The sequence below is a fragment of the Coregonus lavaretus genome (assembly GCF_964263955.1).
Source record: "Coregonus lavaretus genome assembly, chromosome: 2".
In the NCBI taxonomy this organism is placed as follows: Eukaryota; Metazoa; Chordata; class Actinopteri; order Salmoniformes; family Salmonidae; genus Coregonus; species Coregonus lavaretus.
In genome coordinates this window covers 73,033,324-73,105,412 of record NC_139989.1, presented here as the reverse complement: position 1 = coordinate 73,105,412, position 72,089 = coordinate 73,033,324, and the positions used below count along the sequence as shown (strand labels likewise).

Below are 72,089 nucleotides of genomic sequence, written 5' to 3'. Positions count from 1 at the left end.
CCATTCTTACTGATGGTGTCCTGCTATAGTTAGTAGTGTAGATGGACTCCATCCATTCCATTCTTACTGATGGTGTCCTGCTATAGTTAGTAGTGTAGATGGACTCCATCCCTTCCATTCTTACTGATGGTGTCCTGCTATAGTTAGTAGTGTAGATGGACTCCATCCCTTCCATTCTTACTGATGGTGTCCTGCTATAGTTAGTAGTGTAGATGGACTCCATCCCTTCCATTCTTACTGATGGTGTCCTGCTATAGTTAGTAGTGTAGATGGACTCCATCCCTTCCATTCTTACTGATGGTGTCCTGCTATAGTTAGTAGTGTAGATGGACTCCATCCCTTCCATTCTTACTGATGGTGTCCTGCTATAGTTAGTAGTGTAGATGGACTCCATCCCTTCCATTCTTACTGATGGTGTCCTGCTATAGTTAGTAGTGTAGATGGACTCCATCCCTTCCATTCTTACTGATGGTGTCCTGCTATAGTTAGTAGTGTAGATGGACTCCATCCCTTCCATTCTTACTGATGGTGTCCTGCTATAGTTAGTAGTGTAGATGGACTCCATCCATTCCATTCTTACTGATGGTGTCCTGCTATAGTTAGTAGTGTAGATGGACTCCATCCCTTCCATTCTTACTGATGGTGTCCTGCTATAGTTAGTAGTGTAGATGGACTCCATCCCTTCCATTCTTACTGATGGTGTCCTGCTATAGTTAGTAGTGTAGATGGACTCCATCCCTTCCATTCTTACTGATGGTGTCCTGCTATAGTTAGTAGTGTAGATGGACTCCATCCCTTCCATTCCTACTGATGGTGTCCTGCTATAGTTAGTAGTGTAGATGGACTCCATCCCTTCCATTCCTACTGATGGTGTCCTGCTATAGTTAGTAGTGTAGATGGACTCCATCCCTTCCATTCTTACTGATGGTGTCCTGCTATAGTTAGTAGTGTAGATGGACTCCATCCCTTCCATTCTTCCTGATGGTGTCCTGCTATAGTTAGTAGTGTAGATGGACTCCATCCCTTCCATTCTTACTGATGGTGTCCTGCTATAGTTAGTAATGTAGATGGACTCCATCCCTTCCATTCTTACTGATGGTGTCCTGCTATAGTTAGTAGTGTAGATGGACTCCATCCCTTCCATTCTTACTGATGGTGTCCTGCTATAGTTAGTAGTGTAGATGGACTCCATCCCTTCCATTCGTACAGATGGTGTCCTGCTATAGTTAGTAGTGTAGATGGACTCCATCCCTTCCATTCTTACTGATGGTGTCCTGCTATAGTTAGTAGTGTAGATGGACTCCATCCCTTCCATTCTTACTGATGGTGTCCTGTTATAGTTAGTAGTGTAGATGGACTCCATCCCTTCCATTCTTACTGATGGTGTCCTGCTATAGTTAGTAGTGTAGATGGACTCCATCCCTTCCATTCTTACAGATGGTGTCCTGTTATAGTTAGTAGTGTAGATGGACTCCATCCCTTCCATTCTTACTGATGGTGTCCTGCTATAGTTAGTAGTGTAGATGGACTCCATCCCTTCCATTCTTACTGATGGTGTCCTGCCATAGTTAGTAGTGTAGATGGACTCCATCCCTTCCATTCTTACAGATGGTGTCCTGCTATAGTTAGTAGTGTAGATGGACTCCATCCCTTCCATTCTTACTGATGGTGTCCTGTTATAGTTAGTAGTGTAGATGGACTCCATCCCTTCCATTCTTACTGATGGTGTCCTGCTATAGTTAGTAGTGTAGATGGACTCCATCCCTTCCATTCTTACTGATGGTGTCCTGCTATAGTTAGTAGTGTAGATGGACTCCATCCCTTCCATTCTTACTGATGGTGTCCTGTTATAGTTAGTAGTGTAGATGGACTCCATCCCTTCCATTCTTACTGATGGTGTCCTGCTATAGTTAGTAGTGTAGATGGACTCCATCCCTTCCATTCCTACTGATGGTGTCCTGCTATAGTTAGTAGTGTAGATGGACTCCATCCCTTCCATTCTTACTGATGGTGTCCTGCTATAGTTAGTAGTGTAGATGGACTCCATCCCTTCCATTCTTACTGATGGTGTCCTGCTATAGTTAGTAGTGTTGATGGACTCCATCCCTTCCATTCTTACTGATGGTGTCCTGTTATAGTTAGTAGTGTAGATGGACTCCATCCCTTCCATTCTTACTGATGGTGTCCTGCTATAGTTAGTAGTGTAGATGGACTCCATCCCTTCCATTCTTACTGATGGTGTCCTGCTATAGTTAGTAGTGTAGATGGACTCCATCCCTTCCATTCTTACTGATGGTGTCCTGCTATAGTTAGTAGTGTAGATGGACTCCATCCCTTCCATTCTTACTGATGGTGTCCTGCTATAGTTAGTAGTGTAGATGGACTCCATCCCTTCCATTCTTACTGATGGTGTCCTGCTATAGTTAGTAGTGTAGATGGACTCCATCCCTTCCATTCTTACTGATGGTGTCCTGCTATAGTTAGTAGTGTAGATGGACTCCATCCCTTCCATTCTTACTGATGGTGTCCTGCTATAGTTAGTAGTGTAGATGGACTCCATCCCTTCCATTCTTACTGATGGTGTCCTGCTATAGTTAGTAGTGTAGATGGACTCCATCCCTGCAGACTTCTGGGGTCTACGTCACAATCCTTCTCTTCAATCAAAACTGACACATTCCTCTCTGTGAGACACCACCATGACAACCATCACCTGATTAGCAACATCCACAATAACGGAGAACATATTATAGAATAAAGACCCACACTGTATCCTGTCCTATGGAACATTAGAATAAAGACCCACACTGTATCCTGTCCTATGGAACATTAGAATAAAGACCCACACTTTATCCTGTCCTATGAAACATTAGAATAAAGACCCACACTGTATCCTGTCCTATGGAACATTAGAATAAAGACCCACACTGTATCCTGTCCTATGAAACATTAGAATAAAGACCCACACTGTATCCTGTCCTATGAAACATTAGAATAAAGACCCACACTGTATCCTTTCCTATGAAACATTAGAATAAAGACCCACACTGTATCCTGTCCTATGAAACATTAGGATAAAGACCCACACTGTATCCTGTCCTATGGAACATTAGAATAAAGACCCACACTTTATCCTGTCCTATGAAACAGTAGAATAAAGACCCACACTGTATCCTGTCCTATGAAACATTAGGATAAAGACCCACACTGTATCCTGTCCTATGAAACATTAGGATAAAGACCCACACTGTATCCTGTCCTATGAAACAGTAGAATAAAGACCCACACTGTATCCTGTCCTATGAAACATTAGGATAAAGACCCACACTGTATCCTGTCCTATAAAAGACAACGACCTATCCCTCCACATCCCCAGCTTCCTCTGCACCACTGCTATGCTCCTGTTCCAGTTCAGCGTCGCTGAGCCGGAAGTCTCAAAAAAGACCCCGAGAATCTTCAGGGCCCCACTATAGAGAGACAACCCCCTAGGCACATCTGTCCTCCCACGCCATCTTCCGAAATACTTAACGGAAGATTTAGCGTGATTGAGAACCGCTCCCGACGTTCGGGTGAATTCCCCAATTATGGCAAGGGACCTAGTCAGGCACGAGTCCTTGCATAGCAACAAGGAAGTGTCGTCGGCGTACTGCGTCATCTTAACATGCAGCCCAGCTCTTCCAGGGATAAGCAAGCCCTCCACCCCTGTGTCTGCCCTAATAGCAGCCTCCAGAGGCTCCATGTACAGAACGAAGAGGAGTGCCGAGAGCGGGCACCCCTGCCTGACCCCCGACGCCAGGTCAAAAACATCACCCATGTGACCATTTACGTTAACCGGGCACCCTGCTCCAACATATAAAGCACGGATCCACCCTATATACTTCTCCCCAAATCCTAACCTACCTAACACTCTGAATAGAAAATATATATTCACTCGATCAAAGGCTTTAGCCAGATCAAGTGCTGCTACCATTAACGGCAGCCCTCTATCCTCTACCCAAGCGATGGAGTCCCTGATCAAACTCAGGTTCCACCTAATAGAGCGTCCCTCTATCCCACACGTCTGATCCTCATGGACGACGTAGGGAAGGGCTGAGCGCAACCGGTCCGCTAGAACCTTCGCAAGCAGCTTATAATCTATGCACAGCATGGTCAACGGCCGCTAGTTTCCAAGGTCTGTTGCGTCCCCCTTCTTGTACAGAAGTGACAGCACACCTACGGCCATCGATCCTCCCGGGACCCCCGTCTCGAGGATGGCCTTAAAGACTTCAAGGACTACCGGTCCAAGTGTCCCCCAAAACTTGAGGTAAAACTCTGCCGGCAGCCCATCCATCCCAGGCACCTTCCCTTTCCCATCCTCCTGAGGGCGCTCTCAACCTCTTTGAGGGAGATCTGATCCTCCATCGCTTCTCTAATGTCCTCTGGCACCCGCCGGGACAGGTGTTCTATAAACACGTTTCCCTGCTCTACATCTACTGCCCTTTCTTGAAAAAAACCTCGGAAATGTTCCGTGGTCACCTTGACCATTTCCTCCGTTTCTCTCACTACTCTACCGTTTTCTTCCCTAACCCCGTACATGACCTTCCTACTCTGTTTTCCCCTAACTGATTTAAAGAACACGGCGGAACAAGTCTCGTCGTGTTCTAAAAACCCGCTATGCGCACGCTCCAGGAAAGCACAAGCCTTCCGCTCATGCACCTCCCTAAGTTGCGCCTTTAGGGCAGAGGATCTCTCCCAGTCTACCGACCCGCCGAGGTTGCCTGCCTCGAGCTTTAGGTCAGAGGATCTCTCCCAGTCTACCGACCCGCCGAGGTTGCCTGCCTCAAGCTTTAGGTCAGAGGATCTCTCCCAGTCTACCGACCCGCCGAGGTTGCCTGCCTCGAGCTCGAGTTGGAGCAGCCTTTGGATCTGATCCACCTCCCTCCTTTCCTCCCTCTTTTTCCTCTTACAATATCCTATTATAAAAACCCTCATCCTCACCTTTGATATTTCCCACCACTCTAACACCCCCTCACACATGGACCGGAGGCCCTCAAGCCCCCTAAAGAAATCAACAAAACCGTTAACAAAAGCCTGCTCATCCAGTTCCTCCCGTTCTAACTTCCAGTACCCCCTACCGAAGAGGCAGACTGGTGCCCCCACCTGCAGCAGCACCCCGTCGTGATCCGAAAAGAACACAGGCAACAAATGACACTGGATAGTTTGACACTGGATAGCATGCTGCTGAGAGGTCTTGTATTGTATGTCATTCTGATATGCAGCTGAGAGGACTTGTATTGTATGTCATTCTGATATGCAGCTGAGAGGTCTTGTATTGTATGTCATTCTGATATGCAGCTGAGAGGTCTTGTATTGTATGTCATTCTGATATGCAGCTGAGAGGTCTTGTATTGTATGTCATTCTGATATGCTGCTGAGAGGTCTTGTATTGTATGTCATTCTGATATGCAGCTGAGAGGTCTTGTATTGTATGTCATACTGATATGCAGCTGAGAGGTCTTGTATTGTATGTCATACTGATATGCAGCTGAGAGGCCTTGTATTGTATGTCATTCTGATATGCAGCTGAGAGGTCTTGTATTGTATGTCATACTGATATGCAGCTGAGAGGTATTGTATTGTATGTCATACTGATATGCAGCTGAGAGGACTTGTATTGTATGTCATTCTGATATGCAGCTGAGAGGACTTGTATTGTATGTCATTCTGATATGCTGCTGAGAGGTCTTGTATTGTATGTCATTCTGATATGCTGCTAGTATTGACGCCCTCCTCTGGAGTCTGGCTGCTGCTGGAGATGGGTCGTCTGTTGTTGGTCCTAGTATTTTAACAAGAGGCTGATGGTCTGTCAATGTAAACTTACCACCATATAGGTAGTCATGGAACTTCATTACCCCAGATATGATCCCTAGGGCCTCCTCCTCTATTGGGGCATACTTCACCTCTGTCTTCTCTATTGGGGCATACTTCACCTCTGTCTTCTCTATTGGGGCATACTTCACCTCTGTCTTCTCTATTGGGGCATACTTCACCTCTGTCTTCTCTATTGGGGCATACTTCACCTCTGTCTTCTCTATTGGGGCATACTTCACCTCTGTCTTCTCTATTGGGGCATACTTCACCTCTGTCTTCTCTATTGGGGCATACTTCACCTCTGTCTTCTCTATTGGGGCATACTTCACCTCTGTCTTCTCTATTTGGGCATACTTCACCTCTGTCTTCTCTATTGGGGCATACTTCACCTCTGTCTTCTCTATTGGGGCATACTTCACCTCTGTCTTCTCTATTGGGGCATACGGCATACTTCACCTCTGTCTTCTCTATTGGGGCATACTTAACCTCTGTCTTCTCTATTGGGGCATACTTCACCTCTGTCTTCTCTATTGGGGCATACTTCATCTCTGTCTTCTCTATTGGGGCATACGGCATACTTCACCTCTGTCTTCTCTATTGGGGCATACTTCACCTCTGTCTTCTCTATTGGGGCATACTTCACCTCTGTCTTCTCTATTGGGGCATACTTCACCTCTGTCTTCTCTATTTGGTCATACTTCACCTCTGTCTTCTCTATTTGGGCATACTTCACCTCTGTCTTCTCTATTGGGGCATACTTCACCTCTGTCTTCTCTATTGGGGCATACTTCACCTCTGTCTTCTCTATTGGGGCATACTTCACCTCTGTCTTCTCTATGTGAGTGTGGGTGAAGCATATGCAATAGGCCTCTCACTACCGTGGGGCATTGTATGTGAGATAACAGCACCCACTCCATATGGTGAGGCATCACAAGCCAATATTACTGGCATGTGAGTGTCGTAGTGCACTAACACTGAGGAGGAAGACAGCTGCGTCTTCGTTGTTTCAAATGCCTGCTGACATTGTTCTGACCCCACCCAAGGTCTATCTCTCTGGAAGTGCTCTGTCACAGGTTTGATGAGAGTAGAGAGATTCTCCATAAACTTCCCGTTTTACTCTTAACCCAGGCTCTTGCAGTCTCTGTAACACTGCTGCTTCTACGTTCTGGAAGTGGTCCCCTGCCGATTTCCCTGTGATAAGAATGTGATCCAGAAAGCACCCAACCCCAGGTCAACCCTGTAAGACCTGGTCCATTATACGTTGGAATATAGCTGGAGCGCTTGATACTCCATAAGGCAGTCTATTCATCTGGTAGAAACCCTTGTTTATAGTCAGGAAATGCTTTGACTCTTGATCTACCTCCACTTGCTGGTAGTTCCTGTGTAAGGTCTAACTCTGTGAACTGTTTACCTCCCGGCTAGAGTAGCAAACAAGTCCTGGGTCTTTGGTAAGGGGTACTGGTCCACATCCACCCATGCATTTACAGTCACCTTGTAATCATGACATATTCTGACACCCCCGTTTTGTCTTTGGAAGGCAAACTATAGGTGCTGCCCATTCACTATATTCTAATGGTGCACATGTGTCAAACTCATTCCACGGAGGGCCGAGTGGCTGCGGGTTTTCGCTCCTCCCTTGTCCTTGATTGATGAATTAAGGTCACTAATTAGTAAGGAACTCCCCACACCTGGTTGTCTAGGGCTTAATTGAAAGGAAAAACCAAAAACCTGCAGACACTAGGCCCTCCATGGAATGAGTTTGACACCCCTGTAATGGTGTGATCCCTCCTTGTTTTTCTATCTCTGTAAGCTGTTTGTCTACTGCCTCTCTGAGTGCATAAGGTCTAACCTTATAAAACATTGGAACAGCTTTCTCTGACACTTGTTGGCTTTAACTCCCTTTACCACACCCATTTCACCACTAAACACCTTTAACTCCCTTTACCACACCCATTTCACCATTAAACACCTTTAACTCCCTTTACCACACCCATTTCACCACTAAACACCTTTAACTCCCTTTACCACACCCATTTCACCACTAAACACCTTTAACTCCCTTTACCACACCCATTTCACCACTAAACACCTTTAACTCCCTTTACCACACCCATTTCACCACTAAACACCTTTAACTCCCTTTACCACACCCATTTCACCACTAAACACCTTTAACTCCATTTACCACACCCATTTCACCACTAAACCCCTCAGCATATTTATCGCCCAGCTGTGCAACTGGGTCTGACACATGGTTCACTCTTGACCGATCTAATTTTAGGTGCTGAATCCAGTTTCTCCCCATTAGCGTAGGACCCCTTCCCTATTGACACTAATAGGGGTAGTGGTAACACCTGAGCACCACATCTCACTTTAACCTCCAGCTTTCCCAATAACTGAATAGGCTGAGCTGAGTAAGTTCTCAAAACAACATCACATGGTTGCAGTTTATGCTTCTTAAATATGCTGTTGTACAGCTTCGCTGAGATAAAACATGATGTGATACTCTCAACTTCTCTTTTACCAGAACCGAGAAGTTTCCGAGAGGAGACTGTTGGGAAGAGCTATAGGAGAACAGGTTAATTGTAATGGCTGGAATGGAATAAATAAATAATGCGTTAAATACCATTCCATCATTCCATTCCAGTCTTTACAATGAGCCCGTCCTCCTATAGCTCCTCCACCAGCCTCCTCTGGTGTGTACGTGCCAGTATGCTGGTGTCCATGTTGCTGTGGAGGTAAATTATATACAGTATATATAAACAAAACTAATGCAGCCATTTTTATATCAATATCAAATAATTTCAGCGTAACAATTAAGTACCTTACTGTGATTGGTTTGAATTAAAATGGTTTTAAAAAATAGCTTCTCTTAGCAAAGAGCAATTTGTCAAGCAAGTATTTTGCTAGGACTGTCTGGGAGTGGTCTGAGTGTGAAGGGGAAAACTGAAAACGAGTTGTTATTGGCTATTGGCTATTAACTCCATCCCACCAAAACACGCTGGTTTTTCAGGAGGTCTTTTCAAACAGCTTTTACACTAAAAGGGCATTATCATAATTTTCACAATTTCACAGTATTATTCCAACCTCAGCTTGAAATATGTATAAAAAAACAGGAAAATCACATTTTTGACAGCACTGGTCCTTTAAGGAAACAATTCTGAACAAAACACATTTTAAATGAAAAGTAGAGACTTGTCATAAACCATTAGGCTCCATCTCTGTTAAGAGTTAGGTTGTTTGGACCCCTCATAGTCTGGAGTTTTCACTCTCCACCCCTCTCTCTCCTCCTCCTCCCCCTGTCTCCATCCCTCTCTCTCCTCCTCCTCCCCCTGTCTCCACCCCTCTCTCTCCTCCTCCTCCCCCTGTCTCCATCCCTCTCTCTCCTCCTCCTCCCCCTGTCTCCATCCCTCTCTCTCGTCCTCCTCCCCCTGTCTCCACCCCTCTCTCTCGTCCTCCTCCCCCTGTCTCCATCCCTCTCTCTCCTCTTCCTCCCCCTGTCTCCATCCCTCTCTCTCCTCCTCCTCCCCCTGTCTCCACCCCTCTCTCTCCGCCTCCTCCCCCTGTCTCCACCCCTCTCTCTCCGCCTCCTCCCCCTGTCTCCACCCCTCTCTCTCCTCCTCCTCCCCCTGTCTCCACCCCTCTCTCTCCTCCTCCTCCCCCTGTCTCCATCCCTCTCTATCCTCCTCCTCCCCCTGTCTCCACCCCTCTCTCTCCTCCTCCCCCTGTCTCCACCCCTCTCTCTCCTCCTCCTCCCCCTGTCTCCATTCCTCTCTCTCCTCCTCCTCCCCCTGTCTCCACCCCTCTCTCTCCTCCTCCTCCCCCTGTCTCCATCCCTCTCTCTCCTCCTCCTACCCCTGTCTCCATCCCTCTCTCTCCTCCTCCTCCCCCTGTCTCCACCCCTCTCTCTCCTCCTCCCCCTGTCTCCACCCCTCTCTCTCCTCCTCCTCCCCCTGTTTCCACCCCTCTCTCTCCTCCTCCTCCCCCTGTCTCCACCCCTCTCTCTCCTCCTCCTCCCCCTGTCTCCATCCCTCTCTCTCCTCCTCCTCCCCCTGTCTCCATCCCTCTCTCTCCTCCTCCTCCCCCTGTCTCCACCCCTCTCTCTCCTCCTCCCCCTGTCTCCACCCCTCTCTCTCCTCCTCCTCCCCCTGTTTCCACCCCTCTCTCTCCTCCTCCTCCCCCTGTCTCCACCCCTCTCTCTCCTCCTCCTCCCCCTGTCTCCATCCCTCTCTCTCCTCCTCCTCCCCCTGTCTCCACGCCTCTCTCTCCTCCTCCTCCCCCTGTCTCCATCCCTCTCTCTCCTCCTCCTCCCCCTGTCTCCACCCCTCTCTCTCCTCCTCCTCCCCCTGTCTCCATCCCTCTCTCTCCTCCTCCTCCCCCTGTCTCCATCCCTCTCTCTCCTCCTCCTCCCCCTGTCTCCACCCCTCTCTCTCCCCCTCCTCCCCCTGTCTCCATCCCTCTCTCTCCTCCTCCTACCCCTGTCTCCATCCCTCTCTCTCCTCCTCCTCCCCATGTCTCTATCCCTCTCTCTCCTCCTCCTCCCCCTGTGAACATCTCTTTTTCTTTTGTTGGAATGTCTCTGGACAATCCATGTTCTTACACCAGCATGTAGATACTTGATGTCCCACCTTGCCACATGTGACTTGATTTCCCTGTCTCTGATTTTCAGTTGAAACTCGGTACACTTTTCCTTTTTTTTGTGATCAACTTTTTATTTATTTTAAAGGAACACAGACAAGAACAAATAGCAGCAGGAATGGTTATACAGCTAGAAACACAATACTGTTAAAATATATATCAGAACAAATAGCAGCAGGAATGGTTATACAGCTAGAGACACTATACTGTTAAAATATATATCAGAACAAATAGCAGCAGGAATGGTTATACAGCTAGAGACACAATACTGTTAAAATATATATCAGAACAAATAGCAGCAGGAATGGTTATACAGCTAGAGACACAATACTGTTAAAATATATATCAGAACAAATAGCAGCAGGAATGGTTATACAGCTAGAGACACAATACTGTTAAAATATATATCAGAACAAATAGCAGCAGGAATGGTTATACAGCTAGAGACACAATACTGTTAAAATATATATCAGTATATTATGGAAACTAGTTATTGCAGATAAATACAATTATAATAAACCACCCTCCAACCCCTCCTGGGACCACCCCAACCCACCCTCCAACCCCTCCTGGGACCACCCCAACCCACCCTCCAACCCCTCCTGGGACCACCCTAACCCACCCTCCAACCCCTCCTGGGACCACCCCAACCCACCCTCCAACCCCTCCTGGGACCACCCCAACCCACCCTCCAACCCCTCCTGGGACCACCACAACCCACCCTCCAACCCCTCCTGGGACCACCCCAACCCACCCTCCAACCCCTCCTGGGACCACCCCAATCCACCCTCCGACCCCTCCTGGGACCACCCCAACCCACCCTCCAACCCCTCCTGGGACCACCCCAACACACCCTCCAACCCCTCCTGGGACCACCCCAACCCACCCTCCAACCCCTCCTGGGACCACCCCAACACACCCAACCTGATCTCCATTAAATTAAATACTAAATCAAGGTGCACATTTGCACAAAAATTATAATGAACGGTCAATCTGTTGGGTAAAACCAACTACAGGAGTTATTTTATGGTTTCAGCTGCAATTGTTGTTTGGCTCCATGGATCCTAGCAGTGGATTGTTCTAAATACATTATATCTATTAAAGTGCTGATCCAATGAGGTGTGGTGGTTGCCATCTTAGTTCCAGCATTTTTTTAGCTGCTGTCCAACCTGACAACATTATACGTCTTTGCTGTAATGACAGTGGTGAATTATCATTCAGTAATAACAGTTTGGGGGAACAAGTTATGAGGATACCTCTTCCCAAAACATGTCCCCTGGTCACTCCCAGTACATATGATTAAAGGAGCCCAAGGCACCTTGATTACATAGATCACACAGAGGAGCGGTTGTGATTTCTATTAAACGATGTTTTCTAGGTGGAAGGTTTATCCTGTGTATGAGATTAAAATATATCAGCTGATGATTAGGATTGTTAGATGAACCCACTAAGTTCCTGATGAACTCAACTGGTGAGCCTCTTTAGCAGCTAGTTCCATGGACACACTGATTCCAATGTCCTTTGCCAAGGTCAGATGACTTTCAGTCAACAGTCTGTTTGTGTAGCTTCACTCCGTAGCCCACAGAGCTCACACCCAGTGGCTCTCCAGGACCAGGTTCAGAGAACACCTGACTCACTGATAATAGTCTAACACCTGGAAGGACAAGGGATTCACTAAAATTATATTTAGTGGGTTTTAATGAAGGGTTTTAATTGAAGATATCGTTTAAATATATTGTCCATCATGTTGTGTGCAGAAGAGGCTTTGGCCTTCTGGGCTTGTTCAATGACAAGGCCATTATGGAAAGAGTTGATCAGCTGTAGAGACACATCAACACAGTAATCCAGTATATCTGGTCCTCCATTATGGAAAGAGTTGTTCAGCTGTATAGACACATCAACACAGTAATTCAGTATATCTGGTCCTCCATTATGGAAAGAGTTGTTCAGCTGTAGAGACTCAACAACACAGTAATTCAGTATATCTGGTCCATTATGGAAAGAGTTGTTCAGCTGTAGAGACTCAACAACACAGTAATTCAGTATATCTGGTCCATTATGGAAAGAGTTGTTCAGCTGTATAGACACAACAACACAGTAATTCAGTATATCTGGTCCTCCATTATGGAAAGAGTTGTTCAGCTGTAGAGACACATCAACACAGTAATTCAGTATATCTGGTCCTCCATTATGGAAAGAGTTGTTCAGCTGTAGAGACACATCAACACAGTAATTCAGTATATCTGGTCCTCCATTATGGAAAGAGTTGTTCAGCTGTAGAGACACATCAACACAGTAATTCAGTATATCTGGTCCTCCATTATGGAAAGAGTTGTTCAGCTGTATAGACACATCAACACAGTAATTCAGTATATCTGGTCCTCCATTATGGAAAGAGTTGTTCAGCTGTAGAGACACATCAACACAGTAATTCAGTATATCTGGTCCTCCATTATGGAAAGAGTTGTTCAGCTGTATAGACACATCAACACAGTAATTCAGTATATCTGGTCCTCCATTATGGAAAGAGTTGATCAGCTGTAGAGACACAACAACACAGAAATTCAGTATATCTGGTCCTCCATTATGGAAAGAGTTGTTCAGCTGTAGAGACACATCAACACAGTAATTCAGTATATCTGGTCCTCCATTATGGAAAGAGTTGTTCAGCTGTAGAGACACATCAACACAGTAATTCAGTATATCTGGTCCTCCATTATGGAAAGAGTTGTTCAGCTGTAGAGACACATCAACACAGTAATTCAGTATATCTGGTCCCCCATTATGGAAAGAGTTGTTCAGCTGTAGAGACACATCAACACAGTAATTCAGTATATCTGGTCCTCCATTATGGAAAGAGTTGTTCAGCTGTAGAGACACATCAACACAGTAATTCAGTATATCTGGTCCTCCATTATGGAAAGAGTTGTTCAGCTGTAGAGACACATCAACACAGTAATTCAGTATATCTGGTCCCCCATTATGGAAAGAGTTGTTCAGCTGTATAGACACATCAACACAGTAATTCAGTATATCTGGTCCTCCATTATGGAAAGAGTTGTTCAGCTGTAGAGACACATCAACACAGTAATTCAGTATATCTGGTCCTCCATTATGGAAAGAGTTGTTCAGCTGTAGAGACACATCAACACAGTAATTCAGTATATCTGGTCCTGGTTGCCATAGTTACAGTAGGAACCCATGTTGACGAGCTACAGGGATTTAGAATTTTAACACAAAAGCTTAAATGAAGAGAAAAGTTTCCTGTTTCAGGTCAGGGGCCGTATCCACAAATCATCTCAGAGTAGGAGTACTGATCTAGGATCAGTTTAGCCTTTTAGATCATAATGAATAATATTATATGGACAGGTCCTAGATCAGCACTCCTACTATGAGGCCCAGTATCCTGTTTCAGGTCAGTTCTACCTTTCTGTCTGAAAATGGAATGTTCTGAACATCCTGAAATCATAGCTTCATACTAGACTTGGGTAAAGGGATTCATAATGTTAGGTACTGTATTTTAGATGAACTTGATTTCCACTGATCTTTGCACCTTTGGGACTATTCCATTCCATTTAAACAATAACTCGTAGTTGTGGTGAGAATAAATAGTGGTGTGCCAGTGGCACTCTGACTCCACCTAGTGGTGACCCCACAGAGTTACATATGGGGATCCCTCTCCACCTGCCATGTCATATCAACACATATGGTTGAGGGTTTGCATCACTGGGTTCACTCAGGTGCTGTAGTACAGGACGTGTTCTGGATCTCTTTCTACACTGAGGACAGTCATAGTCTCCTGAAGGAGCAGGTTTCTCCCAGTATCTGGTGATGCACTGTCTGCGGAACCTGTGTCCACAGGTGATAGAGACTGGATCCCTCAGCACCTGCTGACACACTGCACACCTGGACTGATCCTCTGGCAGAGAGCTGAAGGAACATTATAAAAACATAAGGACATTGAGATTGTTCACTGCTATTTCTCAATGAATGTGATGTCATGATGAACTTTTTAACAGAGCAGAGTAAGCAACAGGTACTGATATATAGTTCTGTCCCTTTCTCGCTGACCCAGGAAGTGAACTCAAAACCCTCTGAACAATAAAAGGTACTGTTGAAAGTGCTGTCTCTCTCATATTACCTTTGATCAAATGGCGTAGTTCTGCTGATAAAATGTGGAGATTGTCCATGGACCAGTCACTCTTCATAGAGACAGCTGGGTACTGGAGACTCTACTCTCTGGGTCTGGTTGGAGTCTCTGACAGCTGGGTACTGGAGACTCTACTCTCTGGGTCTGGTTGGAGTCTCTGACAGCTGGGTACTGGAGACTCTACTCTCTGGGTCTGGTTGGAGTCTCTGACAGCTGGGTACTGGAGACTCTACTCTCTGGGTCTGGTTGGAGTCTCTGACAGCTGGGTACTGGAGACTCTACTCTCTGGGTCTGGTTGGAGTCTCTGACAGCTGGGTACTGGAGACTCTACTCTCTGGGTCTGGTTGGAGTCTCTGACAGCTGGGTACTGGAGACTCTACTCTCTGGGTCTGGTTGGAGTCTCTGACAGCTGGGTACTGGAGACTCTACTCTCTGGGTCTGGTTGGAGTCTCTGACAGCTGGGTACTGGAGACTCTACTCTCTGGGTCTGGTTGGAGTCTCTGACAGCTGGGTACTGGAGACTCTACTCTCTGGGTCTGGTTGGAGTCTCTGACAGCTGGGTACTGGAGACTCTACTCTCTGGGTCTGGTTGGAGTCTCTGACAGCTGGGTACTGGAGACTCTACTCTCTGGGTCTGGTTGGAGTCTCTGACAGCTGGGTACTGGAGGCTCTACTCTCTGGGTCTGGTTGGAGTCTCTGACAGCTGGGTACTGGAGACTACTCTCTGGGTCTGGTTGGAGTCTCTGACAGCTGGGTACTGGAGACTCTACTCTCTGGGTCTGGTTGGAGTCTCTGACAGCTGGGTACTGGAGACTCTACTCTCTGGGTCTGGTTGGAGTCTCTGACAGCTGGGTACTGGAGACTCTACTCTCTGGGTCTGGTTGGAGTCTCTGACAGCTGGGTACTGGAGACTCTACTCTCTGGGTCTGGTTGGAGTCTCTGACAGCTGGGTACTGGAGACTCTACTCTCTGGGTCTGGTTGGAGTCTCTGACAGCTGGGTACTGGAGACTCTACTCTCTGGGTCTGGTTGGAGTCTCTGACAGCTGGGTACTATAGACTCTACTCTCTGGGTCTGGTTGGAGTCTCTGACAGCTGGGTACTGGAGACTCTACTCTCTGGGTCTGGTTGGAGTCTCTGACAGCTGGGTACTGGAGACTCTACTCTCTGGGTCTGGTTGGAGTCTCTGACAGCTGGGTACTGGAGACTCTACTCTCTGGGTCTGGTTGGAGTCTCTGACAGCTGGGTACTGGAGACTCTACTCTCTGGGTCTGGTTGGAGTCTCTGACAGCTGGGTACTGGAGACTCTACTCTCTGGGTCTGGTTGGAGTCTCTGACAGCTGGGTACTGGAGACTCTACTCTCTGGGTCTGGTTGGAGTCTCTGACAGCTGGGTACTGGAGACTCTACTCTCTGGGTCTGGTTGGAGTCTCTGACAGCTGGGTACTGGAGACTCTACTCTCTGGGTCTGGTTGGAGTCTCTGACAGCTGGGTACTGGAGACTCTACTCTCTGGGTCTGGTTGGAGTCTTTGACAGCTGGGTACTGGAGACTCTACTCTCTGTGTCTGGTTGGAGTCTCTGACAGCTGGGTACTGTCTCTGACAGACAAACCCCAATATATTGTCAAATCAAATCAAATCAAATTTTATTTGCCACATGCGCCGAATACAACAGGTGTAGACATTACTGTGAAATGCTTACTTATAAGCCCTTAACCAACAATGCAGTTTTTTAAAGAAAAAAATAATATTTCATACAGTAATGATGATCAGTAGCATTAGAAATCACCCTGGATCATTATTAAACCCCATAGTATTTCATACAGTAATGATGATCAGTAGTATTAGAAATCGCCCTGCATCATTCATCATGTCAGACATTTCCCTCTATTTCTCCCCACATGGAACTGCTGATGTAAAAGAGCTTCATAAATAAATGATTGATATAACCTTGAACTCCCAACCTCCCAACCAGACTACAGTCTGTTACATTCTCACATTCTCCACAGATCTTTGAGGAATTCCCCTTTTATAACCTATAATGTATGGCAGTAATCTTACTTTGGGTCAAAGGGCATTGGTCCACAGATAACATTGAGAGGATTGTACATGGACCAGTCATAGACAGACAGCTGGGTACTGGAGACTGCTCTCTGGGTCTGGGGGTTGGCAGTGCCCCCCTCCTCTCTCTCCTCAGAGACACTCATCTTAGGAGTGTGTTCCAACTTCCAGAATTACAGTGTGATAAAAAGACTCACACATCCTGCTATGTCCTCTCTCCAGTTTAGAGTTTATAGAATATCCTGCTCTGTCCTCTCTCCAGTTTAGAGTTTATAGGATATCCTGCTCTCTCCTCTCTCCAGTATAGAGTTTACAGGATATCCTGCTCTGTCCTCTCTCCAGTTTAGAGTTTATAGAATATCCTGCTCTGTCCTCTCTCCAGTTTAGAGTTTACAGGATATCCAGCTCTGTCCTCTCTCCAGTTTAGAGTTTATAGAATATCCTGCTCTGTCCTCTCTCCAGTTTAGAGTTTATAGGATATCCTGCTCTGTCCTCTCTCCAGTTTAGAGTTTACAGGATATCCTGCTCTGTCCTATCTCCAGTTTAGAGTTTATAGGATATCCTGCTCTGTCATCTCTCCAGTTTAGAGTTTATAGGATATCTTGCTCTGTCCTCTCTCCAGTTTAGGGTTTATAGGATATCCTGCTCTGTCCTCTCTCCAGTTTAGAGTTGATAGGATATCCTGCTCTGTCCTCTCTCCAGTTTAGAGTTTATAGGATATCTTGCTCTGTCCTCTCTCCAGTTTAGAGTTTATAGGATATCCTGATCTGTCCTCTCTCCAGTTTTGAGTTTATAGGATATCCTGATCTGTCATCTAAAAATATTTAATGGATGGACAAGAACAAATATACTTTTATATAGGTATGCTTTCTACACACCATGAGGATAAATCATTAACCATGAGGTGTAGCTAACTGTTTTCTTTACTGACAACTGGGGTTAGAGACAGACAGAGACTGAGAGAGACACAGACATCAAATACTCATGATCTTTGACCTTCCACCATTTCAGGCTTTTTTCACAGAAATTGCATGGTAACACTTTACATGGCAGATGATAGGCATTAAAATACATTCATAAAGCCCTTGACCATTTTAAATAATAGTATTTACATTTTCATCATACGCTCTTATCCAAAGACACATCTACAGTTTTTTTACCTAGTCAGCTCAGGGTTTCGAACCAGCAACCTTTCGGTTACTGGTCCAACACCCTTATCCGCTAGGCTACCTGCCACCAGTGTATGATGGGCATCTTACAACAACTACAGCTGACATTATTGTGGTCATGTTAAGTATTTAGTTTTTTATTGGGTTCCCCAAATAGATGTTGCCAAGGCAATCTTTTTTTTTTATTTTTTTTTTTATTCAGGCTGCAAAGTAAGGATCCTACCAGGGATTATTGATGTATGATGTTGGTAGAATGTATACATTGGGATAGTAGTAAGGATCCTACCAGGGATGATTTATGTATGATGTTGGTAGAATGTATACATTGGGATAGTAGTAAGGATCCTACCAGGGATTATTTATGTATGATGTTGGTAGAATGTATACATTGGGATAGTAGTAAGGATCCTACCAGGGAATATTTATGTATGATGTTGGTAGAATGTATACATTGGGATAGTAGTAAGGATCCTACCAGGGATTATTGATGTATGATGTTGGTAGAATGTATACATTGGGATAGTAGTAAGGATCCTACCAGTGATTATTTATGTATGATGTTGGTAGAATGTATACATTGGAATAGTAGTAAGGATCCTACCAGGGATTATTTATGTATGATGTTGGTAGAATGTATACATTGGGATAGTAGTAAGGATCCTACCAGGGATTATTGATGTATGATGTTGGTAGAATGTATACATTGGGATAGTAGTAAGGATCCTACCAGGGAATATGTATGTATGATGTTGGTAGAATGTACACATTGGGATAGTAGTAAGGATCCTACCAGGGATTATTGATGTATGATGTTGGTAGAATGTATACATTGGGATAGTAGTAAGGATCCTACCAGGGATTATTTATGTATGATGTTGGTAGAATGTATACATTGGGATAGTAGTAAGGATCCTACCAGGGATTATTTATGTATGATGTTGGTAGAATGTATACATTGGGATAGTTAGTAGTAAGAGGCCGGTGGGTAAATGACTAAGAATCAAGCCTCCTGTCAATTAGGGAGATTTGTTTCTTTATTGTGTGTTTAGTTGTACCTTTACCTTTCCAATAATTGATCATTTCTCAATAAGCTCCTGATTGTCACTCACTTCAATATTGTCCTCAACCAAAGCAATATTTTCCTCAGTCACATGATCTTCATTCACTTCACTCACTGATGTTTCCTCCTAAATTCACTCATTTAGCAATTTTTTTTTCCAAAGTTCATCTTCACAGTTGAATAAATGTCCTTTCCTTTAATCACTGTATGTTCCTCCCTTTTAATCATTTTGTTTTCCCGCTCCGACGTCCGTATCGAGTCCTTTTCTGACGTCATGACGATGTTAACTCTCTTTCTTAGCTAGCTGGACTATGCACTTGCCTCTGCTAGCAATACACTGTGCTAACATTAGCCTAGACTGGACCACAGAAAATAACAGTTTTAAACAGTTGTAAAATCCCACTTCTTCCAGACAGAATAGTTCCTGTAGATTCAGACTTACTCATCACCAATCTGTTGTTATGTCTGATGGGTTTCATAACCATGTCTGTATAACAATTCAATAATGATGAGACAGGAGACAGGAGACAGGAATCAGTTCAACCATTTATCTGGAACGTGATCATCTCAACACATACATACTCCCATGATGCTCTGCAGCACAACCCCAATATACAACAAATACATAAGTAAATGGACACAAAACAAAACTCATAGAGGAATTTAAATGTTAATTTCTAGAAAGTAGGGCCATGGGATAGGGTCAGAAAGTTCAGTATGTTTGATAACTGGTTCCAGAGGTGACATAACAAGCATAAGGTCCATTATAACACAGTGAAGTAGAGGTGGGAGCTAAAAGCAGACATGGACAGTGAGACGGTGTGAGGAGGTCAGGGGTGAAACACTAGATCAGGACAGGTAGAAATGGCAGGGCTGGAAATAGATACAGAGACACATTCTGATCATGGCTCAGACCTGACCTGAGACACCCAAACAGAAGATGCCATAGCAAAGTCCTGTCCAGTAGGCTATATGGGATTTCCTTTCATCAAAATCCAACACATGGAAATGTGTCCAGTGTGTGTGTGTCCAGTGTGTGTGTGTGTGTGTCGTGTGTGTGTGGGTGTCCAGTGTGTATGTGTGTGGGTCCAGTGTGAGTGTGTGTGTGTCCAGTGTGTGTGTGTCCAGCGTATGTGTGTGTGTCCAGTGTGTGCGTCCAGTGTGTGTGTGTGTGTGTTTGTGTCCTGTGTGTGTGTCCAGTGTGTGTGTGTGTGTGTGTGTGTGTCCAGTGTGTGTGAGTGTGTGTGTGTGTGTAACTGTGTATGTGTGTGTGTCCAGTGTGTGTGTGTGTGTGTGTCCAGTGTGTGTGAGTTTGTGTGTCCAGTGTGTGTGTGTGTGTCCAGTGTGTGTGTGTGTGTGTCCAGTGTGTGTGTGTGTGTGTGTGTCCAGTGTGTGTGTGTTTCCAGTGTGTGTGTCCTGTGTGTGTGTCCTGTGTGTGTGTGTGTCAGGTGTGTGTGTGTCCAGTGTGTGTGTGTGTGTCCAGTGTCTGTGTGTGTCCAGTGTGTGTGTCCTGTGTGTGTGTGTGTGTCCAGTGTGTATGTGTGTGTATTGTGTGTGTGTGTGTGTCCAGTGTGTATGTGTGTGGGTCCAGTGTGAGTGTGTGTGTGTGTGTGTGTCCAGTGTGTGTGTGTCCAGCGTATGTGTGTGTGTCCAGTGTGTGTGTCCAGTGTGTGTGTCCAGTGTGTGTGTGTGTTTGTGTGTGTCCAGTGAGTGTGAGTGTGTGTGTCCAGTGTGTGTGTGTCCAGTGTGTGTGTCCAGTGTGTGTGTGTGTGTCCTGTGTGTGTGTGTGTGTGTCAGGTGTGTGTGTGTGCTGTGTGTTTGTTTCCAGTTTGTATGTGTGTGTGTCCAGTGTGTCCAGTGTGTGTGTCCAGTGTGTGTGTGTGTGTGTGTGTGTGTGTGTGTGTGTCCAGTGTGTGTGTCCAGTGTGTGTGTGTCCTCTGTGTATGTGTGTGTGTGTCCAGTGTGTGTGTGTCCAGTGTGTGTGTGTTCAGTGTGTGTGTGTGTGTCCAGTGTGTGTGTGTGTCCAGAGTGTGTGTGTGTCCATTGTGTGTGTGTGTCCAGTGTGTGTCCAGTTTGTGTGTGTGTGATCAGTGTGTGTGTGTCCTGTTTGTGTGTGTGTGTGTGTGTGTGTGTCCAGTGTGTGTTTGTCCGGTGTGTGTGTGTATCAAGTGTGTTTGTGTGTCCAGTGTGTGTGTGTGTTCAGTATGTGTGTGTGTGTGTCCAGTGTGTGTGTGTGTGTGTGTGTGTGTGTGTGTGTCCAGTGTTTGTGTGTGTCCAGTGTGTGTGTGTGTCCAGTGTGTGTGTGTCCAGTGTGTGTGTCCAGTGTGTCAGTGTGTGTGTGTGTGTGTGTGTCCAGTGTGTGTGTGTGTGAATCTAGTGTGTGTGTGTGTCTAGTGTGTGTGTGTGTGTGTGTCCAGTGTGTGTGTGTGTCCAGTGTGTGTGTGTCCAGTGTGTGTGTGTGTCCTGTGTGTGTGTGTGTGTGTGTGTTTGTCCAGTGTGTGTGTGTGTGTGTGTGTGTGTGTGTGTGTGTGTGTGTGTGTGTGTGTGTGTGTGTGTCCAGTGTGTGTGTCCAGTGCGTGTGTGTCCTCTGTGTATGTGTGTGTGTCCAGTGTGTGTGTGTCCAGTGTGTGTGTGTTCAGTGTGTGTGTGTGTGTCATGAGTGTGTGTGTGTCCATTGTGTGTGTGTCCAGTGTGTGGGTGTGTTTGTCCAGTGTGTGTCCAGTGTGTGTGTGTGATCAGTGTGTGTGTGTCCTGTGTCCTGTGTGTGTGTGTGTGTGTGTGTGTGTCCAGTGTTTGTTTGTCCGGTGTGTGTGTGTGTTCAGTGTGTTTGTTAAGTGTGTGTGTGTGTGTTTGTGTACAGTGTGTGTGTGTATCAAGTGTGTGTGTGTGTCCAGTGTGTGTCAGTGTGTGTGTCCAGTGTGTGTGTGTGTTCAGTATGTGTGTGTGTGTGTCCAGTGTGTGTGTGTGTGTGTGTGTCCACTGTTTGTGTGTATCCAGTGTGTGTGTGTGTCCAGTGTGTGTGTGTGTCCAGTGTGTGTGTCCAGTGTGTCAGTGTGTGTGTGTGTGTGTGTCCAGTGTGTGTGTGTGAATCTAGTGTGTGTGTGTGTCTAGTGTGTGTGTGTGTGTGTGTGTGTGTGTGTCCAGTGTGTGTGTGTGTCCATTGTGTGTGTGTCCAGTGTGTGTGTGTGTCCAGTGTGTGTGTGTGTGTGTGTGTGTGTGTCCAGTGTGTGCCCAGTGTGTGTGTGTGTGTCAGTGTTACCATGGTTATTATTTACAGGGACACTGAGGAGTCAACATCATGAACCCTAAACCCTGGATAGAGGGGCTCAGTGAATGTGGAGTGGAATGTGTTCAGGTGGGTCAGTGTGTCAGAGGAGACTCTGTAGAAGGACAGAGTGCCGGCTGGCCAGTCCAGATACACTCCTACTCTGTGGGAGCTGGAGGAGGGGACGTCTATGGTAGTGGACTTCTTATTGTGACAGGCAGAGTAACTGTTGTCAGAGCAGAACAGACTCCAGGACTTGTCATTGGATCCAATCCTACAGTTATAACCCCCTTCTCTCCTGCTGATTCCTTTATATGTCACTCCTATATCAGCCCCTCCCCCACTCCACTCTACCTCCCAGTAACAGCGCCCAGTCAGACCCTCTCTACACAGCACCTGACTCCAGACCTCAAATCTCTCTGGGTGATCACGATACGGCTGCTTCTCTCTCCTACATGTCACCTTTCTGTTCTCCTCAGACAGAGAGAGGAGTCTGTTTACTGTGTTTGGGTCCAGTGTGAGATCACAGACATCTGATGGATGAAACCAGACACAATATTAGAAATCATCATCATTCACATTAGAATGTTAACTCACTTTTCACTAATTCATTTAATGTAGATGTTTCTAGGTATCAAAAGGAGAAGTTAAGGTAACTTGAGATTTGTTCAATGATCATATATTATACTGTATGGTAATATAAAACGCACTTATTCCTGTTAATTACACACACACACACACACACACACACACACACACACACACACACACACACACACTGAACACACACACACATCCTGAACACACACACACATACACACTGAACACACACACACAAACACACACACTGAACAAACACACACACACACACACTGAACACACACACACATTTCCAAAGTAACATGAACACGTCACACACACACAGACACACACATTGTCAAAGCAACTCTTTGTAAACTTTGGTGTCCCTGATTTGTGCTTCTGTAGAACTACAGCTGATATTTAATATGACCAAGTAAGTAATGATGGTGGTCTTTGAATTTGACTTCACTTGAATTAAGACTTATTCTTAGTCATATTCTTCACAGCAGTCAACACTCACATTTTCTAAGTCCAGGTTTCATTGTGTACTCTCCACCATGTTCCACACTGTAGCCGTAAGCAGAAGAACAGACAGTCATTGAGGGATACACCTGAACTCACACACACACACACACACAAACACCGGACACACACTGGACACACACACACATACACACACACTGGACACTCACACTCAGAATATAACTTTGTACAAGCGGTGGTAAGAATGTTTGTCTGTGTGTGTGTCCAGTGTTTGTGTGTGTCTGTGTGTGTGTTTGTGTGTGTCCAGTGTGCGTGTGTGTGTGTCCAGTGTGTGTGTGGTTTGTGTGTGTGTGTGTCCAGTTGTGTGTGTCGAGTGTGTGTGTGTGTCCAGTGTGAGTGTGTGTGTGTGTGTGTGTGTGTCCAGTGTGTGTGTGTGTGTGTGTCCAGTGTGTGTACTGATACACGTGCACCCACACACACAGACACACACTGGACACACACACACATACACACACTGGACACACACACACAAACACACACTCACACACACACACACACACACAGGACATACACTCACACACACACACACACACACACACACACACACACACACACACACACACACACACACACACACACTGGACACACACTCACACACACACACAAACACACACACACACACACACACACACACACACCGGACACACACACACAGACAGTCTTTATATAACTTAGTCCAAGTGGTGGTCAGAATGTTTGTCTTAACTAGCCTGATAACTCCAACATGTCTAAAATGAACATTGACATAAACCCTCTACATACTTGAGTTTCTCCAGTCTGCAGTGTGGATCCTCCAGTACAGCTGAGAGCAGTCTGACTCCTGAGTCTCCTGGGTGATTGTAGCTCAGGTCCAGCTCTCTCAGGTGTGAGGGGTTTGACTTCAGAGCTGAGACCAGAGAAGCACAGCCTTCCTCTGTGACTAGACAGCGTGACAGCCTGCAAAGAGTCAAATCATATTAAAACCACACTGCTATTCTTTGGTGGTGAAAATAGTGGCAGTATATATTTTTTCAACATATTCAGATATATCAGTGTCCTGAAACCTGTCATATCTTTCATAAATGAATGTATCATTATTAGAAATGACAAATTATCAAAGTATTGCTTGTAGATAGAAACATGTATAGTCCAAATATTTGAGTAGACTGACCAGAGCAGTTTAAAAAGCAGTATCAGTCAAAAGACAGACGTTGAGGTATCAGATTTAGATTGTATTGAGTATACAGTCCACACCATATCTAGTTTGACAGTGAAGCTAACATTTTAAATGTGGCTCTATACTCCAGCATTTTGGATTTTAGATCAAATGTTTCATATGAGGTGACAGTATATAATGTCACCTTTTATTTGAGGGTACTTTAATACATATCTGTTTCACCGTTTAGAAATGAAAGCACTTTATGTATCTAGTCCCCCTATTTGAAGAAGTCATAAGTATTCTGACCAATTCACTTATAGTGTATTAAAGTAGTCGAAAGTTTAGTATTTGGTCTCAAACTCGTTGGTTGCATTTGCAGTTTGTTTTGGTTGTGTTTTGGGTTATGTTTTGCCCAATAGTAACTGAAAGGTGGATGATGACTGGAGTAATTTTCTGTCTAAGTGAGTAGATAACATGTTTCTAAACACTACTAAATTAATCCTAATGATGCCTTGATTAAGAAATATCATGAATGAATCATGAATAATAATGAGTGAGAAAGTTACAGAGGCTACAACAAAACATGCTAACCTCTCACCATTACCAATAACAGAGGGGGTATGATCCTTGTTCCTCTGTAACTTTCTCATTCATCATCATTATTCACGATTCATTCATGATTATTCATAATCATGGTAGCATCCACATGAATGTAGAAGTGTTCAGAAACATCTTCTATTCTTACTGACAATACAAGTGAAGTGACTCCAAAATGACAGGACATTATTCACCATTCAGTTTCTATTGGGGAAAACATAATCCAAAACACAACCAAGACAAACTGCAAATGTATTCAACAAGTTTGTAGAATCACAAGCTTGATGTAATCACTGCAGGTAAGGAATATGGGACCAAATACTAAACTTATGACTACTTTAATACAATATAAGTGAATATATTCAAATTATTACGACATATACAAATGGGAGAAATAGATACATAAAGTGATTTCATTTTTAAACAGTAACACAGATATGTATGAAAATATCATCAAATAAAAGGTGACATTATATACTGTCGCCTCATATGAAACATTATATCTCAAATCCAAAAAGATGGAGTATAGCAGCAAATTTAAAACTGTAAGCTTCACTGACCAAACACATATGGTATGGACTATGTGTGCCTGGTAAACACATGTGGATCTGGTGAACAGTTATCACTTGTTGACCAATTACAGGAATACTGACCTCAGATTCTCCAGTTTACAGTGGGGATTCCCCAGTACAAATGAGAGCAGCTTCACTCCTGAGTCTCCTGGGTGATTGTAACTCAGGTCCAGCTCTCTCAGGTGTGAGGGGTTTGAACTCAGAGCTGAGACCAGAGCAACACAGCCTTCCTCTGTGACTAGACAGCCTGACAGCCTGCAAAGAGTCAAATCATATTAAAACCACACTGCTATTCATTGGTGGTGAAAATAGTGGCATTATATTTTTTCTACATATTAAGATATCAGTGTCCTGAAACTGCCATATCTATTCATAAATTAATGTATCATTATTAGAAATGACAAATTATCAAAGTATTGCTTGTAGATAGAAAAATGTATAGTACAAATATTTGAGTAGACTGACCAGACCAGTTTAAAAAGCAGTATCAGTCAAAAGACAGACAGTGAAGTATCAGATTTAGATTGTATTGAGTATACAGTCCACACCATATCTATTTTGACAGTGAAGATAACATTTTAAATGTGGCTCTTTACTCCAGCATTGTGGATTTGATATCAAGCGTTACATATGAGGTGACAGTATATAATGTCACCTTTTATTTTAGGGTATTTTAATACATATCTGTTTCACCGTTTAGAAATGAAAGCACTTTATGTATCTAGTCCCCCCATTTGACGAAGTCAAACGTATTCTGACCATTTTACTTATAATTCATTAATGTTGTCAAAAGTTGAGTATTTGGTCCCAAACTCGTTGGTTGCATTTGCAGTTTGTTTTGGTTGTGTTTTGGGATATGTTTTGTCCAATAGTAACTGAATGGTGGATGATGACTGGATTCATCTTCTGTCTAAGTGAGTAGATAACATGTTTCTAAACACTACTAAATGAATCCTGATGATGCCTTGATTAAGAAAAATCATGAATGAATCATGAATAATAATGAGTGAGAAAGTTACAGAGGCTACAACAAAACATGCTAACCTCTCACCATTACCAATAACAGAGGGGGAATGATCCTTGTTCCTCTGTAACTTTCTCATTCATCATCATTATTCACGATTCATTCATGATTATTCATAATCATGGTAGCATCCACATGAATGTAGAAGTGTTCAGAAACATCTTCTATTCTTACTGACAATACAAGTTGTACAATACAACCCTGATGTTCTAGCAGTGTCTGAATCCTGGTTTAGGAAGGCCACCGAAAATTCTGAAATTTCCATCCCCAACTATAACATTTTCCGTCTAGATAGAACTGCCAAAGGGGGTGGAGTTGCAATCTACTGTAGAGATAGCCTGCAGAGCTCTATCATACTATCCAGGTCTGTGCCCAAACAGTTTGAGCTCCTACTTCTAAAAATCCACCTTTCCAGAAATAAGTCTCTCACTGTTGCCGCTTGCTACAGACCCCCCTCAGCCCCCAGCTGTGCCCTGGACACCATATGTGAATTGATTGCCCCCCATTTATCCTCAGAGTTCGTACTGATTGGTGACCTAAACTGGGATATGCTTAATACCCCGGCCATCCTACAATCCAAACTAGATGCCCTCAATCTCACACAAATTATCAACGAACCTACCAGGTACAACCCTAAATCCGTAAACATGGGCACCCTCATAGATATCATCCTGACTAACTTACCCTCTAAATACACCTCCGCTGTCTTCAACCAGGATCTCAGTGATCACTGCCTTATTGCCTGCGTCCGTAACGGGTCTGCGGTCAAACGACCACCCCTCATCACTGTCAAACACTCCCTAAAACACTTTAGCGAGCAGGCCTTCCTAATTGACCTGGCCCAGGTATCCTGGATGGATATAGATCTCATTCCGTCAGTAGAGGATGCCTGGTTGTTCTTTAAAAGTAATTTCCTCTCAATATTAAATAAACATGCCCCATTCAAAAAATACAGAACTAAGAACAGATATAGCCCCTGGTTCTCCTCAGACTTGACTGCCCTTGACCAGCACAAAAACATCCTGTGGCGTACTGCATTAGCATCAAATAGCCCCCGCGATATGCAACTTTTCAGGGAAGTTAGGAACCAATATACACAAGCAGTTAGGAAAACAAAGGCTAACTTTTTCAAACAGAAATTTGCATCCTGTAGCACTAACTCCAAAAAGTTTTGGGACACTGTAAAGTCCATGGAGAATAAGAGCACTTCCTCCCAGCTGCCCACTGCACTGAGGCTAGGAAACACTATCACCACCGATAAATCTACAATAATCGAAAATTTCAACAAGCATTTTGCTACGGCTGGCCATGCTTTCCACCTGGCTACCACAACCCCGGCCACCAGCTCTGCACCCTCCGCTGCAACTTGCCCATGCCCCCCCCCCCCCCCCCCCCCCGCTTCTCCTTCACACAAATTCAGACAGCTGATGTTCTGAAAGTGCTGCAAAATCTGGACCCCTACAAATCATCTGGGCTAGACAATCTAGGTCCTTTCTTTCTAAAACTAGCCGCCGAAATTGTCGCAACCCCTATTACTAGCCTGTTCAACCTCTCTTTCGTAACGTCTGAGATCCCCAGAGATTGGAAAGCTGCCGCGGTCATCCCCCTCTTCAAAAGGGGTGACACTCTATATCCAAACTGTTACAGACCTATATCCATCCTGCCCTGCCTTTCGAAAGTTTTTGAAAGCCAAGTTAACAAACAGATCACCGACCATTTCGAATCCCACCGTACCTTCTCCGCTATGCAATGCGGTTTCCGAGCTGGTCATGGGTGCACTTCAGCCACGCTCAAGGTCCTAAACGATATTATAACCGCAATCGATAATAGACAGTACTGTGCAGCCGTCTTCATCGACCTGGCCAAGGCTTTCGACTCTGTCAACCACCGCATTCTTATTGGCAGACTAAATAGCCTTGGTTTCTCAAATGAATGCCTCGCCTGGTTCACCAGATAGAGTTCAATATGTCAAATCGGAGGGCCTGTTGTCTGGACCTATGGCAGTCTCTATGGGGGTGCCACTGGGTTCAATTCTTGGGCCAACTCTTTTCTTCGTGTATATCAATGATGTCGCTCTTGCTGCTGGTGACTCTCAGATCCACCTCTACGCAGACGACACCATTTTGTATACATCTGGCCCTTCATTGGACACTGTGTTAACAAACCTCCAAACGAGCTTCAATGCCATACAACACTCCTTCAGTAGCCTCCAACTGCTCTTAAACACTAGTAAAATTAAATGCATGCTCTTCAATCGAACGCTGCTGGCACCCGCCCACCCGACTAGAATCACTACTCTTGACGGGTCTGACCAAGAGTATGTGGACAACTACAAATACCTAGGTGTCTGGTTAGACTGTAAACTCTCCTTCCAGACTCACATTAAGAATCTCCAATCCAAAGTTAAATCTAGAATTGGCATCCTATTTTGCAACAAAGCCTCCTTCACTCATGCTGCCAAACATGCCCTCGTAAAACTGCCTATCCTACCGATCCTTGACTTCGGCGATGTCATTTACAAAATAGCCTCCAACACTCTACTCAGCAAATTGGATGTAGTCTATCACAGTTCCATCCGTTTTGTCACCAAAGCCCCATACACTACCCACCACTGTGACCTGTACGCTCTTGTTGGCTGGTCCTCACTACATGTTCGTCGTCAAACCCACTGGCTCCAGGCCATCTATAAATCACTGCTAGGTAAATCCCCGCCTTATCTTAGCTCATTGGTCACCATAGCAACACTCACCCATAGTCTGTGCTCCAGCAGGTATATCTCACTGGTCATCCCCAAAGCCAACACCTCCTTTGGCCGCCATTCCTTCCAGTTCTCTGCTGCCAATGACTGGAACGAACTACAAAAATCTCTGAAGCTGGAGACTCTTATCTCCCACACTAACTTTAAGCATCAGTTGTCAGAGCACCTTACCGATCACTGCACCTGTACACAGCCCATCTGAAATTAGCCCACCCAACTACCTCATCCCCATATTGTTATTTATTTTGCTCTTTTGCACCCCAGTATCTCTATTTGCACATCATCTCTTGCACATCTATCATTCCAGTGTTAATACTAATTGTAATTATTTTGCACTATAGCCTATTTATTGCCTTACCTCCATAACTTGCTACATTTGAACACACTGTATATATATTTTCTGTTGTATTTTTTGACTTTATGTTTTGTTTTACCCCCATATGTAACTCTGTGTTGTTGTTTTTATCACACTACTATGCTTTATCTTGGCCAGGTCGCAGTTGTAAATGAGAACTTGTTCTCAACTGGCTTCTTACCTGGTTAAATAAAGGGGAAATAAATAAATTAATAAAATACAAGTGAAGTGACTCCAAAATGACAGGACATTATTCACCTTTCAGTTTCTATTAGGAAAAACATCATCCAAAACACAACCAAGACAAATGTATTCAACAAGTTTGTAGAATCACACGACTGATGTAATCACTGCAGGTAAGGAATATGGGACCAAATACTAAACTTATGACTACTTTAATACAATATAAGTGAATATATCCAAATTATTACGACATATACAAATGGGAGAAATAGATACATAAAGTGCTTTCATTTTTAAACAGTAACACAGATATGTATGAAAATATCATCAAAAAAAAAGGTGACATTATATACTGTCGCCTCATATGAAACATTATATCTCAAATCCAAAATGCTGGAGTATAGCACCACATTTAAAACTGTAAGCTTCACTGTCCAAACACATATGGTGTGGACTATGTGTGCCTGGTAAACACATGTGGATCTGGTGAACAGTTATCTGTTGTTGATCAACTACAGGAATACTGACCTCAGAGTCTCCAGTTTACAGTGGGGATTCCCCAGTCCAGTAGAGAGCAGCTTCACTCCTGAATCCTTCAGGTCATTGTTACTCAGATCCAGCTCTCTCAGGTGTGAGGGGTTTGACTTCAGAGCTGAGACCAGAGAAGCACAGCCTTCCTCTGTGACTAGACAGCCTGACAGCCTGCAAAGAGTCAAATCATATTAAAACCACACTGCTATTCTTTGGTGGTGAAAATAGAGGCAGTATATTTTTTCAACATTTTCATTTATACCAGTGTCCTGAAACCTGCCATATATATATCATTATTAGAAAAAATCATAATATTGTGTGTAGAGAGAAAAATGTATAGTACGAATATTTGAGTAGACTGACCAGAGCAGTTTAAAAAGCAGTATCAGTCAAATGACAGACAGTGAGGTATCAGATTTAGATTGTATTGAGTATACAGTCCACACCATATCTATTTTGACAGTGAAGATAATATTTTAAATTTGGCTCTATACTCCAGCATTTTGGATTTGAGGTCAAATGTTTCATATGAGGTGACAGTATATAATGTCACCTTTTTTGGGGGGGTATTTTAATACATATCTGTTTCACCGTTTAGAAATGAAAGCACTTTATGTATCTAGTCCCCCTATTTGAAGAAGTCATAAGTATTCTGACCAATTCACTTATAGTGCATTAAAGTAGTCAAAAGTATAGAATTTGGTCCCGAACTCATTGGTTGCATTTGCAGTTTGTTTTGGTTGTGTTTTGGGTTATGTTTTGCCCAATAGTAACTGAATGGTGGATGATGACTGGAGTAATTTTCTGTCTAAGTGAGTAGATAACATATTTCTAAACACTACTAAATGAATCCTGATGATGCCATGATTAAGAAAAATCATGAATGAATCATGAATAATAATGAGTGAGAAAGTTACAGAGGCTACAACAAAACATGCTAACCTCTCACCATTACCAATAACAGAGGGGGTATGATCCTTGTTCCTCTGTAACTTTCTCATTCATCATCATTATTCACGATTCATTCATGATTATTCATAATCATAGTAGCATCCACATGAATGTAGAAGTGTTCAGAAACATCTTATATTCTTACTGACAATACAAGTGAAGTGACTCCAAAATGACAGGACATTATTCACCATTCAGTTTCTATTGGGAAAAACATAATCCAAAACACAACCAAAACAAACTGCAAATGTATTCAACAAGTTTGTAGAATCACAAGCTTGATGTAATCACTGCAGGCAAAGAATATGGTACCAAAAACTAAACTTTTGACTAAATTAATCCTAGTGTGTGTGTTTGTGTGTCCAGTGTGTGTGTGTGTGTGTCCAGTGTGTATGTGTGTGTCCAGTGTGTGCGTCCAGTGTGTGTGTGTGTGTGTCCAGGTTGTGTGAGTGTCCAGTGTGTGTGTGTGTGTCAAATGTGTGTGCGTGTGTGTCCAGTGTGCGTCCAGTGTGTGTGTGTGTGTGTGTGTGTGTCCAGAGTGTGTCAAGTGTGTGTGTGTGTGTGTCCAGTGTGTGGGTGTCCAGTGTGTGTGTGTGTCCAGTGTGTGAGTGTGTCCAGTGTGTGTGAACCAAAAAATACTGCAAATGCAAAGAATCACTGCAGGTAAGGAATATGGGACCAAATACTAAACTTATGACTACTTTAATACAATATAAGTGAATATGTCCAAATTATTAAGACGTTTTCAAATGGGAGAACTAGATACATAAAGTGCTTTCATTTCTAAACAGTAACACAGATATGTATGAAAATATCATCAAATAAAAGGTGACATTCTGTACTGTCACCTAATATGAAACATTCTATCTCAAATCCAAAATGCTGGAGCATAGCACCAAATGTAAAACTGTAAGCTTCACTGTCCAAACACATATGGTGTGGACTATGTGTGCCTGGTAAACACATGTGGATCTGGTGAACAGTTATCACTTGTTGACCAACTACAGGAATACTGACCTCAGAGTCTCCAGTTTAAAGTGGGGATTCCCCAGTCCAGCAGAGAGCAGCTTCACTCCTGAATCCTTCAGGTCATTGTTATTCAGATCCAGCTCTCTCAGGTGTGAGGGGTTTGACTTCAGAGCTGAGGCCAGAGAAGCACAGCCTTTCTCTGTGACTCCACAGCCTGACAGCCTGACAGAGAGATCATCATGATTTCACAAACACACTGTTAATTTAACACTAGTAGTGTAGAAGGACAATGGCAGATGCATTTGGTTTATTCTCTTAAACAACATATAGATTCATCTTCCGTCTCCTAGAATTGTATGGTCATATTGTTATACTAATATGAACATCAATGCATTGATTCAGTAAGTTTTTCAATGTAATATTATATATTATATACATATTATAATACATATATTTCTCTAAACTGAATATTTCTTCCTGATGATTAGTACTTAAATGTCATTTTATGTACTCACAGAGCAGCTCTGGAGGCTTTGACCACTGGCAGCAGCCTCAGAAGACCTTCCTCTGATCTGGAGTATTTCTTCAGGTCAAACACATCCAGCTCCTTTTCTGAAGTCAGCAACACAAAGACCAGAGCTGACCACTGTGCAGGTGACAGTTCTTCTTCTGAGAGACTTCCTGATCTCAGGTAGCTTTGGATCTCCTCCACTAGAGAATGGTCATTCAGTTCATTCAGACAGTGGAACAGATTGATGCACCTCTCTGGAGAGGGATTCTCCCTGATCTTCTCCTTGATGTACTTGACTGTTTCTTCATGGCTCTGTGAGCTGCTTCTTGTCTTTGTCAGTAGACCTCGTAAGTGCTTCTGATTGGACTCCTGTGAGAGGCCCAGAAGGAAGCGGAGGAACAGGTCCAGGTTTCCCGTCTCACTTTGTAAGGCTTTATCCACAGCAATCTTGTAGAAAGTAACTTCAGACTTGCGTCTGAACAGCGAAGAAAGGTTACTGGACTTTGTTTGCAGTTTGTCCATTAGATTGTCATTGTTGTTGATGAATGAGAGGAACACATATACAGCAGCCAGAAACTCCTGAATGCTCAGATGCACGAAGCAGTACACCTTGTCCTGGTACAGCCCACATTCCTCTTTAAAGAGCTGTGTGCACAATCCTGAGTACACTGAGGCGTCATTGACATCAATGCCAGCCTCTTTCAGGTCTTCTTCATAGAAAATCAGATTGCCATTCATAAGCTGTTGAAAAGCCAGTTTTCCCAGTGACAGAATGCTCTCTTTATTCCAGTGTGGACCTGTCTCTTCTTTCCCAAGATACTTTTCATTCTTCTGTTTGGTATGAAACTCCACAAGGTGTGAGTACATCTCAGTCAGAGTATTGGGCATCTCTTCTCTCTTATGTTTCAGCATGGGTTCAAGGACTGTTGCAGAAATCCAACAGAAGACTGGAATGTGGCACATGATGTGGAGGCTCCTTGATGTCTTTATGTGTGAGATGATTCTGCTGGCCAGGTCCTCATCACTGAATCTCTTCCTGAAATACTCCTCCATCTGTGGGTCATTGAACCCTCGTACCTCTGTCACCTGGTCAACACACCCTGAAGGGATCTTATTGGCTGCTGCAGGTCGGGTAGTTATCCAGAGGAGAGCAGAGGGAAGCAGATTTCCCTTGATGAGATTTGTCAGCAGAACATCCACTGAGGTTGACTCAGTGACGTCACAACAGATCTTGTTCTTCTGGAAGTCTAGGGGCAGTCGGCACTCATCCAGACCATCAAAGATGAACAGAACTTTGTACTTGTCGTAGATGGAGATTCTTGATTCTTTGGTTTCCTTTGAGAAGTGATTGAGAAGTTCAATGAAAGTGTGTTTTTCCCCTTTCATCAAATTCAGCTCCCGAAAAGGGAATGAAAATACAAATTGGACATCCTGATTTGCTTTTCCTTCAGCCCAGTCCAGAATGAACTTCTGCACAGAGTCTGTTTTTCCAATGCCAGCGACTCCCTTTGTCAGCACAGTTCTGATAGGTTTGTCTTGTCCAGTTAAGGGTCTGAATATGTCGTTACATCTGACTGCAGTCTCTGGTCTTGCTTGTTTCCTGGTTGTTGTCTCAATCTGTCTCAGCTCATGTTCATTATTGACCTCTCCTGTTCCACCCTCTGTGATGTAGAGCTCTGTGTAGATCTTATTGAGAAGTGTTGGGTTTCCTTGTTTAGCAATCCCCTCAAATACACATTGAAACTTCTTCTTTAGATTAGATTTGAGTTCACGTTGAAGAATCACAGCACGCTCATCTGAATCTAGAAATAACACAGAGGATATTAATATTACATCTGTTTTAATGCCTACAGTATTGTAAGACTGTCTTATAAAGTTTAAATTATAATCATTTATTCTCTTAACTGTCTGTATAAATCTGTAAATGTTTTCAGAATGCATTACACACTGGTGTGACTGATTTATATAATTATTGGTATTCTCTCTCTCTCTCTCTCTCTCTCTCTCTCTCTCTCTCTCTCTCTCTCTCCTCTCTCTCTCTCTCTCTCTCTCCTCTCTCTCTCTCTCTCCTCTCTCTCTCTCTCTCTCTCTCTCTCTCTCTCTCTCTCTCTCTCTCTCTCTCTCTCTCTCTCTCTCTCTCTCTCCTCTTCTCTCTGTCTAAATTAATCAACACAACACATCCCTGCTGCTACTTGATGAGGTCACTAGGTGTTGTGTTAAGGTTGCAACAATATCATTGAGTTACACAGCTACTTTAGCTGTACTTTAGCTACAGCTTTTAAATGTTCTAAAACAGCATTCAACATGAGGCAGACAGCTCTTACTTTTCTCCAGTGTGTCAGCAAGCTCCTTCTGGTTCATTTTCCTCAGGACGTGCAGTGTGATCTTCAGAGCCCCCTCTCTGGCACTGCTCTCCTGCTTCTCATCTTCAGCATCCACCACTTCCTTATCCTGCTTCTGACTCTCAAAGCCTTCTGGGAGTTCTGGACTAAGAATCCTCTTGAACCTCTTCAGCTCCTTCTTCACAAATGTCATAATATTCTCTTCAAGCAACTGAAATAAATCAGGTAAATAAGTTAAGCAAGAGACTAAATGCTTTCTCATTAACACATGAATGAATGATTGACAGATCAACTTTACTTGAGGTAAACAAAAAACAAATGTACATAACAGGACCACATACACTGAATATGAAGGCCAGGTCTGTTTGATGACTCTGGGAAGACTGACCACTGAGAATCTCTGACTCTGATCTCTCCTGTTGGTTTCTGGGGACAAAACATCAGATTACATCTCCTCATCCAGGGAGTGCACACACACACACACACACACACACACACACACACACACACACACACACACACACACACACACACACACACACACACACACACACACACACACACACACACACACACACACACACACACACACACAGGGAGGGAATGTAGTGTTTGTTTAATATTGTTTCAGGACTATGAAAATGGAAAAAAAGGATTGGCCTATGGATTATGAAAACAACAAAAATAAATGGGAAAATGGGAGAGGAGAAATGACTAGAGACAGTGTTGTTTAACTCACTGACCATGACCCATGAGTTCTTCTTACCTTTGTTCAGTAGAAAAGTCTCCCTCTCTAAACTGTATAGGTTGAGCCATAGACCGGTTACTCTTCATGAATACACAGCTGGGTACAGGGGAGGCTGGTCTCTCCTGCTTGATTGGGCTTCAACACAACAGAGAAAAAATTACATCTCTCATCTACTCTGAGTTCAGATGGAGAAACAAGAGTTTCATTCCAAAATGCTATATATCCATTTTCAGAAATGTTGGTCAATTAGCTTTTATTGTTTGAATAAATTATGAAAGAGATTGGTGTGTTTCTTCACTATCAATCATGGCATGGGATTGTTCAATGACAGACATGTATTTGTTTAAAATCTATCACTTGATGGTTTCATTTCAGAGAGACAAATAATCATGTTTTTTTGCAAAATGCTATATATCTGCCTCACTCTCAGAGAAATAAGTAGTACTACTAGGTTTTACACTGTAATAATATATATATCTGCTGCACTCTCAGATAAATAAGTAGTACTGCTAGGTTTTACACTGTAATAATATATATATCTGCCTCACTCTCAGAGAAATAAGTAGTACTGGTAGGTTTTACACAGTCAAATGTGGCCGACCGGCTCGATTCGATCTTATGTAGCAAAATTAGAATTTTTTTTTTTTTTTACATTGGATAAAAGTAGAGACTCAGCTAGAAAAAGGTATATCATACACTACAGTTGAGGAACAATGGGAAAGTAATTCTGCTTTGAAAGATGATAAACTTGTAACCTCAATTTTGAGAAAATGGCCTTTCAAAGTTTGGTACACCTACTGGAGAGCTCTTCTTTATCTACAGGGGTATTACTTTGGCAGATAATGTCACCCATCTAAATAAATAGTATATACTGTGGTCCTGTGGTCCTCTGTAGCTCAGCTGGTAGAGCACGGCGCTTGTAACGCCAAGGTAGTGGGTTCGATCCCCGGGACCACCCATACACAAAAAAAATTATGCACGCATGACTGTAAGTCGCTTTGGATAAAAGCGTCTGCTAAATGGCTTATTATTATTATATATATAGTTAACTAAATGTATGGTGTTTTTGGTTTATGTCAGTTTCATTGTTTGTTATGCTATAAATGGTTATGTTATGGTTGTAAGTGGTAAAATGAACTAGAAAATGTCATATTTTGTAATTCTGAGTAATTACTACTTTAGTAAGGATATACTTTATTCAGTACTACTGCAGTTGCTAAATAATTCCAATAGATGGCAGCATAAGACCATGAATTACATTTCAGAAGGTTAGTTTAGTTTTCTCCCTGGATACACCACCACTCCCCCTCACAGGAAAACTCCTGCACACGCTTTTTACTGTCCCTTTCCACACTGCTAACGCAAGAGGAACGACTGAAAAAGCATTTAACAGATTACTGTGAAATAATATAATGATGATTCATGTTTATTATTACCTGTTTTTATGCTCATGTTTTGAAATTATACTTGATTACTATAACGATTATCAATAAGCCTGAACATTAATTTAGTCACCTCTGGTCGATAAAAACGTATTTTCCTAGTACATTCATTGTCAGATTCATCAACCAGCAGCGAGCAGTCTGCCTTCTAGCACAAGCGAGGGGCATGTTGAGGTACATTTGCTAACCGTGAGGGTTGCATTATCGGGGGAAAACTACCCGCCCTCCAGGACACATACAGCACCCGATGTCACAAAAAACGGCTTCTATCTCAATGTCATCAGACTGTTAAATAGCCATCACTAACTAGCACATTAGAGGCTGCTGCTGCCTATTGAAATCACTGTTCACTTTAAGAAATGGAACACTAGTCACTTTAATAATGTTTACATATCTTGCACTACTCATCTCATATGTATATACTGTATTCTATAATATACTACTGTATCTTAGTCCATGCTGCTCTGTCATTGCTTGTCCATATATGTATATATTCTTAAATTCCATTCCTAGATTTGTGTGTATTGGGTATATGTTGTGAAATTGTTAGATATTACTTGTTAGATATTACTGCACTGTCGGAACTAGAAGCACAAGCATTTCGCTACACCCGCAATAACATCTGCCAAACACGTGTATGTGACAAATAACATTTGATTTGATGTAATTTATTGGCGGGCTGGAAGATGCACTCTTGTCTTTTCTATTCCGAGGTTATTTACTCCCAATATCAGATATTAAGATTATTTTCTATAATGCATGTATACTAGGGTTGAGGTTAGTGCATCTGACTAGTGATTATTTACCCGGGGTTCAACACCTGCTATAGTCACTATTTTGTTACTCTTCCAAAAGCATTCACAGGCCTAATATAGATATATAGCTAACTAAAGTAATGAGTGACCATTTTAGAAAATCATGGGACATATAGTCTTGGTGAGGCAGCTGAGAAATAAAGTGTATTTTTCTTGTTAATTCCTTAGATCAGTCTCAAACCTGCCCCACCTATCCCACGCCAATTGCTGGACTTTCACATAGAGGTGACTAGGTCACCCAGTTCAAACCACATTTGAAAAATAAAACAAATGTTTATCAAGTGTTCTGCCTTGCAATAATATATATATATATATATATATATATATATATATATATATATATATATATATATATATATATATATATATATATATAATAAAATAACAACAAAATAATCAAAACTCTATTTAATACTATAATTGTATTTACTAAGATAATATTATTATTAAAATAGTTTCTAAAAGTGTTCTAGGCTACCCTACCCTAGAATTAGGGGTTAGGGTTAAGGCTAAAATAGGTTATAAGTAGGGTAAGAGTTTCTGTATAGCACTTTGTGACATCTGCTGGTGTAAAAAGGGCTTTATAAATACATTTGATTGATTGTTAGGTTTAGGGTTTATATGGCAAAAAACAGTATGGGTTTATGGCACTCTTGCTCCTCCTTGTGGCCGTATGTGGGTACTATATAAGTCATTAATGACACTTACGTCATTTAGCAGACGCTCTTATCTAGAGCGATTTACAGTTAGTGAGTGCATACATTATTTATTAATTTTTTCATACTGGCCCCCGTGGGAAGCGAACCCACGGGTCTCCCGGTCACGGCCGGCTACGACAACAAGGATCTCTAGTGGCACTAGACCACTGCACCACTCGGGAGACCTGACACTTCGTGACACTTGCTAGGCTCATAATCTGAGGTAGCAACTGTGTAAGATCTACAAATCCATTAGCTAGACCACCCGATTAGACAAAAATCACCCCATTATACCCATTTGGTTTGCAACTCAGTGAACCTGTGCAGCATTCGTAACCTTGTTAATAAAAAGTTACCTGAGGTAAACCTACAGGGTTAATGCTCACCAAGTAGCCGTAACCTTGTTAATAATAAGTTACCTGAGGTAAACCTACAGGGTTAACGCTCACCAAGTAGCTGTAACCTTGGTAATAATAAGTTACCTGAGGTAAACCTACAGGGTTAACGCTCACCAAGTAGCCGTAACCTTGGTAACAATAAGTTACCTGAGGTAAACCTACAGGGTTAACGCTCACCAAGTAGCCGTAACCTTGGTAATAATAAGTTACCTGAGGTAAACCTACAGGGTTAACGCTCACCAAGTAGCTGTAACCTTGGTAATAATCAGTTACCTGAGGTAAACCTACAGGGTTAATGCAGGCAGGTCTCATTGATAACAATAGTGAAGCTGGTATTGTGACGCAGAACAATGGGCTGGGAATAGAACGTTCTGAAGGCGAGTCGGTGTCACGGAGCTCAATAGAACTAATAGGAGCTGGTAGGGTGAAAAATACCCTAAGATAAGGCCTGTTTTTTCGCAATCACTTCATAACCAGGGACAGAAGGTAATATTATGAAACTGGGCTCCATGGCGGATGCAATTAACTAATTTTATCAGAAATAAAGGTTGTAAAAAATGTCACTTGAGGCGCCCCGAAAATAATATTCAAAAGTTCAGTCCTTGGACACAGAGGGATTAAACACTAAAGTTACCGTCCATCTAGTGAAGAGAGGAGAACCGGACAGAGGGATGGTAGGTAGCCAGCATCCGTCAACTAGAGAGAGGGAGAAGCCCTCCACGGTATTTAACAGGTGGAAGAAACAACCCGGGAGAAACAACCGGTCCACAAGAAATGCAGGCAGCCGGTGATGATGTAGTGGTAGCTAGGATAACTAGGATGCTGCTGGTAGAGTAGCTAGCTTAGCTAGCTGTACCGACTAGCTTGGCTAGCTAGCAGGTCGTTCGTCTGTCCCTCGAGGATGATGACGAATCCGGTGAACCACACAATTAAACAAGGATAGCGAGTGAAAAGGATCTGGCTACACTCATACTGTCCCTGACCAAAAAGCAAATTGAACAATAAACTCAGGCATCTCAACACTGAAACGAACTCCGTCATTATTCCCCAAGATCATATAAGTATAAGTGCTGACAATAAAGACTTCTACTCTTATGGGTATAAATTAAAGCTATGCATGAAGCCTCTAGTCCCACCTAGTCGGCAGATATTTAGGACACCTCATGAGCTGTCCTAACCAGTTCAGAGTTAACAGCAGGTGTCTTGATAATACTATAGAATAATGCAGTGAGTCAGTGATTGCTTTGGAGTAGTTAAAAATAATATTTTTATATTTCTATATGATCAATCCATAAATAATATAGACCTACATGCAACAGTATGTCTTGTGCTTTTGGCAATGATTTCTGTATAATAATTATGTATAACAACTGATACCATGTATGTCTGCATAGCATTTGGTCTTCATTTTGGCAGATTAACTCATTCTTATTTCTGAAGAGTAACTCAGGTTTTCGCCCAGCGTCTAAGGAGTTGGAGCTGTGGCAGGAGTTGGACCTATGGCAGAAAGGTGGCTGGTTCGAATCCCGTGCCGGGCGCTGGAAATAACAGGCGGGCTTGATCTGACCTGGAGGGCTGCTGCGTTCACATCCTCAAAACATTCACCTTTCGTTGATCAGAACTATAGAGGTTCTTCTTCACTGAACCCAAAAATATATATTACTTTTATTGGTTCCATACAGTTGAAGTCGGAAGTTTACATACACTTAGGTTGGAATCATTAAAACTCGTTTTTCAACCTCTCCACAAATTCCTTGTTAACAACCTATATTTTTGGCAAGTCGGTAAGGACATCTACTTTGTGCATGACACAATCATTTTTCCAACAGTTGTTTACAGACAGATTATTTCACTTATAATTCACTGCATCTCAATTCCAGTGGGTCAGAAGTTTACATACACTAAGTTGACTGTGCCTTTAAACAGCTTGGAAAATTCCAGAAAATGATGTCATGGCTTCAGAAGCTTCTGATATTCTAATTGACATAATTTGAGTCAATTGGAGGTGTACCTGTGAATTTATTTCAAGGCCTACCTTCAAACTCAGTGCCATTGTTCTCTTTTACTTTACTTTCTTTTTACTTTTCTCTTTTTTTTAGTTGAAATTTGAAAATGAATTTTCCCACACAGCAGGAAATGCATACTTGTAATGTATTCAAGGTTTAAAAAGGCTTCTAAAGTTTATAATTTCCACTTCAAAATGTCAGACTTATTTTGCTATAATGAAAAATGTATCAACCCCTACAAAAAATTTCCATTAATTATAATCCACATAATATAATTCACATTTCCTGTTGCTGCAGGATGCTGCAGGATTATTTTCCTGCTGAGAGAAACTGGGTCAAATTAAGATATGGCATCTGTAAGTGCATTCATCTTACAATAGCTAGGTGAGACAACCACATATCACAGTCATATATACAGGATATAAACATTTTATTCTAGCTGAACAATGGAAATGTAGTGTTTTGCAAACAACAACAAAAAAAATGCATACACATTTAAAATCTATGAATTACAAATCTGAGAAAAGTAATATTAGCAATAAATTATATATATTTTTAAACACAAATGTGATTTTTTTGGGGGAAATAGCGTTTTGGAAATAAACATAATAAATTCTTCATATAATTGTTATCTCACCTCTTAGCTTTGGTGTCATGTTCCCCAGAGAGACGCATTTTAGAGGCAGGGCCCCCCTCCTCTCTCTCTCCAGAGAGACTCATTTTAGAGGCAGGGCCCCCCTCCTCTCTCTCCCCAGAGAGACTCATTTTAGAGGCAGGGACCCCCTCCTCTCTCTCCCCAGAGAGACTCATTTTAGACCACTGACCCCTAAACAGAGATGCAGCATGTTGGTTGTGGTGAACACAGTGACAACTCATTCTAGAATGTCAATTTTTCTCTTTTACTCATGATCTCTTAGAAATAAAATATTTACTAACAGACACATGCAAATAGTCGGGTGATTTAATTTAATCACATGAACATTGTTACGTTCCTCAACAAGAAATAAAACATTGTCTCTCAAACAGAAGAAGGAACTAACAAAGAGTCACTGACAACAACCAAAACGAAACAGGTGGTTTTAGGAGGGGTTCTGAAAGACACTCATGGGGGTGAGCACTAGTGGTGGGAAAACAGAGGCTTTCTGAACCCTTTGGGGCTTTCAACAAATTTTGCAGAAAACGCCATGGATAGATTTGAGTACTAATAAAAATAACATTTAGTTAGTTATGTTTTCAAAAATTATGCATCTGTGGTATTATTTAGGATACTAAATACAGAAGATTATCAAAGGTTATACTAAATAAAACACATTATTTAAACAACAATGGGAAATCCCAATCCCTGTCCCTACCTGCTGAGCTCCCATTCAGGGGCTACAAACTGGAAGACATCAAACTAAATGTATAAATAAGGTGTCCAGTAGAGGTCAGTGTTTGAAAGAGACTTTGCATCTAAAAAAAAAGCACTGGCACCAGGGAGAAATCAGTGAGATCTCTCACATTTTGTGAGGCCGGTTGGACGTACTGCCAAATTCTCTAAAACGACGTTGGAGGCAGCTTACGGTAGAGAAATGAACATTCAATTCTCTGGCAACAGCTCTGGTGGACATTCCTGCAGTCAGCATGCCAATGGCACGCTCCCTCAAAACCTGAGACATCTGTGGCATTGTGTTTTGTGACAAAACAGCACATTTTCAAGTGGCCTTTTATTGTCCCCAGCACAAGGTGTACCTGTGTAATGATCATGCTGTTTAATCAGCTTCTTGATATTCCACCCCTGTCTGGTGGATGGATTATCTTGGCAACTAATAAATGCTCACTAACAAGGATGTTAACAAATTTGTGCACAAAATTGGAGAGAAATATGTTTTTTGTGCGAATGGAACATTTCTGGGATATTTTATTTCAGCTCATGAAACATGGGACCAACACTTTACATGTTGCATTTATATTTTTGTTCTGTATAGATAAAAACACAAAGCTTCCAGCAGATGTCAGTGCTCTTCTGACAGCTGTCAGATGGTAATGTGATGTCCGAAGCTTCGACCGTCATCATCACGTAGTATTGTTACTTTGATACAAGCATTGATACGTTGTGTCGAATCAGTAGTGCTTTGAAAACTGCAGCGGCGCATCGGAGCTCCGGTATTAATCGTCCAATCCCTGGTGTCCACTGAATGTTGACTAGCAACAAGAAAGTGGTACCTAAAAGACTCCCACCATGAGTGCCCATTGAAGTGGCTCCAGACGAGGACATCTGAAATAAAAACCCTCCAACTTACAATATGGAGTAAAAAAAACAAGTGGAGCAAACCAAACCAGACCAAACCAGACCAAACCAAACCAGACCAGACCAAACCAGACCAAACCAGACCAAACCAGACCAAACCAGACCACACCAAACCAGACCACACCAGACCACACCAAACCAGACCAAACCAAACCACACCAGACCAAACCAGACCAAACCAAACCACACCAGACCAAACCAGACCAAACCAGACCAGACCAAACCAGACCAAACCACACCAGATCAAACCAAACCAGACCAAACCAAACCAGACCAAACCAAACCAAACCAGACCAAACCAAACCAGACCAGACCAAACCAAACCAGACCAAACCAGACCAAACCAGACCAATCCAGACCACACCAAACCAGACCAAACCAGACCAAACCAGTCCAAACCAAACCAGACCAGACCAGATCAAACCAGACCAAACCAGACCAAACCAGACCACACCAAACCAGACCAAACCAGACCAAACCAGACCAAACCAGACCAAACCAAACCAAACCAAACCAGAACAATCCAGACCAAACCAAACCAGACCAAACCAGACCAAACCAAACCAGACCAAACCAGACCACACCACACCAAACCAGACCAAACCAGACCAGACCAAACCAAACCAAACCAAACCAAACCCTGGGAGATACAAGACAGAAATACTTTGTTCATCAACTTAAAGAAGCAGAGCTACAAAGAGGTGCCAGTCTTCTAACATCTCTAAGGCCAACCAGAACACTGGACCAGCTGCTCTTCAATATCACATAACAGATGGAACCCTTCTGACTAAAGAGATGACAAGCCAGCACAGGCATAAGCATACTGTCTATTGAGGTGGCGCCAAGAGGTGCGGCCAACGTGCTAACGTCCAACCTCAAAATATAAATGGAAATACCAAAGCCTGTAACAACATGTAGTCGTGACTGATATCTTTCACCTCATCTCCCTGTTACTGTTTGTTAAGGTAGTTATAGACAGTGCAGCAACACAAGGCCACATTCCTCTCACCCCTTCCACTCTCTCACGCTAATGTGTATTTATTAAAAGTAGACTATTTCTTTCAATCTGTTATTTTCTAAACGTATCTGAGAATGTAGACAGAAGGGCTAAAACGGGCATGATAAATCTGAGGGGAAATCATTGATACATTCAGAAAGTATTTTTGCAACAAGTAGGAGATTTATATTATGTAAAGTAGGCTAGGTTATAATATATAATAGTGGTTTGTTAGTGATATGCAGATGGAGGTCTATACCTCAGCTATAGCCTACATATCCTAGATGACCAGCCTAAACCTGTTCAGATCAGTTCCCATAACGTTATAGGCCTACCAGTAGCAGGACAGAGCATGTAGCCTAGGCATGAGCAATATGTGTATGTGTTATTTCATAGTTTTGATGTCTTCACTATTATTCTACAATGTAGAAAACAGTAAAAATAAAGAAAAATCCTGGAATGAGTAGGTGTGTCCAAACTTTTGACTGGTACTGTACTTCGGATGTAGCCTACATATCCTAGATGACCAGCCTAAACCGGTTCATATCAGTTCACATAGGTTATCAGTAGCAGGATTGATCACCTACAAATCGGTTTTAAGTCCAAATAACAGGGCATGTAGCCTAGGCCAAATAGTTTCACAACATTTCCTAAAGAGACCACCTGGGCCCGGTTTCCCAAAAGCACCTGAAGGATAAGTTAATCGTTAGAACCTTTGTAGGAGTATTGTTAAATCTCCAAGCTGTTTCCCAAAACCATTGTTTCTTAATTTGTTACTATTTTCTACATTGTAGAATAATAGTGAAGACATCAAAACTATGAAATAACACATATGGAATCATGTAGTAACCAAAAAAGTGTTAAACAAATCAAAATATATGTTATCGGGTGATTATGGAGGCCAGGTCATCTGATGCAGCACTCAATCACTCTCCTTCTTGGTAAAATAGCCCTTACACAGCCTGGAGGTGTGTAGGGTAATTGTCCTGCTGAAAAACCAATGATAGCCCCACTAAGCGCAAACCAGATGGGATGGCGTATCGCTGCAGAATGCTGTGGAAGCCATACTGGTTAAGTGTGCCTTGAATTCTAAATAAATCACAGACAGTGTCACCAGCAAAGCATCCCCACACCATAACACCTCCTCCTCCATGCTTTACTGTGGGAAATACACATACGGAGACCCACACCGCGTCTCACAAAGACACAGCGGTTGGAACCATAAATCTCAAATTTGGACTCCAGACCAAAGGACAAATTTCGACCGGTGTAATGTCCATTGCTCGTGTTTCTTGGCCCAAGCAAGTCTCTTTTTCTTATTGTTGTCCTTTAGTAGTGGTTTCTTTGCAGCAATTCGACCATGAAGGCCTGCTTCACACAGTCTCCTCTGAACAGTTGATGTTGAGATGTGTCTGTTACTTGAACTCTGTGAAGCATTTATTTGGGCTGCAATTTCTGAGGCTGGTAACTCTAATGAACTTATCCTCTGCAGCAGAGGTAACTCTGGGTCTTCCATTCCTGGGGCGGTCCTAATGAGAGCCAGTTTCATCATAGCGCTTGATGGTTTTTGCGACTGCACTTGAAGAAACTCTCAAAGTTCTTGAAATGTTCCGTATTGACTGACCTTCATGTCTTAAAGTAATGATGGACTGTCATTTATTTTTGCTTTTTTGAGCTGTTCTTGCTATAATATGGACTTGGTCTTTTACCAAATAGGGTTATCTTCTGTATACCCCCCTACCTTGTCACAACACAACTGATTGGCTCAAACACATTAAGAAGGAAAGAAATTCCACAAATTAACTTTTAAGAAGGCACACCTGTTAATTGAAATGCATTCCAGGTGACTACCTCATGAAGTTGGTTGAGAGAATGCCAAGAGTGTGCAAAGCTGTCATCAAGGCAAAGGGTGGCTATTTGAAGAATCTCAAATATAAAATATATTTTGATTTGTTTAACACTTTTTTGGTTACTACATGATTCCATATGTGTTATTTTATAGTTTTAATGTCTTCACTTTTATTCTACAATGTAAAAATTAGTAACAATAAAGAAAAACCCTTGAATGAGTAGGTGTGTCCAAACGATGTCGGGAAAATTATGATATCAATAGTGTAGAAAACAGCGGGCAGGGCGGTAAACCCAGGTCGCTGGCGAAAAAAGTCAAACACCCTACGCATCGCAGAAATGGGAATTGTAACCTGACTCACACTGTCCCCTACAAAAGTCCCGTGCTTCGACTACTCAGACCCCTCACATGTCCGGGCCATAAATTCTGATGGCCTCACAGACACCATACCACTTCTGACACCAATGTAGCGAACAGCGGGGCAGGGAAGCGAACCCAGGTTGCATGTGTAAAAGGCAAACATCCTACGCATCGCGCCGTTGGCGCCAATTGGATTACTTGGTTGGAATTGTGACGTGGCTCATTTAGCGAGGATCACTACAATATAGTAGAACTATGATACAATTACATTTATCATATCAAATGTTAAATGTAGAACTATAATATATACATATATTGAATTTGACTTGCCCACATTCAGTTAGCTCCATTGTGTATGATTAAACTGACACGTACCTGTCTCAGTAGAAGTCGACTGTTAGGTCTGAGTGTTTTACTTCCATTCACTGTACTAAAATTACACCATACATTTCATTTCTCTACACACTTTACAATCATTCCTGGCAGGATTCTCAACTTGTAGCCTGAATTCACAAACAGAACATGTCAAGTCATTGAGATATCTACTGTTCTGCTGAAAGAGCACCTTCTTCACCTTCTTGTGTATTCTTATGGGTGAAGTCTGATCTGGAATGTGAAGCTAACTGAAATCTAGATAAGCTTTGAAAAAACAGTATATCTAGCTGGCATCATAGTACACCCCTCAGGCTACATACAGGTTTCAGCATGAGGCAGGCATGTTCAGCAGTTGTAGGCTACAACCTGGGTCGTATTCATTAGTTTACACCACAGACAACAGTTTTAAAATGTTGCATAAACAGTACATAAGCTGTACAACAACCCTAACGGTTTCTGTTGCCAAACGTTTTGCTACGGTGGGCACTAATGAACACACAGCCTTTCCACAATATTTATTTGTATCTCTTTCACACAGCATAACTTCCTGAGTGAAAAGAGTTAACAGTAGATTAGAAAGAGAAAATGTTGTTGCTTGTTGTGTTTTAAGCCTGTTTTGAGAAGACAAGTCTATAGACCTATGATACAGTACACTCTTAGAAAAAAGAGTTCCAAAAGGGTCCTCTTGCTGTCCCCATAGGAGAACGCTTTTGGGTTCCAGGTAAAACCCTTCTGGCTTCCATGTAGAACCCTCTGTGGAAAGGATTCTTCATGGAACCCAAAAGGGTTCTACCTAGTACCAAAAAGATATTTCTCAGGTAACTTGCACCTTCCCACCTGCCACAGCAGACACTGTCAGTACTCAATTACAGTCGCTACTGTGGGTCTCTCTACCATGGAACACATACATCTACAGTGTATTTCCAAAGATCGCTCATGCTCATGCTCATGCTCATGCTCATGCTCATGCTCATGCTCATGCTCATGCTCATGCTCATTCTCTCTCTCTCTCTCTCTCTCTCTCTCTCTCTCTCTCTCTCTCTCTCAAATATGCCGTTTAGCAGACGCTTTTATCCAAAGTGACTTACAGTCATGTGCACATACATATATATATATATTTTTTTACATATGGGTGGTCCCAGGTATCGAACCCACTACCCTGGCATTACAAGCGCCATGCTCTACCAATTGAGCTACAGAGGACCGCTCAAACAAATCACATCAAACATTTATTATCATAACAGTATGGTGCTTTTAAAACTCACATCACTGTGATTGATCCATCTGAAGAAAGAAGTTCAACAGGTTGAAACTGAGTGAAAAACATGGTTGTTGTGGATGTTGTATATTATGTATACACACAGGCTATATATGAGCCCAAGCCCGAAAAAAAACTAATGATAAAATAATGATTTTGCCATTATCCAATACATAACCTACTGCATATTACACACGGCAGAAAAACATTAAAAACTGAAAAAGGATTGAAGATGTCTTCGGTACATAATTGGTCTAGCCTTGACTCCACAATTAAACACATTCTAGTAATGTCCTTTGAGTGATGACTGTATTATTATACATACTGGATGGACTGGTTACCTTATGTTACACTCCACACTTCCTATCCATGAGTCTGGGAGAGAACGTATTGGCCTAGGCCATGCTGTTGGTTCATTGATTGTGCAGGGCAGCTTACAGAGTTAGCCTTCCGGTTTACAGAATTAGATTTTAATATAGTCTAGTAATTGGAAGAAAACAAATATGTTCATAATTAATAGGATGACATATTACTTTTAGCTACAGAATATCTCACCACCGTGCGTTTCCATCTCCTCCCCTCTATCCTTCATTCATTTTTCGAGCGTGCAGAGAGAAGGGCTGTCAACAGTTGTGTGAAATATGTTTCTTTGTGAAAACATGTTACTATTGATGATCCAAAACAGATTCCACCTGGTTTCCCAAATGAAGCACTGGGTAGCTGCAGGAACAGGGTTGGAGAGCCCATGGCATAAAGAGTTTGGGCGGAATATCACCTGTCGGGCAGCGAGAGGCTGCATGCTCCTCAAACAGTGGTGGATTTTTGGAGTGAAATAACCAGAGTATACACAGCATATGATTGAAAAACTAAAAACGAACAGGCAGGAAAGCAGCCGCCATTCACTAGTCGAGCTGTTCCCCTGACCCTGTTCATGCCCATTTGATAATCGGACATTATAAATCGAAACCAATTGTAAAATATTAAGGCCAGGCACCACAGGCGAAAAATTAGATTTTGCTTCCATCTGTCAATGTTCCGATTTTGGGATATTTTGGAGCTATAACTTCCATACTTTCATAAAATGTACAATTAAACCGTCAATAATGCATATAAATACTTGGTTTGTATAATTTTATCCCAACTCCGTCAACTACACCTAGCATAAATGTCGTTTTTGTTAGCATGTTTCATGTAGAACTTCAACCGCTATTTTTCAAACTCTCCATGTTGAATCATATATAATTCAACCGCTATTTTTCAAACTCTCCATGTTGAATCATATATAATTCAACAGCTATTTTTCAAACTCTCCATGTTGAATCATACATAATTCAACCGCTATTTTTCAAACTCTCCATGTTGAATCATATATAATTCAACCGCTATTTTTCAAACTCTCCATGTTGAATCATACATAATTCAACCGCTATTTTTCAAACTCTCCATGTTGAATCATATATAATTCAACCGCTATTTTTCAAACTCTCCATGTTGAATCATATATAATTCAACAGCTTGTTTTCCGGAGCAGATCATTACTAGTCCATACATGGCGATATCCTTTGTGACGTTGTGCTGAAAGAGGAGGCGTTTACTGACATCCGATTGGTTACTGACATTTAATGGCACTTTCCGGCAACCTGATTGGTTACTGACATTTAATGGCACTTTCCGGCAACCTGATTGGTAAAGGCCTCACGTGCCGCACAGCGCTTCTTTCTTTCGAAAAAAACTCTCCATGTTGAATCATATATAATTCAACCGCTATTTTTCAAACTCTCCATGTTGAATCATATATAATTCAACCGCTATTTTTCAAACTCTCCATGTTGAATCATACATAATTCAACCGCTATTTTTCAAACTCTCCATGTTGAATCATACATAATTCAACCGCTATTTTTCAAACTCTCCATGTTGAATCATATATAATTCAACCGCTATTTTTCAAACTCTCCATGTTGAATCATATATAATTCAACCGCTATTTTTCAAACTCTCCATGTTGAATCATATATAATTCAACCGCTATTTTTCAAACTCTCCATGTTGAATCATATATAATTCAACAGCTATTTTTCAATCTCTCCATGTTGAATCATATATAATTCAACAGCTTGTTGTCCGGAGCAGATCGTTACTAGTCCATACATGGCTATATCCTTTGTGACGTGGTGCTGAAAGAGGAGGCATTTACTGACATCCAATTGGTTACTGACATTTAATGGCACTTTCCGGCAACTTGATTGGTTACTGACATTTAATGGCACTTTCCGGCAACCTGATTGGTTACTGACATTTAATGGCACTTTCCGGCAACCTGATTGGTTAAAAGGCCTCAAGTGCCTCACAGAGCTTCCTTGTTTGAAAATATCTCCCGCGAGGAATCCACGTAAAGAGAGACAAAATGAGAATATCTCGAAGAATATACCTACAGTATGTGAATAAAAAATAGGCGATCTCAGTTAGCCAATGCGAGAAAAGCAGTAAATGAAAGAAAACATGAGCCTGATCAGCCGATCCAGGCAGTGGCACTACAGGTAGAGGAGGAAAAGGAGGAGGCCGGCAGCAGCGCGTCGAGACGCACATTAGTTGAGATGAAGATGACAGCTAGCAGCGATCAACCAGACAGCAGATCGTACATGATTTGTACATGATTTGATTTGCCCTAAGTGTCTAAACACTGGACTGAAAATCACCATAGACCCCCACCAACCAGGGATTCTGTAATTCTGTCATGATAGAATGTGCACCCTGAGAAGGTGATCGTGATGCATTTAGGAGGAGTGTTTACACTTCCTCCAGGCTGCAGGAGGGCTCCAGGGGAGATGTGGCATTTTATATAAATGTGAGGATGGTTCTTCTAGCACACGAACTTGGACTTGGTTATGCAGCTCTAAAGAAAATAAACAAAGTCCTAGGGATTCCTTCCCTGAGTCTCAGCTCATATCAGAGACATGACAGGAGAGTGACAGGTCAATAAAAAGGGAGAGTAGCCCATTATTGTCAGGTGACTTGCTGTGTATAAATAATATTTAGTAGCCAACTGTGATTACTGAGAAATTAGCTTTACATAAAGTAAATGCATGCTGATATGCTAATATTTACATAGGGTAACATGCTGATATGCTAATATGTACATAGGGTAACATGCTGATATGCTAATATGTACACAGGGTAACATGCTGATATGCTAATATGTACATAGGGTAACATGCTGATATGCTAATATGTACACAGGGTAACATGCTGAAATGCTAATATGTACACAGGGTAACATGCTGATATGCTAATATGTACATACGGTAACATGGTGATATGCTAATATGTACATAGGGTAACATGGTGATATGCTAATATGTACATAGGGTAACATGCTGATATGCTAATATGTACATAGGGTAACATGCTGATATGCTAATATGTACATAGGGTAACATGCTGATATGCTAATATGTACATAGGGTAACATGCTGATATGCTAATATGTACATAGGGTAACATGCTGATATGCTAATATGTACATAGGGTAACATGCTGATATTTATTCCTGCAGTTATGACTGTAATGTCGACAGACATCATAATAAGTACTTTTTCCCCCCACTTTAGTAGCAGAGATTGAGAGAGGGCAACAGCCAATGGGGAGTGCTGCAAAGCTAATTAGAATACGCAGATATAGACCCAGACATAGCAGAGTTGCTGAAGGAGGATGAGGATGCCATCATAGACATTCATGGATCCTTTGATGGCTCTTGGCACAAGAGAGGATTCATTTCCAACTACGGGATAGGTGTGTACATTGGTGCTGGTACCAGCCAGCCCTAGAAAATGGTGAAGATCCACCCTGTCGCAAAAAACATGGAGGCCATACATTCTTTAATTGAGAGGATGCACAGAAAATGCTACCTGTATATCACAGGATGTCAAATGATAACATCCTCAAAAGAATGTAGCACGGAGAAACCCAGAATGCAAATGAACGTCTGAACTCTAATATGGTCGCGATGCCCCAAAACTGTCTTCGTGGGCAAAAGCCTCATTGCCAGTATGGCAGTAGCCACGTTCAATGAGGGAGCCACTGCTATATCAGATGGGATGGACTAATTGTGTATTGGCAGCACTTTGGTGACACTGGAAGCAATCAGAGAGGAGTTGTGAGAGCTGATGCTGCTTCAATGGAGTGTGACAAGGGGAGGCGCAGGTCACATGACACAGTCAAGAAAGTAAAGCAGCACCAGCAACAACTCAAAGAGGGCCGTACATATGGGGCAGGCATAGCTGATTACTGTTCTGCACATTTCAACAGCCATACAAAAGCCTTGGATGTGACAAATTGAGCAAAGTGATATGACAATTTGGCCAAAACTGCATATTTGCCCAACAGACCAGTATTCAAAGCATATGCTCTATTGCTTGAAACAAATGTATTAAACATGCTGATGTATTTGTAAAAGGTATATTTGATGTTTATTTGTCAGTTTAGAAGTGATATATGAAAAATAGATTAATTTAATGTGACGTAAATGGTCATATTTATGGAAAGTACATTTTAATTGTAGTCTGTGGTGTTTGGCATTACAGTTGTTCTCAATTGCTAAAACACAATTTCTGAAATCTTGCTCCATTTCCTGAAAACATTAAACGCAAAACCTCATCTTCAAGCACTATTTACAAAACCTCTGACTCCTCTCGCAAAATGAAACATTCACCCTCAGTTTTTACCTGTGTTCAAAATCAAACACTGCTCTCAAATCATAAACAAAGTGATCAAAATGATAAACACTCTCAAGCAGTCAGTAAACAATACACAGAAAAATAGAAAACACATTGTTCAAAACATACAGTTCTCAGGGAGAAGTACATTTTTAATCTCAAAACAAATTTCATATCATTGTCTTTTGATGAACGAAAACATGTTCTGTCATAGTAGCTCAAAATTGATCAGAAATGACTACTCTGCTTTGCTCTTTGCAATTTTTCGTTTTTGTTCTTCCTCCTCCTTGTACCCCTATTTTTACAGTACTGTACCCTGCATCTCACAAACTTGTCCTTTGTCTCTGCGATACTGTAATTCTTGTTCTTTGTTGATGTGACCCTGCAACCAGTCAAAATGTATTGAGCAGTCAGTACTGTTAACAAAGGGAAAGCACAATGTTCAGGGCCATACCATTTGTCCATTGTACAGTATACAGCCTACAATGCACTGTACTACAGTATACAATACTAAAAGGGACAAAAATCAAAGGAGTAAACATGTGATCAATGTGCTTCTTCTTGTCTTTGGGCTGGGTCAGGCCAGAGCACTTCGTCCACATCACAAGCAATATTGTCCCTCCTGAGGCAACGGGACAAGAAGCCTCTTGTGTGCCGTATCCAGCCCTGACATGATTCCTCACCTATATCACCACAGGCTAAATCTATGGCTTGCAGCAGATTTACTCTGGTGTAGGGTTGTCTATCATACACTTTCCATCTCCAAGAGGAGAAAAACTCCTCAATCGGATTCAGGAAAGGCGAGTATGGAGGGAGGTACAAGTTCATAAACTGCCCGTTGATGTTAAACCATTCCCTTACCTGAGCAGCTCGGTGGAAACTGACATTGTCCCACACTATCACATAGGTGGGAATGGGATTCTCATTTAGCTCTTGACCCTGCTGCTCTTGAACCTGCTGCTCAAATAAAATATCTCTTAGATTGGCAATAGATCTTAGAAGGTGCCGGGTGTTATATGGCCCGAGTGTAACATGGTGATGTAGAACGCCATGGTTGCCGATAGCAACACAGATTGTGACATCGCCACCTCGTTGACCAGGGACTTCAACAACGGCCCGCTGTCCAATCATGTTTCGGGCCTCTCCCTTCTCCTCTTTGTTAGATTGAAGCCTTGATTCATCGACAAAGATGAACTCATGGGGTCTGTCCAAGGATTCCAAGTCAAATATTGTCTGTGTGGAAATACAATATACTGTATGTAGGATTTTGTAAGTGGTACAGAGACAGTGCTCTACTGTAGAGTACAATTAGGCCTACTGTATGCACTTCTGATTCACATACATTGGATGTACTGAAGAGTAATGTCATTCACATGGTATGTGTTAGTACTGTAGACAATCTGGATTACAGTAAATGTTTCTGAATGTACACTTACTTGCACATACTGAGCTCGCAGTTCTTTCACCCTTGGTGAGTTGCGCTCAAAAGGTACTCTTTATACTTGTTTCATTCGCATCCTGTTACGACGGAGGACACGGTCAGTTGTGGTCGATTCCCTGGAAGTGTGTGTTGTCTTGTATCACCCGTTCCTGGATTTCTCTGAGTCGTATTACATTATCTTGAAGGACCAAGCCAACTATAACGGCCTCTTGCTCCCCAGTGAATATAGCTGTCCTTCCACCTGCATGTGGCAGCCTTGCAATTCTACAAAAAGTAGTTGTGCAGTTACAAAACATATTCATGCAGTACAATACATACAGTGATTCACTTTACAAACGTCTATTGAAACAGCTGCATATAGTGTAGTACAGTAAATTTGCAATGACAAAAATACAGTAGTACACTGTACCTGTTCTCTTCTCTGAATGTCCTTACTATGGTGGACACAGAAAATCGGCTCAAATTGGGTTGCACTCTAAGTCCTGCTTCCCTCATTGTCAGTCCATCGACAAGAACATGGTCTATGACTGTTGCTCGAATTTCATCAGATATTTCCACTCTTTGTCTTCCTATTCCTCTTCGTCCTCCTCTTCCTCTTTGTTGCCCTCCTTCTCCTCCTCTTCCTCCTCGTCGCCCACCTCGCATACGCACTCGTCCTCGTCCTCTCACATTGTTTCTTCTATCCATTCTCAGACTTTCTCCTTCCCACCTTCAACAACCTGTTTGCTCTCTGAACTGCCTTATATTGGTTAAATCCATTTTGAGTGGTTGTGTTCAATCAATGACATGTGTTCTCTATTTGTATTTGATTGTTCCGTCTTGTGTTTACCAGTATGGATGACATGTGCATTAGAGTGCAGAATGTGTTTGGAGAATGAGAATGTGTTTAGAGTTTTGCTGAAAAGTCTAAGTGAGATCTGCATATTGTGTTTTACCATGTGAAATGGTTTAAGGTATTGACAACAGACTGCATAATTAGCTAAATGAGTCCAGGCAACTGAGAACTTTGTTCTGCCAATGGGTTTTAGTGTTTTAGCAATTTGGCCTATTATAAACGCATTTCATGCAATTCCACGTCATTTTACTTGACTGGAGACTCTGGCATAATCTTTATTAATGCCATGTTCAAAACAACTGGAAACTCTGAGCTGGGAAATCTCCGACTTCCGACTTTAATGAGTTCAAGACAACTGGGAAATGGGGAAAAAACTAGCTCCGACTGGAAACATTTGTTTTAAACGGTCATCCTACTGGGAATTCTGGCCTCTTTCTAGAGCTCCGACTTTCCTGATTTGAAGACCACTGATGTCATGATTCTACCTCTTTTTTTCCCGAGTTCCCATTTGTCTTGAAAGCGCAATACCGCACAAATGATCGAAATGATCGACACTGAAAAACTGAGAATCTGAGATCAATGAAAACGAACTTGAATCCATCAATAGCCTATGCCTGGGTGTGTGGAGACATATTGTATGCTACAATATGAGGAGGAAATTATAGTACTAAAAATGTTTTAAAGTTTCTCTTACGGATTTGCCGCGCGTTCCCCACAGTATGCCTTGTTATTGTGCTACACTCCATTTACATTTTAGTCATTTAGCAGACGCTCTTATCCAGAGCGACTTACAGTTAGTGAGTGCATACATTTTCATACTGGCCCCCAGTGGGAATCGAACCCACAACCCTGGCGTTGTAAACACCATGCTCTACCAACTGAGCTACACGGGGCCTAGGTTATTTTTAAAATAAGCTATTTATCCTCTGTGACTACATTTTAGGCTTTCTCATTGTGTAGTAGGCTATTTTGAATTATTTAATTTATTTCTGAACAGACAGCAGTAATTCTATAACTTTGTAAAATGTATTTCAATTCATCAGGCGAGCTGCAGCTCCTCCAGAACCCTTGGCGCGGCTCTATAAATGATGGGCAATGCTGGAGAGATGAGAGTTGGAGGCTCATGTCTGTCAGAGCAGAGAGAGTTCTGGGAGAGATTATTTGAATTTTTACATTGCTAAAAGTGACAATTATCTTTCATGCCAGGAGAGGTACCGGATCCGGCCAAATAGGTTCCGGAACGAAACAGTCCAAAACGGAGAGGTGCCGGATCCTGTTCCGGCAGGATCCGGATCAAATTAAGCACTGATATACACTTTAACCATCATATCAAAGTAAACTTGGAGTATCGCGATATGTTGCGTGGTCCTCCCACTACGACTCGGGAAAGCATGCAGTTTTAGGCTATAGATGAAATAAGTTATGATGAACTTCACAGGTTGGTGAAAGTGCAAGGTGACGAGCTTCATGCTCCTTTCCAATAAATATTAAGAGTCTTATTCAGCTAACATGATGATCGAGGCTCAGCTGCCGTTTGAGAAATACAAATAATATCGATATAGCCATACCCACACTGTATCTGTGAGTTGTTGGCATGTGTCATGGCCAGAGTGGGCACATTTGCTATATATTGCAACAGCTTTAGTGACAAAACCATCAGTAGAGTTGAAGATGCGATGGAAACCCATTTAACTTGTGTTTTTCATGTGGTACATGGGAATTTATCCACAAAAGTAATTATGTTATCATGTACAGTCTTTTATCCACAAAAAATCAGTTTGATGGAAACATCTCTGGAGGGAAAATGCACATATTGTTTTATGCAGATTTTAGAACATTCGCATGGAAACCTTTTGAATATTGGATGAAAACCGATCTATTGACCAGATACTCCATTGGCCGCTCTAACAATGAAAATAATTGTCTTAAAAAGTTAAAGGCAGTCAAGAGGAAGCAAGATCAACAGAACCGAAAACCAGAAAAAAATGTTTTCAAGGAACAGCAACAGAACCAGAAACGAAGGTGATCGATACTGTTTTAAAAACAACTGGTTAAAAAGTGTTATTTTACGAGTCACACACAAAAAAACGCTATAAAGTGCTAATGCAAAGCCCTCACTCTGTCACTCCAACTTATTCCAGTGTCTGCCTGCCAGCTGAAAGTCTTTACCAGTGGGTGTGTTTAGGCTCCCTGCCTGCCAGCTGAAAGTCTTTACCAGTGGGTGTGTTTAGGCTCCCTGCCTGCCAGCTGAAAGTCTTTACCAGTGGGTGTGTTTAGGCTCCCTGCCTGCCAGCTGAAAGTCTTTACCAGTGGGTGTGTTTAGGCTCCCTGCCTGCCAGCTGAAAGTCTTTACCAGTGGGTGTGTTTAGGCTCCCTGCCTGCCAGCTGGAAGTCTTTACCAGTGGGTGTGTTTAGGCTCCCTGCCTGCCAGCTGAAAGTCTTTACCAGTGGGTGTGTTTAGGCTCCCTGCCTGCCAGCTGAAAGTCTTTACCAGTGGGTGTGTTTAGGCTCCCTGCCCCTCCCCTCTCTGAAGCAGAGGCTACTGTACTGACCTTACAAGCTTCATTCAGAAGATAGATGTTTTATTTGCTAGAGAAGAGAATAGTGGTGTCGGGAAGAGTGGGGTGTGCCGGACACAACAAAAGTTTCAGATGCTTTTGCTTTAGCTTTTAGTGTCTAGTCCACAAGACGTTCAGGCAGGAGGGGGGTTAACTGGCGCTCTAGTCCACAAGACGTTCAGGCAGGAGGGGGGTTAACTGGCGCTCTAGTCCACAAGACGTTCAGGCAGGAGGGGGGTTAACTGGCGCTCTATTCCACAAGACGTTCAGGCAGGAGGGGGGTTAACTGGCGCTCTAGTCCACAAGACGTTCAGGCAGGAGGGTGGTTAACTGGCGCTCTAGTCCACAAGACGTTCAGGCAGGAGGGGGGTTAACTGGCGCTCTAGTCCACAAGACGTTCAGGCAGGAGGGGGGTTAACTGGCGCTCTAGTCCACAAGACGTTCAGGCAGGAGGGGGGTTAACTGGCGCTCTAGTCCACAAGACGTTCAGGCAGGAGGGTGGTTAACTGGCGCTCTAGTCCACAAGACGTTCAGGCAGGAGGGGGTTAAAGATGGCGGCCACCTGTAGTCTCTTGTGGTGGTGTGGCCTCACTGGCAGAGTCCAGAACTCTCCTGAGGAGTCAGTGGAAGGAAAGCAGTCTGAAGCAGGTTTTCCTCTAGGAATTTGCCTGTGCTTAGCTCTATTCCGTTTCTTTTTATCCCCCCAAAAAACTCCATAGTCCTTGTCGATTACAAGCAGACCCATAACATGATGCAGCCACCACCAAGAAAACAGTGGCACTCAGTGATGTGTTGTGTTGGATTTGCCCCAAACATACAACTTTTTATTCAGGACATAAAGTGAATTTCTTTGCCACATTTTTTAGCAGTTTTACTTTAGTGCTTTATTGAAAACAGGATGCATGTTTTGTAATATTTCTGTCCCGTGTGGCTCAGTTGGTAGAGCAAGGTGCTTGCAACGCCAGGGTTGTGGGTTTGATTCCCACGGGGGACCATAGCGTCTGCTAAATGACTGAAATGCGAATATATTCTGTACAGGCTTCTTTTCACTCTGTCAATTAGGTTAGTATTGTGGAGTAACTACAATGTTGTTGATCCATCATCAGTTTTCTCTTATCACAGCCATTCAACTCTAACTGTTATAAAGTCACCATTGGCCTCATGGTGAAATCCCTGAGCAGTTTCCTTCCTCACCGGCAACTGAGTTAAGAAGGACGCCTGTATCTTTGTAGTGACACACCATCCAAAGTGTAATTAATAACTTCACCACGCTCAAAGGAATATTCAGTGTTTGCTTTTTATTTTATTTTGACCCATCTACCAATAGGTGCACTTCTTTGCGAGGCATTGGAAAACCTCCCTGGTCTTTGTGGTTGAATTTATGTTGGAAATTCACTGCTTGACTGAGGGACCTTACAGATAATTGTTTGTGTGTGGTACAGAGATGAGGTTGTCATTCAAAAATCCTGTTAAACACTATTATTGCACATAGGTGAGTCCATGGAACTTATTATGTGTCTTGTTAAGCAAATTTTTTCTCCTGAACTTATTTAGGCTTGCCATAACAAAGGGGTTGAATACTTGTTGACTCAAGACAATTCAGCTTTCGTTTAAATTAATTTCTAAAACATTATTCCACTTTGACATTATGGAGTATTGTGTGTAGGCCAGTGACACAAAATCTCAATTTAATCAATTTTAAATTCAGGCTGTAACACAACAAAATGTGGAAAAATTCAAGGGGTGTGACTTTCTGAAGGCACTGCATTATAGACCGTTCAGACTTAAGTAGGGGACGTTGTTGGGCATCTCCTTTAGCATACGCATCAGATTCATCTACTGGGTTGTTATCAATCTAAATAAATACCATCTAAAATAAAATATTGCTTGATTGAATGCAGTCATGTCTTAAGAATATTTTGTTACTTATTTTGAATAGTTGTATATTTAGAAGTACATAAAATGCATGTAAAGATATGTTTTATATTATAACCAATCAGCATTCAGGATTAGACGTTGTATCATATTCTACAAAGGCCTACAGAAACATGTAGCATATTTTCGTTTCCCTTACAATAAAAACATGACAATGTAATACATTTGATAAATAGTATTTATAGATGTGATTAGTAATAGAGTTATAGTAAGTAATACAGTCCAGTAACAGCTTCTTTTTACAAAGTAAAACGTAAAAGAGAATTATATCAACCCCCAAGGCTCACGGTCATATTATTTGCTGTAAACATGAGGGCCAAAGCTAATAAATAGTGCATAAACAATTGGAAAGGATGAATTACATAAATAAATATCGGTGAAAAGATATCCATGAAAAGATATGAAAACAAGAGTCATTTATTGATTGTATGGGACCCTGTATTGTGGCCTTACCCGTGTTTTAACTCATGAATCAATCTCATGAATAATGCTTCAGTTCGGCTGGCGCTGAACTCTGCTAGCCAAACCCAACGAGTGTTCTAGTATACTCCCTTAAAAAGATGTAGTGTAGGTTATTCGTAGGTGTTACCGTCAATCAAGGAGTCTGCTTAGGCTGTATCGTGTTCAAAGGCCTTTATTCAAACCACGAGGTTCCAGCGTAAGTACAGACGCAATGTCCGGAGAACCAGACCCAAATAAATCTTACTGTATTCTAACTCTCCGTCGTTGCTCCCCCCTCATATATAGCCTTCCAAGATGTGGGTGGCTCCTCTACTGTCCAATCCCCGTGTCTACACCACACTTCCGGTGTCATATGTGGAGTCACACTAAAACCTTCCCTCTTGATAACATTCCTTCAGTTCCATTTAAAAAAACATTTAACACCATCGTATTGTCAATACACTACATTCCCCCCTTTCGAGACAACCTAAACGTCTCGAAACTAAACAGAATAGGATTATAACAAGTAACAATTTACCTTATTGAGTATCTTTAACATTAAACCAAAAACATTCTTCTCTAGAGTGTAAATACCTTTCTATGAAATAACTGTTTATGAAGTGGGAATACATTACTATGACATATGAAGAAATCTCTATGGAGTGTAAGAGCGAAAAACTGTCCGGCAGCCATCTTTTCAGATATCCATCCATCAATCACGACAGTAAAATTCTCTCACGGTCCCTCTGCCCCAGGCAACCACCATTCGGTACTCCAGATAACCTCATAACTCATGTAACTGTATTTGAAAGTATGATGCAACTAAATACACATGTAAGCCCCTGCAAACAAAATCCTATCCAATAACATCCATTGTACGGCTGGTCAACCCATCGGATCGTACAGTGGAACTCTCCCTTCCTAGCCTCTCTGTCCCTAAACATTCACGAAATAAACAAAAACATCTAAGATCCTCACATGTAACATCAAACATCATTCTACAAAAATTAATCCCTAAGGCTATTACACAAATTATGTATTACACATGTCTATATTTCATTGCAAACACTGGAATGTAGTCCCCTCTTCCAATGGACTTGTTGATGGAATCGGCCACACCCTCCTTGTTTCATCTCCTCCAGTCATATTGTCCCTTCCCATGTTCCCCCACATGCTTCTGGAAGAAAATAAAAAACCCAACAGTATCTTTTGCAAAACAACATTTTGAAATTAAACATCAATATCCACTAAGACTATAAACATGATATATAAATGATGCATGAATCACCTAAACCCATTCCCCCCTTGATTCATAAATCATACTAAAAATCACACTAATATTGAAAAAAAAAAGATCAAATAATCAAAAAGGATATTTATCCATCAGTAGTCCATCGAGACCCCCTCGTCCATCTTCGTCCAGATCAGGAACAATCAACAACGGCATCTGAGTGTTGTCTCCAGGCATCACAACACCAACCCATCTTAATATCATAGCTTTTGCAAAAGTCAGTAACAAAGTACAAAAGCAAAACATGACACACAACGCTATCAGAGCTGCGACTAAAATCTGAACCATCACTGCTCCTATTGGGCCTAACTGATCTTGCAACCAAGACTTCGCTGACCATCCAGCTTTCTCAGATCTTCCAAATGCATCCCTGATATTCTTCAAGGCATCGATAACACTCGTGATATTATCTGAACTATCTGGAATCAAAGTATAACAATCATCCCCCGTCAGATTCATAGCCAAACATAATCCACCTTGTTTTGCCAAAATATAATCAAGAGCCATGTCATGTTTCAACAGCGTCAGTCTGTGACTTCTTTGAGCATTTGACAGAAGGTTAAACCCTCTTATTGTTTCATTCGCAAAGCCCTGCAACGTATATGTAATATTATCAATATGATCTGCTAAGAATGTTACACCATACCATGGAAAAAGACCAAGTCCCCACTTCTCTCCCAGACTTATTCTCCAATGGTAGGCTTCAAGATTACTAAATTTAGCCATGTCTCTTTTAACCCTATTTTCAACAGTAGTTTCAGCTTGATCTGTGTTCGGTGCTACTCCTCTTCTAATTGTAAAAACCTCATATGGAAGCTTCAACGTTGACATGTAACAACATCCTTTCCATCCCTGGGGTAAGAATATATATGCTTTATCACCACACACCCACCAAATATCTCTAAAATTCCCAATAGTTACATTGATAGGCCAAAAGTGATCTCTCACCATCAAAGTCCTGTTGTTCTTACTACCTGGTATATAAAAAGTTACATCATATTTCTCCATTCTACCTTTTTGTCCGTGCTTATCCAAAGTCATCATATAATCATCACAATCTGAAATTCCCATGAACATACCATTTACATCATCTGTTTTATTAGAACAAAAACAATTCTTAGCCCTCACTGCTTTTACCTCAAATGCTTCAGGGATCGCTGTTACCTGACTTTCTTTACCATCCAACATATTCACATAGGGAAATTCATTTAACCAAGAACACTTATACCGAGGTTCAAACAAATGCTTTGACAACGACATTTCCTTATCAGTCAATGCTTGTTGATGATACAACAGCCACATCAACGCATAGGCTTGACACCCACTTGACAACGGTTGAGCAACCGTTTCTAAAATCGACCCCCACGTCTCTGGTGCTGGAATTCTCAACAGATACGGACCCTCAAAATTCCTCACTGATCTTACAGCATGAGTTAACTGCTGGAACCAAAGATTTCTCCCCGCCCATTGATCTTTAATTTTCAAAACAGCCGAATCAAATCCAAATGCTTTCCATTTAGCGTCTCTTTTCCCTACTGAGCGATATTGATCAGATGTATCTTCTGATGTTAAGTTGAACCCAAAGAAATCCTCCTGTACTTCCATTATATTATCCTGTACTATTTCAGATGAACCTAAATTGTTCTCTACCATTATTTGCTGAGTCATTTCTGTTACATCGTTTACTTTTAGAAAAGTTGTTGGTGTCGGTATCATACCTCCTACATTTGTTATTGCCGTCGTCCCATTAAATCCTTCCAAAGTTACCATTAAAGTAGTTGATTTAGTTGCTGGCACTATTGGTTCCCTTGTAATTGAATGCGATATATTTATGGCTTTAATAACTATCAAAGTTGAAAGAGTTAAATTGTTTCCCACCGTTGTTATAACAGACTGACGTGTTGGTGTTATTGTTGTTATTATATTCCTAGTTTTCGTAACGTTTTGGTCTGACTTTTCTCCTAACTGGTCTAGGCCTACTTTGTCCAACTGAATCACTAGCTTCTCCTGCAACAGAGTTGCCCTTGGTGGTCTCTGCTGCTTCACATCCCACTGAAATATTCCCTGTTGCTTCTGGGACGTATTGAAAATCAACTTCCCCAAATCCCCTTTCCTTTCCATCCCTTGCATAGTCATCTCTGGCATCATCAGAAGTGTCACCAGTATCAACGTTACCCCCAACACTGACAATCTCTCCCTTTTCCTGTTCTCCCCTATCTCCATCTTCTCTCTCTATGCGTGGCACCTCTTCTGTAGGTGCTTTAACACAATGTGACAAATGATACCACGTAGGAGACCCCCTAACCTGGACAGCTGTTCCAGTACTACGAACCACTTCAAATGGTCCTTCACGACGTTCGTTATACCACTTCCTTCTGAATACCTTTACGAATACTTTGTCTCCCGGTTGTACTGTATTCCTCTTATCCTCCTCAGGCGCCTTCTGCACCTCTTCTTGTCTTTGCCTGTCAGAAACATATGTGGACAACTTTTTATGAAAATTGGCCATATACAGTGGGGAAAAAAAGTATTTAGTCAGCCACCAATTGTGCAAGTTCTCCCACTTAAAAAGATGAGAGAGGCCTGTAATTTTCATCATAGGTACATGTCAACTATGACAGACAAATTGAGGGGAAAAAATCCAGAAAATCACATTGCAGGATTTTTTATGAATTTATTTGCAAATTATGGTGGAAAATAAGTATTTGGTCACCTAAAAACAAGCAAGATTTCTGGCTCTCACAGACCTGTAACTTCTTATTTAAGAGGCTCCTCTGTCCTCCACTCGTTACCTGTATTAATGGCACCTGTTTGAACTTGTTATCAGTATAAAAGACACCTGTCCACAACCTCAAACAGTCACACTCCAAACTCCAGTATGGCCAAGACCAAAGAGCTGTCAAAGGACACCAGAAACAAAATTGTAGACCTGCACCAGGCTGGGAAGACTGAATCTGCAATAGGTGAGCAGCTTGGTTTGAAGAAATCAACTGTGGGAGCAATTATTAGGAAATGGAAGACATACAAGACCACTGATAATCTCCCTCGATCTGGGGCTCCACGCAAGATCTCACCCCGTGGGGTCAAAATGATCACAAGAACGATGAGCAAAAATCCCAGAACCACACGGGGGGACCTAGTGAATGACCTGCAGAGAGCTGGGACCAAAGTAACAAAGCCTACCATCAGTAACACACTACGCCGCCAGGGACTCAAATCCTGCAGTGCCAGACGTGTCCCCCTGCTTAAGCCAGTACATGTCCAGGCCCGTCTGAAGTTTGCTAGAGTCCATTTGGATGATCCAGAAGAGGATTGGGAGAATGTCATATGGTCAGATGAAACGAAAATAGAACTTTTTGGTAAAAACTCAACTCGTCGTGTTTGGAGGACAAAGAATGCTGAGTTGCATCCAAAGAACACCATACCTACTGTGAAGCATGGGGGTGGAAACATCATGCTTTGGGGCTGTTTTTCTGCAAAAGGACCAGGACGACTGATCCGTGTAAAGGAAAGAATGAATGGGGCCATGTATCGTGAGATTTTGAGTGAAAACCTCCTTCCATCAGCAAGGGCATTGAAGATGAAACGTGGCTGGGTCTTTCAGCATGACAATGATCCCAAACACACCACCGGGCAACGAAGGAGTGGCTTCGTAAGAAGCATTTCAAGGTCCTGGAGTGGCCTAGCCAGTCTCCAGATCTCAACCCCATAGAAAATCTTTGGAGGGAGTTGAAAGTCCGTGTTGCCCAGCGACAGCCCCAAAACATCACTGCTCTAGAGGAGATCTGCATGGAGGAATGGGCCAAAATACCAGCAACAGTGTGTGAAAACCTTGTGAAGACTTACAGAAAACGTTTGACCTGTGTCATTGCCAACAAAGGGTATATAACAAAGTATTGAGAAACTTTTGTTATTGACCAAATACTTATTTTCCACCATAATTTGCAAATAAATTCATTATAAATCCTACAATGTGATTTTCTGGAGAAAAAAATCTCATTTTGTCTGTCATAGTTGACGTGTACCTATGATGAAAATTACAGGCCTCTCTCATCTTTTTAAGTGGGAGAACTTGCACAATTGGTGGCTGACTAAATACTTTTTTTCCCCACTGTATGTAACGTACGCTCTCATTTCATCTTCCAACAGGGCCAAGCTTGGACCCTTTCCACTTGTTCGCAAACAAGGCGTTGGCATCCTTCTTCCTGTTACCAACTCATGGGGTGTCATACGTAGATCACGTAACTCACTTGAGCGACACACCATTAGTGCTAAAGGAAGCGCCGCTATCCAGTTTAGACCTGTATGTTGACAAATCTTCACAATGCGATTTTTCAAAACCCCGTTCATTCTTTCACACATCCCTTGACTTTGTGGGTGATAAACTGCTCCAAGACGTTGCTTAATTCCCAATTTTTGCAACATCAATTTTACTGATTTATCCACAAATTCTCTTCCATTGTCTGAGGATATTCGATCGGGTAATCCCCACCTGCTTATGACTTCTTTACATAAGAACTTGGCAACCGACTGAGCATCCTTACGCTTGGTTGGACAAGCTTCCGTCCATCGTGAAAATCTATCTACAACCACCAACATGTATCTTTTCCCATCAACTGGTTGTATCATATCAACAAAGTCAATGACCAACTCACGCATAGGACCCCTTGGTGTAGGAATGTAACCTGGATGAACAGGTATCCCTCTTCGAACATTATTTTTAAGACAGATAGTGCACCTTCCTATCAAATAATCAATTTGTTCAAACAAATATGGAGCCCAAAAACCATATTCCTTTGTGATCTTTCTGTTAACCTCCCCCCTCGCAACATGAGCTAAGCCATGTGCTTCTTGAATCATCAGACCTAAGAGGTCTAGAGGCGCTACTATCAACCCCTCATGGTTTCTCCACAGACCAGTAGCATCTTTGACCGCTCCTCGGTCTAACCATAGCTGTTTGTCGTTCATAGAAGCGGCTTCTTGCATCAAAATTACATCTCGAAGCGTAATTTTGTCTTCCAAGTCCACTACATGAGTGACCAGCAAAACTTTTCCCAACTTATCCGCTCCTGCGACGGCTTTTGCAGCTTCATCAGCAGCTTTGTTCCCTTGTGTCACTCTTGACATATCTGTCTTGTGAGCTGCGCACTTAGCTATCGCTATCTCTGTAGGCTTCATCATAGCATGCAACAATTTCATTATTTGTGCATGATGTTGTATCGGAGAACCATCCGATTTCTTGAACCCTCGACCTTTCCATACCGCCCCAAACAAATGACATACACTATGTGCATATGCTGAATCAGTGTATATGGTTACTCGCTTACCTTCCGCTAACAAACATGCTTCTGTTAGCCCCACAAGTTCAGCAAGTTGTGCAGACGCAGGCTGTGGTATTACTTAAGCCTTTTCAACAACAAATCCCGTTCCTCTGCCTCTAACTACTGCATACCCAGCACATAATTTATCTCCCACCCGATAGCAAGACCCATCCGTCCAATACTCCAGATCTGCTTCACGTAATGGAAAGGCTTGTAAATCTGATCGAAGCCTCGAATATCTCTCTGCTTCTTGGACACAATCATGTGGCTCACCATCCTCGGAAGTTGGTAAACTCTCGGCTGGATTTACTGTATCACATCTCACAAGGGTGACATCCTCCTGCTCTAAGAGTCTATGATAGTCTCTGAGCCTAGACATAGTCAATGTATACTTTCCATAGTTCAGAAGATTTCTGAGACTATGATGGGTAAGAATTGTCACGGGGTAGCCCATCGTGACCGATGATGCTTTGTCATACATTGAATATACTCCCACCATTGCTCTGTAGCACAGGGGTAACCCTAGTTCTACCTCTGAATAAGCAGTAGAGTAGTAGGAAATAGGCTGAGGATTCGTCCCCATGCCTGTCGGTTGACAAAGAACCGCACATGCATATCTACCTCCAGTAGAAGTAGACACATATAGCAAAAAGTTCTTTGAGTAATCTGGTAGTGCAAGTGCAGGTGCCTCCTGCAACCTCTGTTTGATAGTTTCAAATGCCACATGACCTTCCTGTGTCCAGGAAAGATTGCTATGAAGTTGACCACTCTCAGTACCCCTCACCATAGCCCTCAACGGTGCCATCAAACTAGTATAATCCTCTACCCAAGCTGAGGAATAACCAGCAATACCCAGAAATGTCATCATTTCTCTGACTGTTCTAGGTTTTGGAGCCTTACGAATAGTTTCCACCTGCTTGTCTGAAATGTTTCTGTGGCCATGAGTTATGTTTTGACCTAAATATACAACTTTCTCCTGACAATATTGCAGCTTTTTCTGTGACACCTTGTGCCCCTTTTCTGCCAATATCTGTAGTAATTTAATTGAGTCCCTATGACATGTTTCCTTATTTTGTGAGCAAAGCATTATATCATCCACGTACTGAATGACAGTGCTCTGCAATATCTGATCTATCCCTACCAAATCTTCCTTCAGTACTTTATTGAAGATATGCGGCGAATGCCGATATCCCTGTGGCATTCTATTGTACTCATAAAACTGTCCCTTATATGTGAACCCAAATAAATCCTGACTCTCTACACTAAGTGGAACACTGAAAAATGCTCCACATAAGTCCAGTACTGTAAAATGTGTCGCATCCGGAGGAACTTGAGCTAACAAGGTATGAGGATCTGGCACTTCTGCTGGAAAGTCAATCACTACCTCATTTACTGCTCTCAAATCATGAGCCACACGATAACTTCCATCTGGTTTTTTTACAGGCCACAAAGGCGTGTTACTCCGAGGGTGTTTTGTTGTCCTTAAAACCCCTGCTGTCGAAAGTCCATCAATTTGTGGTTCAATCCCTTTGATTGCTTCCTCTTTCAATGGATACTGATTTTTCCATGGAGGTTTGGCTCCTGGTCGAAGTTCAACCTTCACAGGTTGGGCTGATTTCACAAGTCCAATATCAGTACTATGTTGAGACCACAACCCTTCTGGAACTTGTTGCAACATCTCCTCTTTCATAGGATCTGAATCAATCTTCATATTGCAAATAGATTCATGTGTCATTCCTACAGCCTGTGGCTCTCCTTGTCCTTGAGCCGAAATCATTATTTTGAGAAATCGTTGATCTTCACTTCTCCAGATCGCCAAATTGTCTTTCATTGGTCTGAAACTAAGTTTCTCTGCTTCTGTCATAATTTCTCCCATTTGCTTTTGCTCATAGCCTTCCGAAACCAACAAGGTAACATGTGGCACACTCTTCTCCATATCAAATTCTCTATTCAGATAATCGTCTGTGTTTATCTTCATAGCTGCTCCTTGTGGTCCTAAAATAATGCAACTTGAGCTAAGTTGAACATTCTTCGGTTGATGACTCAACCATTCCTCTGAGTGTGGTTGAGCCGCCTTCTTGAAATACTTAAGCGTACAATGGAATGGATATTCCGGAAGCGTCGCCTCCGGCATATTTGCAACAATAAATTTTTCCCATATCTTAGCCGGCTTCATAAAATCTTCACTGAGATTTCCAATCCAGAATACTGAAGACGAATCCATCTCCGTCATCATCGACAATTGGTAAACCTTTTCCTTTGGCATTTCTATCAGACAGCCGTCTGGTGTACATCTGATTGTACAGTTCAACTTACACAAGGCATCTCTTCCCAATAATGCAACAGGTGTATGTTCTGATACCAGTATGGGTATTGTAATTTTTTGATCTTTATAGCAGAGCTCAATTGGTTCCGTAAGAGGAATCAGCTGTTTTACTCCCTCAAATCCGATTGTCCTAACGAGTTGATTGGACATAGGGAGATGTGTAGCATCTTCAGGTCGAACACAGGTGAACGCAGCTCCGCTATCCGCCGTTACTTCCAATGGTCGGTTGTTTATTTTCACCTCAATTGTTGGATCTCTTTCCGGTCCTGACGCTACCAGCTGACACCCCCCTATCGGATCATCTAGGCACCTCTAAAATCCTGGCTCCGGACCCCTGTAGGGGTTCACCGGTCCTCCAGATGATTTTGACTGGCCCCTGTATCTTCCTCTGAAATTCCCTCTGATGTTTTCTCGTGACCAATTGCACTCACGGGAAAAGTGACCAACCTGTCCACAATTATAACACACCTCTGGAGACGGCGGGAAGTATGTCTTAACTCTTCCTCCCGTTTCTAATCCTTCTCGTCCTCTTCCTCTCCAATTCTGTGTCTGTCCAGAAATTGGCTGTGGGTATGAATTAACTGGTGCCGCCATTGGTGGCTGGTACAATTGCGGTTGGAACTGTTCTGGTGGAAGCTGTGGCAGTGCTTGTTGGTTCGGTGCACACGGACTCTGCATAACCAAAGCTTGTTTCTTATCCTTTTTATTCTCTCCCAGTTGTATTAGATTACGTTTCCGGAGAGTTTCTTCGTCCTGCTCTTTCTGGTTGAGTTCCTTCTTCCTGTACAGATCCACTTGATGAGCTATGTGATCTGTATAGACCCCTTTTGTCATGCTTCCAAGTCCAACCACTTCTGCCAGTTTGCTTCTTACTGGTGCGGGCATTCCCATTTGCAGTTTAGCTCTCAAAATTGACTGCTCAATTTGACTCACATCTGGATCATTTCCAGTAATATTTCTCCACACTTGATGAACTCTTGACACATAGGCTCTCGGATTTTCTTGTTGGCCTAGTGGGTCAATCAGAATATTATCAGGATGCACATTTGTTGGAAATGTATCTTTCAATGCTCTCCACAGACGATTCCTACTTGCAGCCAACAATTCAGGATCGTTCACTGCCGTCCCAACATATCTCATGAGTCCAGCCCTCTGGAAGACTTCTTCCATATCTGGAATCCCAATGAGATTAGCCAACAGTCTCTTAACGTCTCCTATGGCAGACTGTGTTCCCACCGTAATTTCTTCCAATTTCGAAATCCAGGGATAGGCCCCATTCTGAAGAATAGGCAACTTCTCAAGTATGTTTGACATATCGGTATTTTGCAACGGCTTATATTCAAAGTTTTGACCTCGAATGATAACTGGTGCCATTTTGCTTGTGGTATCTTTCCTTGACCTTAATGCATATTTTGTCTCATCTTTTTCAGATTCTCTTCTAAGCTGTCTCTCCTTCCGTATGGTCAACGTCTGGAGTTCTTCCTGTAGCTCTCTTACTTCTCCTGCAGTCCTTGCACTCTTCAGTTCTGATAAGCATTGATCTATATCTCCTTCTATTTCTTCTGCAACAGTCTTTGCAGGATAAACTCCTTTCGAATACGCAGCACCTTCAGTCTTCTCTTTATCGCTGTCTTCATCTTTGCTTCCCTCAGCACTTGAATATATTGTATCCTTCTTCTTCGAATCTTCCTCAGCACTGTAATATCTTGTATCCTTCTTCTTCAAACCTTCCTTACCCCTTCTCTCCGTTCTGGCCAACCTCCGTTTGATGACCGGATCATATCCACCCATGATCCCCTCTAAATCACTCTGATCATCATCGTCCTCCTCCAGTTCCATCCTACTTAACCTCATACCACCCTTAGTTTTCAGACTTCTCGTTTTCTTTCCACCTTTAGTGCTTGGATGCATTTTTATGGTCGTTTCTGCTTGTCCTCTCTCTGTTATTTGTTCATCTTCATCTCTGATGTAATAATCCCCCCGCTGGAGAATTACTGGAAGCTGAGGATAAGCATCCCTAAGCTCGACTTCCTTCTCATACGGTGGGGGTCTTCTCGCCGAATCCGTATGTGAGAAAGGTATACCGACCTCTACCCTCAGTTTCTCTGTCGACGTCTCTTCCTTTAGCTTTTTCTCCATACCTTTGCTTCCCTTGTCGTTGGTATCTTTCATCAGTTTCTGTCCTTCATCTTCAAACAATTTAAGAACACCCAGCTCCCTTTGTCTCTTCTCTTTACGTCGTTCCTTTTGTTTTCCCTTCTTCTGATCTACCTTGTAAATTGACAGAAGTACTTTCATGATGTTGATAACATCCGGGTTAAGAGTGCCTTCCACTGGCCAGGGTTGTTCAATGTCAGGCCAATGTTTGTTCCATTTGACGGATAATCTCGCAATACCCTTAACTAAAGGATTACTATGTTCCACTATATTAACCGGTGTAATCACTTTCATAGCCTTGCTATCCTTTCTCCCCATTGTAAGTACTCTTTTATCTTAACTCTTTTATTTTAGCCTATATAGCCTATGGCTCCCCCCCTTTAATTTATTAATATAACCTAAACAACCCGAGAGAAAACAAAGATTTTTTTTTTTTCCTAAATCCAAAAAAAATTAAAAAATATGAATATTTTTTTTTTTTAAATATGAATATAAAAAAATACAAAAATTCCAAAAAATATGAATATTAAAATTTTTCGAAAAAATATGAATATCAAAAAATTTTTTAAAATATGAACATTTAAAAATAT

At 42.3% G+C, this 72,089-nt stretch overlaps 1 protein-coding gene across 1 annotated transcript; it reads right to left on the bottom strand.

Annotated features, from left to right (window-relative positions):
- Positions 1-21,077: 21,077 nt before the first annotated feature.
- LOC311140384 (NLR family CARD domain-containing protein 3-like) lies at positions 21,078-47,449 on the bottom strand. Its single transcript, XM_084175418.1, has 10 exons — positions 47,222-47,449; positions 41,988-42,176; positions 36,010-36,126; positions 35,585-35,669; positions 35,226-35,454; positions 32,906-34,703; positions 32,592-32,604; positions 24,075-24,253; positions 23,290-23,336; positions 21,078-22,720 (listed from the first exon to the last, which is right to left on the bottom strand). The coding sequence occupies exons 2-10, from the start codon at positions 42,158-42,160 to the stop codon at positions 22,194-22,196; spliced, it is 3,168 nt and encodes a 1,055-aa protein (XP_084031544.1). The 5' UTR covers positions 42,161-42,176; positions 47,222-47,449; the 3' UTR covers positions 21,078-22,193.
- Between the last annotated feature and the right edge of the window lie 24,640 nt (positions 47,450-72,089).

Coding starts and splice junctions, on each gene's coding strand:
- LOC311140384 (XM_084175418.1), bottom strand. CDS start 42,160: ATGAGTCTCTCTGGGGAGAGAGAGGAGGGGGTCCCTGCCTCTAAAATG. Junction 36,127..41,987: donor CATGACACCAAAGCTAAGAG/GTGAGATAACAA, acceptor GTTGTGTTGAAG/CCCAATCAAGCAGGAGAGAC. Junction 35,670..36,009: donor GACTTTTCTACTGAACAAAG/GTAAGAAGAACT, acceptor TTTTGTCCCCAG/AAACCAACAGGAGAGATCAG.